The following is a 72,089-nucleotide window of genomic DNA, read 5'->3' on the forward strand; positions in this document are numbered from 1 at the left end:
TGACCAGAACTCTCGCCTCCTCCGGTGTACCGTTCAGCTTAATGAATACTTTGCAATTGGTGATCCATGTAGATTTTTATTTTCTTTCTTCAGATGTCGTGCTTTTCTGGCGATGTCAGCATTGCGATTTGTCAGGTGCTCGTTGATTGTAGACGTTTGTACCTTTTCAGTTTCCTTTCTTGTTTCAGCAATGCAGCTTTATGTTTCCGATTGATGAATCTCATGATGATGGCAGTGTTTTCCTTGTCTCTCCTGGGTAGAATGTGGCAGGCCTCAATGTTGCTGCAATTAGTGATGGGATGTTCGGGTCTTTTCAGAGAGCCGGCTCTTGTGGCACAGCTCCCAAAGAAGAGCCGTCTCTTTCGGCTCCCAAACGGCTTTTAATTTATCATCTGTAGCCTCATATTTTAGCCTAACTTGGCAAATATGAATGCTTTGTGTTAGGGGTTGACCGATAATCGGCCTGGCCGATATATCGGGCCGATATTCTGCAATTTTAGGGTTATCGGTATCGGCCATAATTTCCAACGATATGCCGATAACATGCCTTTTTACAGCCATTTCGTTCCTAATGCGACTGTCACTGCACGTCCTTTCCTGCACTCGCCTCTCTGAGTTCAAGAACACGGTCCCGCCCACCACAACATCTGATTTGTTTGGCACAAGAGATATAGCCAATCGACACGTGTAGCTAAACACTGAACTGTTTCAAGGCGGCCGTACGGGCACTCGAGCAGAAGCGGCACAAGGGATACAGCCAATCAACACGCGTAGCTAAACGCTGTGAACTGTTTCAAGGCAGCTGTATGGGCACTTGGGCAGAAGCAGATCCCACTTCAAGGTAAGGACACGCTGCTTTTGCCGCAATAAGTCACAAACGCACAAGTTGCAAAAGCACAACATCATTACAGTATATGTTTACATTCTTCATCTACTACTCGTTAAAATTGTCCATTTGCATCTGTGTAGCCAGGCAAACTTAGCTTACGGAAGGAAGCACTTGAATTAGCCTACAACCAACTAGTCTCGCTGAAACTACATGTAATGTTGTCCATAGTAAGCAGTCCCCAGCATAACGTAGGCTGCAGTCATTTTTAAATCCCCGTCTGGAAACGTTGTGAATGTGTCAGTAGTTCTACTCGAACAGTAGAATGACAGCCATACAAAGAGGTGGTCAAGGGAAGACGAAATAAAACGTAGTGTTTGTGTTCTGTAGGCTAGCGCAAGCCTACTGGCTATTTGTTATGGTGATGAGTAAACTTCATGACGCGACTCGTGCTCAAAAAGCGCATTGCACTTGTATATGTTAGATAACTTTATAAAGCGCTATTTGAACATTTAAACAAGCCAGGTGTGATATGGTGCTAGTAGGCTATGTAATACTGTAGGGAGGGCATTAAAAGCATTAGAATGTAGATGGTTACTTGTTAAGTTGTTACATAATAGGGAGTGATAGCCTACTTTATGTTTGATTTTACTTTTTAAAAAATGCTGCAGGCAGCTCCCTACACTTGATTTGTTATTTAAAAACTACTTGAAGTTGTTAAGTCTTACTTAGTTCTTAGTGTAAAAGAATCCAGAGTGTATTTTCATTTATTTTCCACTGAACATGGTGAGCTGTAATATAGCAGGGAGTGATTTATTTTTTTTATTGGTGAATATTTTATTATTATTTGATTTCTCATTTTATTCTAACTGTTTGACTTTATTGTACAAATGCTGCTGGCATCTCCCTGCACAAAATTTCATGTTCAATTTTACAATTAAACATGCATTTCATGGATATGAAGGTCTGTGTCAGTGTGTGCTATGTTTAATTTCATGTGAATTATAATGTTTACATTTATCGGTGGCACATATCGGTTATCGGCATCCCAATTCCATAATAATCGGTATCGGCCCTGAAAAAAAACATATCGGTCGATCCCTACTTTGTGTGTTGATAAACCCTTTTGCATTTAGTGTTTTTATGAGAGGCCTTATAATTGCCTAATTTTGTGTATTTGTTCTGTTACAAAAGCAGGCATTCTTACTTTTGTTTAATATTTTAATCAAAATTTTAATTTAAATTTAACACACAAACAAATGAACAAAACACTGCAAACAGATCCACAGAACCAAACTCAGTAACCCAACAGTATGTCTTCAGTGCAGGTTGGCATTCAAAAAACTCAAATGCCTCAGCTTGGATGGGCTGATGCGGTTTCTCCTCTCAGTTAGTATCTGCCCTGTTTTTGAGAAGACTCTCTCCGAAGGAACAGATGTTGCCACAATGCACAGTCTCCCCTCCATCACCTTCACCAGGTGTGGGAAGACTGAGGCCTTGGCCTGCCACCAGCTCAGTGGGTCTTCTGCTTGTTGGATGAGGGGCTCCTCAAGATAACATCGCATCTCCGTTATAACATCAGCTGTAGTATTTCTCCTTGCAGCATCTCCTGTAGCTCTTACATCAAAGAGCCTCCATGCAGCAGAAGTTTGTGGCTCCTCCTCCACTTGGCCCTCTAATGGTGGAGCTGGCTGGCTGCTGGGGGTGCATTTTGCTGCTGCGGCAGTTATTCTCTGAAGTGCCTCGTCAACAGCCCTGTTGTCATTGAATGCAAGCTTTTTAAGCCTAGGATCCAGTAATGTGGTTTCTGAGAGGACAGTGTTGAACTCCATACGCAGAAATTTTCGCTCCATGGCTGAACAAAGAGCTGCAACCAATTCCTTTACTTTCTGCACGGTTACTGTCAGTTGGTGTTGGGCTGTTACGGGCTGAAGACCTTTGCGAAGCAGGAGCATTTTGGAGGCTGTGACATAGCTGAAGGAGAGAAAACAGCAACTTTTAAAATTAGGATTTTTAAAAATTATGCAGCATATTGCTTTTTCCAATTTAGTTTTGTCAATCATATGTGTTGTTTCTGCAATGTATAATAGTGACTGAATAGTAGTAGAGAAAAAACAATTGTCCAAGGTACCTGTCTGCACTTATCTCCACAGTCACCTCCTCAAATGGTTGCAGGACGGTGCAGACCTCTTTCACCAGCTCCCATTCCTCTTGACTGAACGTATCAACAGGTGCGTTGATGAGGGCCAGGGTGGAGATCAAGTCAAGTCAAGCTTATTTGTATAGCGCTTTTAACAATAAACATTGTCGCAAAGCAGCTTTACAGAATTTGAACGACTTCAAATATGAACTAATTTTATCCCTAATCTATCCCCAATGAGCACGCCTGTGGCAACAGTGGCAAGGAAAAACTCCCTCAGACAACATGAGGAAGAAACCTCGAGAGGAACCAGATTCAAAAGGAAACCCATCCTCATTTGGGCAACAACAGACAACATGACTATAACATTAACAGTCTTAACATAAAGTCAGCTTCATTGATGCTATAAACCCCCCACCGACGGAAATCCGAGCACAAAACCGTTCACGACAACCGCAGTCCCCAGCCACAAAAGCACCACTAAGAGTCCAGAGCGTCCTCCAGGCGCGACCCCCAACTGTCCATATGGGGCTGCCCTCCACAGGAGTGATGCGATGAGACTCCAACCAGACACAGGGCACCAGGATGGATCAGGCAGGTCCGAGGAGTAGAATAGGTCAGCATCTCTATCCCAGGACCGACATGTAACTCAAAGGGACAGATTTTTTTTTTTGGGGGGGGGACCTGGCATCTGCAGATGATGGTATCTTTTGTTTCAAGAATGCGTTTCAACATATAAAATGTTGAGTTCCACCTGGTAGCACATTCTTGTTTGGGCCTCAGTTTGGGCAACTCCGTCTGGCACTGTGTGGACTTCAGCCTCTCTGCAGCTACTGTGCTTCTGTGGAAAAACTCCACAATAGCCTTTACCTTGTCCACGGTTGTTTTCACCACCTTCAGGGAATCTCTCATCAGGTTTAATGTATGCGCCAGACATGGGTGGTGGGTCCACTTCAGATTTTTTATGGCTTTGGTGATGTTTGCAGCGTTATCACTCACACAGCACACCACTTTGTCCTGTACTTACCACTCATTTACCACTCTTAATAGCTCCTCTACCAAGTTTTCTGCAGTGTCTGTCAGTGAACTCGAAGCAGTCCAGCAGGCAAGATGTCATCTTGTAATTTTCAATAAAGTGGCAAGTGATGGACATGAAAGAGCAGGTGGTTCTAGAGGTCCAGCAGTCAGTTGTCAGGCAAACTGATGGAGCTTTTTTCACCCTGTCTTGCCATAATGCACGTTCTGTGTCATATAGTTTTGGGATCATTGTTAGGGACAGTGTTTTTCTACTGGGTAGAGTGTACGTGGGATTTAAGGCTTTGACAAAACTTTTAAAACCTTTGTCCTCCACAATGGAAAAGGGCTGGAAATCAGTGGCAATCATTTTAGCCAACTCCTCATCAATACGGTGCTGTTTGGCTGGGGTCATCTGCTTTGGTATAAACTGACTTATTTTGCTTTGAGTTGCAGTAGGAGGGGTTATTATATTTGCACTACTAGTAGGGCCATTATAAAAAAATGTTCTGTTTCCGGTCCACTGGCCGGGTGAGTGCCGTTTGTGCGGTTGAATTTTTTTTTTTAACACCGGTTTTTCGACATTTTTTTTTCGGGTTCATAAATGTAAAATTGAACTTGACATTTACGCATTCCCAGGGCTTTCCACTAAGGCTCATACTAGCCAGCCATGACAAATAAGTAGCCAGCCCGGGGGGGAGTAAACACAAAACTAGAGACGATTCCCAGGCTGTGTGAAATGGTGAGAGTGCTGCAGGGCGCGTATCGCAGGCTATGAGGCTCCAATGCTCTGAGCCTGTGTGTGAGAGAGAGAGCAGCCCCGCCCCTCTCTGCTCCCTGAGTGGAGCTTGTTGCCTTGTTAATGGTGCTCAGGTGCAGGGAAGAGACAATATGACAAGCAAAGAGCGCTTTTTCTCAGAGTTCCCTCTCCTCAAACAACATGGATTTACACGGAAACGAAAGGAGCTATTCACAAAATTCTTTCACATTGAGCGCTACAAGGCTCCCATGAACACATTGATGTAATTTTTTTTGTCTCTAGTGTAAAAAAAAAATGTGGACAATAGAGCGAGTTGAAAACAAGTGATTTTGCAGTCACAGCGCTGCCAGGTTTATAATGGGAGTCTATGGGGCAGCGCGCCTGTCCTCTCCTTACTTTCAGGCTTCTCATTCAAAAACTGTAAATCCCATCGGTTAGGTAGACACATTGTGTGAATCAAGACAAGTGTGACTCCCACTTTTGAGAAAATTGTGTGTAGAGTGAAATTTGTGGCTGAAAACACAGTTTAAATGAGAAAGTTTGAGCTACTTTTTCAAGCTCTCTAACGAGCTCCACTGAAGTGTAACGCCATAGACACCCATTATAAAGCCGGAATTTCTCCAGAACTGATCGGGAGTAAACACAAAATAAACTCCTGTGCATGCAGTTCCCAGGATTAAATGTATTTTCCACAGACCATTTATTTATTTATTCACTTTACTCAAATACAAAGTAAAATGGCAGTAAATCTTCTTTCTTTTCTTGCGCATTGCATCGTGAGGCGTTCCTGGCTTGTAAATCTCTTATTTTCGGTGCATGCTATGAATTAACAATGACAACGGTCTGTAGTGGGGCTACACAATTACACACTCAGCGAACATTTCTCTATTTGTGTATGAAAATACACTCCAACCACTCAGTTTGGTTTCATTTACAACCAACGGTGTCTTTTGATGCCAGCACGTAATTGAACAAGAGAAGACTGGTTTACCGGAGACAAAATAAGCGTCATCTCTGCTTCTGTTCCCTCTGACGGCCCCGACACACTACTGCCTCCGCCGAGTGCGCGCGCACACACCGCATGTCGGGGCCGCGGATGAGTTACTCTCCCCTGATCAACGAAGTCGGCGGGGAATTTGTGGTTATTATCGGTACAAACAGCACAAATCACAACTTAAATGAGTGCGGTTCAGTTTGACATTATTGTCAGTCCGTTAGATAAACATTTAATTTTATTAAAATCGAAAATTAATATTTGGAGCCTGTGGGCTACAAAAATAATAGTCATTAAAGTAGCCGGCCGGACTTAATTGTGTAGTCGGCTGTATGGCCGGCAGCCGGCGCTTGTGGAAAGCTCTGCATTCCGCGCAGAATATAGAATTGAATCAGCTCTGCGCATGTGCTGTGCGGCACAAAAAATGGCAGCCACCATGAAGGAAGGCGATCCGGAGTTTTCAAACATTTGCTTAAGTGTGAAATCGCAAAATGGTATTCTAGCGAACAAAATAGTAAAGATTCAGAAAAACAAATCATTCAGTGATCATTTTAATAGTGTAATTTCATCCGAACGAGGCCTAACGGTCGATTTTGAACTACAAAAAGTCCATGTGTCGGACATTTTAAGTACCTTTTGTAAAAGATTTGCAAATGTTGCAGTCAGCATTTAAAATGCTAGCTTAGTTTTTGTACAAGTTTCAGTTGATTAAACTGTCATATTTTATTAAATGTCTGCTTTTGTAATAAAGTACTGAAAGAAAACGCAAACACCAGCATTGCGATTTCTTATCCATCCATATATTAAAGAGAAAAAATCCCTCCCTCCCGACTGAAATTTTTTTTGCTCACCCGGTGGACAGGAAACGGATTTTTTTTAAGGATGGCCTCAGCTGGGATAGGCTCCAGCTTGCCTGCGACCCTGTAGAACAGAATAAAGCGGCTACAGATAATGAGATGAGATTCAGCTCTCCTTAGAATATAAACTAGTCCCTTGCACCTTCAGACCTTTAATTTAAACTTTCAAGTAGAACAGTCTACGCGGTTAAAAATTGTTCAAATCATGTACAATTCATTAATGCAGATACAGTGGGGGAAAATAAATTTAACAAAAGCTATTAATTATTCAGTATGCCTTAAAATATTAAAGTGCAGCACACTGTCACTCTGTACACATCTGTAAGAACACAAAAATGCTGGACTGCCATCTACAATAAGCCATGAAGCAGCACATCCCTTCCTCAGGGGCTTACCTGTACCAGACTTGGCATTAGCAACAGTCATTATTTCTAGACCTTCGGTCGAGTCACAGCTTAAACAAAACTTGTGGGAGTCTTCAGAATGAGATCAGCACACTTGGAGGACTGGAAGGAAACAAAACCTCTACATGAGCAAAGGTTACAGAAGTGAACATTACTGTTACAGTAAGGTAAAGCATAATTGTTTACTACAGGCCTACACTTGGCATCATAAGAAAACACTAAGAAATAAGCCTAAGAAATCATAATTACACTTTTATTACTTGTACAAGGAATTTGTCTTAGTGTTGGAGTCAACAACATCGAATTTGTTCATTCAATATACCATAATTTACAAAACACGCAATCATTTACAGCAGTGTTTCTCAACCACTGGGCTGCAGCCCATTAGCGGGCCGCGAAGCGCTATCTAGTGGACCACAAATTCCCCCCCCCCCCCCCGAGTTGAAGCTAATTTTTACAACCCCGATTCCAGAAAAGTTGGGACAAAGCACAGATTGTAAATAAAAACGGAATGCAATGATGTGGAAGTTTCAAAATTCCATATTTTATTCAGAATAGAACATAGAGGACATATCAAATGTTTAAACTGAGAAAATGTCTCATCTCATCTCATTATCTGTAGCCACTTTATCCTGTTCTACAGGGTCGCAGGCAAGCTGGAGCCTATCCCAGCTGACTACGGGCGAAAGGCGGGGTTCACCCTGGACAAGTCACCAGGTCATTACAGGGCTGACACATAGACACAGACAACCATTCACACTCACATTCACACCTACGGTCAATTTAGAGTCACCAGTTAACCTAACCTGCATGTCTTTGGACTGTGGGGGAAACCGGAGCACCCAGAGGAAACCCACGCGGACACGGGGAGAACATGCAAACTCCACACAGAAAGGCCCTCGCCGGCCATGGGGCTTGAACCCGGACCTTCTTGCTGTGAGGCGACAGCGCTAACCACTACACCACCGTGCCGCCCAAAATGTATCATTTAAAGAGAAAAATTAGGTGATTTTAAATTTCATGACAACACATCTCAAAAAAGTTGGGACAAGGACATGTTTACCACTGTGAGACATCCCCTTTTCTCTTTACAACAGTCTGTAAACGTCTGGGGACTGAGGAGACAAGTTGCTCAAGTTTAGGGATAGGAATGTTAACCCATTCTTGTCTAATGTAGGATTCTAGTTGCTCAACTGTCTTAGGTCTTTTTTTTGGCGTATCTTCCGTTTTATGATGCACCAAATGTTTTCTATGGGTGAAAGATCTGGACTGCAGGCTGGTCAGTTCAGTACCCAGACCCTTCTTCTACGCAGCCATGATGCTGTAATTGATGCAGTATGTGGTTTGGCATTGTCATGTTGGAAAATGCAAGGTCTTCCCTGAAAGAGACGTTGTCTGGATGGGAGCATATGTTGCTCTAGAACCTGGATATACCTTTCAGCATTGATGGTGTCTTTCCAGATGTGTAAGCTGCCCATGCCACACGCACTAATGCAACCCCATACCATCAGAGATGCAGGCTTCTGAACCGAGCGCTGATAACTTGGGTCGTCCTTCTCCTCTTTAGTCCGAATGACACGGCGTCCCTGATTTCCATAAAGAACTTCACATTTTGATTTGTCTGACCACAGAACAGTTTTCCACTTTGCCACAGTCCATTTTAAATGAGCCTTGGCCCAGAGAAGACATCTGCGCTTCTGGATCGTGTTTAGATACGGCTTCTTCTTTGAACTATAGAGTTTTAGCTGGCAACAGTGGATGGCACGGTGAATTGTGTTCACAGATAATGTTCTCTGGAAATATTCCTGAGCCCATTTTGTGATTTTTCCAGTACAGAAGCATGCCTGATGCAGTGCCATCTAAGGGCCCGAAGATCACGGGCACCCAGTATGTTTTTCCGGCCTTGACCCTTACGCACAGAGATTCTTCCAGATTCTCTGAATCTTTTGATGATATTATGCACTGTAGATGATGATGATGATATGTTCAAACTCTTTGCAATTTTACACTGTCGAACTCCTTTCTGATATTGCTCCACTATTTGTCGGCGCAGAATTAGGGAGATTGGTGATCCTCTTCCCATCTTTACTTCTGAGAGCCGCTGCCACTCCAAGATGCTCTTTTTATACCCAGTCATGTTAATGACCTATTGCCAATTGACCTAATGAGTTGCAATTTGGTCCTCCAGCTGTTCCTTTTTTGTACCTTTAACTTTTCCAGTCTCCTATTGCCCCTGTCCCAACTTTTTTGGAGATGTGTTGCTGTCATGAAATTTCAAATGAGCCAATATTTGGCATGAAATTTCAAAATGTCTCACTTTCGACATTTGTTATGTTGTCTATGTTCTATTGTGAATACAATATCAGTTTTTGAGATTTGTAAATTATTGCATTCCGTTTTTATTTACAATTTGTACTTTGTCCCAACTTTTTTGGAATCGGGGTTGTAGACCAGACTCCACTTTTGGATCATTAATTCTTTTTGACGGAGAATGCCCTGCATGCACGGTTTGGCTTCTTGCACATCCATACAGTTTTAAATACAATATCTACAATTGAAAACAGTGTTTTTATTGCATTTATTTAATTCCTGGGCTCCCATCTGTAACAGGAAGTGATGTCACATCCCATTCATACACTTTACAATAAGTTATTAGATTCTAATGGAACAGATGAGCCAAAATAATTGGGGATCTTTTTGAATGGGCCCCAACTCGTTACAAGTATGAATAGATGGACCTTAAAGCAGAAAAGGTTAAGAACCACTGCACTAGACTAAGGCTAGATTCACATTACTAGGCTGAAGTGACTCAAATCTGATTTTCTGCCTTAATGTGACTGGTCTGTGTGGACACAGAAATCCAATCTTTTCAAATCTGATTTGAGTCACTTATGCCGCTTTTCCACTACCAACGCGGCTGAGCCGTGCCGTGCTGAGTCGAGCCGAGTGGGGCTGTTGGAGTTGCATTTCGACTACAACCGCGCTGAACTGTGCTGGCTGGAAGTGGGTGGACACATTGGGTGGAGTTAGTGAAAGTGGGTGGACGTCAGGTGATGTCGTTAGGCGGCGCAAACAGTGACATCAGTGATCTTTTAAGCGGTAGTCTCACAACCCGGAGAGTAAACAATAAACATGGAGGACATGGAGTCGTAAGTGTTGCTGGTCTTGGTGCTGTGGCTTGTTGTCACCGACAACGCCAACAGATACTGGCAAGAGCGTATAGATGAGGCGAGGCGCATAAGGCTTCATAATTCTCGTAATTCGTAATTCTTCTTCTTCCGGGTTTACGGTGTTTACAGATCCCAGCGTGCTCGCGGGGCATGTGAGGACACTCCTCCTCACCAATCAGTGCACAGGGGAGTGTCTGCTCATGCCCCTAGCCTCACTCAGCTCGGTTTGGCTCGCTTCAGCCCCACTCCAAAACGGTGAGAGTTTTGGGTGCTAAGCAGGGCTGAAGCGAGCTGAGTCGTGCTGTTTTTGGATAGTCGAAACGCGAGCCGTGTCGGGCTGAAGTGAGCTGAAGTGAGCTGAAAAAGGGTAGTGGAAAAGGGCCATTTCATACGTGGTCCTAAATCGGATACATACTGTATCTGGTACCATGCCCATGAGAAATGAATGAGAACGGTCAAAGCGGAATTTGTAACTTTTTGCCTATATGCATGCGCTAAATGCTGTCTTCATCAACCAGCACCGGCAAAACAGCAATGGAGGAGAGCTACAATAGCTGCAAACAACAGCAGAAATTAGCTGCCTGGCTTTTTTCTGTCTTCTCAACCTGATCACGTACAGCTGATGAACTGTTTGTCACCCTCCAGAGCAAAATGTAATGCATACACGAGCCACTGGTGCATCCATTCAGTCAGTTTTAATACCATGAGTTCTCACACAAGCATGTTGGTGACGCATATGACTCAAGGAAAAACGTATTAATGTGTGAATGCGTGCTGTTCTGGAGGACTGATACATTCACATTACAATTAGATACAGGTCACTTGTAATTATGAATGTGAACCGTCAAGATAGGCAAATCCAATCTGAGCAGAAAAATGGAATTGAACAATGAGGCTTGTAATGTGAATGTAGCCTAAGAGTCTCGTGAAATGACATACAGCAGAGTCACGAATAATATTCTATTTTCCAATTTTATTTCAGTTCCCAAAGCAATACTGTGAGGTTGACTGGCTAAGCTAAATTATTCCTAGTTGTGACCCTAACCAGGATAAAGCAGATGCTGAAAGTGAATAAGTAATAAATATTTCCATGTATTCTGTCCAAAACCAAATTACAAACACAAACATCTAAAACTAGGGCTGAGTGATATGAAATATGAAAATGGTGATACTTTTATAACACTGACTGACTCCACTGTTCCTGATTTAGCAGCCTGACTATCAGGACATGGCAGGACAAACTTCACAGACCAAACGGTATAGGGACTCACTTTGATGTTGTCGTGCAACTAATATTATTTGATTGTTTTAAAAGACAGCATTTTTACATGAAACCCAGCATGTCTAATCTTCTAGCTTCCTACAAAGCTCACTGGTTAACTCTATTATTGACAACAGTGCAAACAGTCATTTTAGCAAACAAATCACAGCCTCACCCTATTCAAATAAAAGAGTATCCAAGCCAATCTCTGCTTGCTCACAGGCTTTCAGCAAATACTTTGTACGTAATGGTGTTTTGGGGTAAAAGCAATAAGAACATCAAAACATCCTGTGCATTTCCACTATTTCAGTCTTATTACATGCTAGAGGGAAAGTTCTTTAAAAGTAGCTGCGGTTCTAAAGGGCCAGAGTCCAGCACTATTTACCAACGCCCCTGCTCAAACAAACCTGACTCTTTGTATTAATTAAGTGCCAGCTTTAATAGTGGAACTGGAAGTGGCAGAAGAAATATCACCCTACCTTGTGTTCTCTATAAATATCAGATGGGCATTGTGGGTATTCTGTACATGCTCTAGATCAGGGGTTCTCAACCTTTTCTTCTCTAAGGCCCACCTATTCATACTTGTAATGAGTCGGGGCCCATTAAAAAAGATCCCCAATTATTTTGGCTCAGCTATTCTATTAGACTCTAATCTACTGTAAAGCGTATGAATGCAGTGGTCAAAATACTTTTTTCCAGTGTTCTGCAATATTGCAGAATGTCAATTTTGTTCTGCAATTTGGAAATATTTTCTGCAAATACACAAGCCTCCATACTACACTCTTCTCAACCTAATAATGCCTATATTTACATCATATGTAGCTTTACAACTCATAGCATTACTGTAATTCTTTATTCTCTCACTCTATTTTTAATTTCAGTCTTCACAGATCCTTCTCTGCAGCAAAGTTATCGTTCCATGATACCTCCACAGGTCCTTCATCCCCCTCGCCCTGACACTACGGGCTACTACAACTTGAAGTATACCAACTAATTCATAAATGTACTAGTTATCACACCCACACATTATCCTTCCACACAACATACTAATAAAGGTATCACCACAATAAAAAATAGAACACAGCTGTTCTTCAAGAAACAAAACATTCATTTTCATGTTACACGTCATGTTACATTTTGTCAAGATTAAGTTTCTAGCTTGAACAATAGATTGTTACCCAAAATGTACTTCATTCACAGTGTTTGCATCTGCAATCTGTAGTTTTAAATTGAAAGCAAGGTTTCAGTTCTACACTCTGTTACATCTTATGATGATGCAAAGAATTGATGCCATTAAGGAATAAAACCCAACTGGCAAATGGAAAGACGTTTGGGTTCGTGGTGTTTGCCTGGCTTCTAAAGTGCAAGGTCATGAACTGAACTGAGAACTACTGCAGCGGCTTCACTGCTCTAAACTAACAACAGAGAACTGGGTACAAACTAATCATGGCAGAACTGAGAGCTACAGAACTACTGAGAGCTACAGAACTGAACCGATGAGCTTTGTCTTGCAGGGAAACTGTTTTACTTTGTGCTAGTCTGCACCACAGGCAAGACAGCACTAGTAAAAAAAAAATAGAACACGTATTAGTGTAGCTTGGTATGAGAAAACAAAATATTCAAAAGACTCTATGAATAAAGGTAAAATACTGTTGCTGTCTTCAAAAGGGATATAATATCAGTATAATTTTGCATGATTCAACAATACAATATATACAAACCTATACAATTTACCAATATATATCCATCCAACTATAACAGCGACCGTCTTCATTTTTGTCACCCTCGCGGACGCGCGATCTGTCGCTGTTGTTGTTGGAGTCACGCTGGCTGCCGGTTTTGCCGAGATACAACAAAATCGTCCTTGTTTTCTTGGCGTTTTTGTCGGACTCTTGCCCCAAAGAAACAATCCTCTTCTCGGGAGCCATGTTTGTTGTGCCGCATTGAATTCTGGGAGATGCATGGCGGAAACTGCCGAACACTGCCGAGGTAGTTGTCAGGTCCTCCTGGCGGGTATTAAAAGTGATGAAATCTTACATCAGAAAGTCAGACCCTCCAGGATTTCACGATGTTGCGATTTGCAACTTCAACGCAAATTCAACCAATCCCTGCGAATTCAGGGCAGTGTTGCAATTATATCCAATCACTGCAACTTTCCCGCAAATTTGACCAATCGTTGGCGTCGTCTTGAGGTGATGTCGACAAACTACCTTCCGCCTTACTTCTAGTGTTGCCAGATTGGGCGGTTTCAAGTGTATTTTGGCGGGTTTTGAACATATTGTGGCCTGAAAAACGTCAGCAGTATCTGGCAACACTGCTTACTTCTGTGTTTCCGTTCAAGAGAAGCAGCATGTGCGAGTCAGTGTTTATATAGGCTTAAATTCTGTTACTGAAAGTGTGTTATTTTTACAGTGAAAGACTGTGTGCACTTTATTTTTTTACTTAATACAATAAATTAATGGATGCCAACATTTTTGCCAAATTGGTATTTTATTTTCCATTGTTTACCCTGGTGAAAAATAAATGTGCTAAGTGTACTAAAATTTAGCATACTTTTGTGTACTTGAAGCCGCACTAATCATCAATATACTTCAAGTGTGTTTATGATTAGTTAACTTGAGGCATGCTATTTTGGAACAACTAATTTTGTACTAAATATATTTTAATTGTAATTAAATTGTAGAAAAGTGCAACTTGAAGTGTATTTAGTGTACTTTTATGTGCTAAAGTGGAACAACTTAAAGTATATTTTGTATACTTTATATGACTTTATATGTACTAATATATGCTTAATTAGTCAAATTAAAGTGTACTTTGTATTATAGTACACTTTAGAAATTAGTACACTAAGTACACTTTAGAAATTGCACATAACTTTCACTTAAAGTACATTTTAGTATAATATCTTTCTATCAAGTGTAATATAGTATAATTATTTTAAAGTGTGTTAAAAGTGTTAGCGTGAAAGCGTGATGTTGTTATCTCATCTCATTATCTGTAGCCGCTTTATCCTGTTCTACAGGGTCGCAGGCGAGCTGGAGCCTATCCCAGCTGACTACGGGCGGAAGGCGGGGTACACCCTGGACAAGCTGCTGCAGCAGTTGTTGGTTTGGGACCAGACACACCAGGGTCAGTAGACGTTGAGCCAGCTTGCCCTCTCTCCTCCAACTGCACTGTGGGATGGACAGTTCTGATGCGTCTGTGTAGGTTTGTGGTGGAACCTGCTCTTACTGTTATTTTCATTTTACAGTGAAGGCACTCTGCTCTGCTGTTCCCAATATCTTTAAACTGCAGCCAGATGCTGCTTCGTTTACGGGAGTCAGTCATATTTACGTGTTTTTGCGCCGCACTCGCGCTGTCCTCCTCACCGCTGTCTACTGTCTCACTCACTGACGGGGACGGACAGACGATCCACCTGACTGTCGCGTCTGTCCCCCTCTCTGTTTTCACATAATGGTATGATCCTATATCCTCACATATGATTGGCCACAAGGCCGCCATGCTGCCAATCAAAACAGAGTTCTGCCGTGAGCAGAGCTGAGCCACTGAGAGTGAGAGCTGAGCAGCGAAAGGGAAAAAAAAAGTGTTGAGCCGGCTCTCACTCGATGGGAGTCGGCTCTTCTGATTCACTACAAAGCTTTTGCGCATGACACATCACTAGCTGCAATCAATATCCATTCCCTTTGAGTGTAGGAATGCCGACACTTGTTGCTCCACGGAGTTGCTGCCCAGTTCATCAGATTCTCCCTCCCTTGTCACTGCTTTTGCATCTGACCCGGGTTTAATCTGAATCCCAGTGACGATGACGTCCTTCATCCTGGTGTCCTGTTCCAGTTCAGCAACTCTGCTTTCCAGGTGGGCGAAACGCCGCCGGTCCTTCTCGGCGTTCTGCAGCCTGAGCGACTTCACTTCCGTCACCAGGTCCATGATGGCTTTCTGTTGTTTAATAACAGAAACTTCCTCCGCCAGAAAGTCGAGTGACTGTTTAATGTCCTCGCCTTCCTCAGCTGTAAAGTTCTTTTTTTGGAGGCATAATTCACCAATAAAGCCATCCAATTCATTAAAATGTTTGGAGAGTCGTTTCCTCGCCTCGCTGCCTTTCTGAAGTTTCCCGCCAGAGGAATTTTACTCGGCAACAGAATGTATCTGAATTCTGATTGGTGGTTGTTATATTATTCAGTCCCCCCAGGATTCCGCGGCCTTTTTTGTGATTGTTGCGGCTAAAATGTCTGATGTTGCGGCGGGTTTTCCAAAAAATTGCGATGAAAGTTGCGGTGTTTTTTAGGTTTTTGTTGCGATTACATTGCGGGAGGAAGTGAAAGTTTCGAGAAATTGTTGCGATTTTCTCTTTGTGATTAAAATTGAGTGATATGTTAAATATAAAGTTATTACTGAAAAACTATTGATTAAAAAAAACAAAGACACTGAGAAATGGTCCTATAAACAACTTTACCAATATAAAAGATTACCAGGACTACAAAAATGCAGAAAAATAGGCTTTACTTATCCAAATGCACCTGTTGGTTCAAAAGTTAAAGTGCAGAGAACCTCACAGCACAACATGAAGTTACCTTAAAATATAATATAAATGCCTCAGCTTTAATGTAAGAAAAAAAAAAACCTTAATACTAGTACTGTGTGCAGGCAGTCTCTCCTGAAGACTAAATTAAACAATAACTATAAACTAATAAAATAAATGGCTCAGGCTTCATAGAAGAAAAAAAACAATTTGAACAGAATCTCACAGTATGATGCTGAAGCTGCCTAAACAATGGAAAATAAAATACCATTTTGGCAAAAATGTTGGCATCCATTAATTTCTTGTATTAAGTAAATAATAATGTAAAGTGCACACAGTGCTTCACTGTAAACATCACACACTTTCAATAACAGAATTTAAAGGAACAGTCCACCGTACTTCCATAATGAAATGTTCTTTTCTGAATTGAGATGAGCTGATCCGTACCTCTCCGAGCTTTGCGCGACCTCCCAGTCAGTCAGACGCGCTGTTACTCCTGTTAGCAATGTACTGTAGCTAGGCTCAGTATGGCCAACGGTATTTTTTGGGGCTGTAGTTAGATGCGACCAAACTCTTCCACGTTTTTCCTGTTTACATAGGTTTATATGACCAGTGACATGAAACAAAGTTCAGTTACACAAATTGAAACGTGGTGATTTTCTATGCAATGGAATGTCCGCACTATAATGACAGGCGTACTAACACCTTCTGCGTGCTTCGACAGCGCATTGATACTTTCACTCAGGAGTAAACAGGAGTGACAGCGTGTCTGACTGACTGGGAGGTCGCGCAAAGCTCGGAGAGGTACGGATCAGCTCGTCTCAATTCAGAAAAGAACATATTTTGTTATGAAAGTACGGTGGATTGTTCCTTTAAGCCTACATAAACACTGACTCGCACATGCAGTGTTGCCAGATACTGCTGACGTTTTCCAGCCCAAAATATGTTCAAAATCCGCCAAAATGCACTTGAAACCGCCCAATCTGGCAACACTGGAAGTAAGGCGGAAGGTAGGTTGTCGACGTCACCTCAAGACGACGCCAACGATTGGTCAAATTTGCAGGAAAGTTGTGGTGATTGGATATAATTGCAGCACCGCCCTGAATTCGGGGGGATTGGTTGAATTTGTGTTGAAGTTGCAAATCACAACATCGCGAAATCCTGGAGGGTCTGAATACCTTGTTACCTTTCTTTGCCTTTACTCTCACAGGAACGATGGCGAGGACACTGCCTGTACCCCCGGCCCCAGTCTGCGAGCCTGCGTCCCCAGCATCCACGAATCCACTGACAACGGTTTGCTCTTCCCTTGGAGACTCCTCTTTTGGCTCCTCCTTTGAAGCCTCTTCATTTGGTAAGTCTTTAGGTTTCTGTCTTATGTGTAAGAGCGTAGGGTGTGTTGCTGAACATATCTGACAGGTCTTCTTTTCTTCACAGGCCTTACTCATATGTCCACCTTTTAAGACAACTGAAGCAAAGTCCTTTGCTCTTAAGGAACTCAAGCTTTTCCTTGTGCAGCGTTTTTTGAAGTTTCTTGCACTGTTCCATGGTATGATCTCCCTAAACAGAAGATACAGGGTTTTATGAAGGCCTTGTTCACGTTTGTTCCCTTCTCCTGAGCTTTCTTGTTCCCAGCACTAGCAGCACCTTTCTCGGCTTTCTGCGCTGTTACTTCGGTGGCTAGTGTTGTGATGTTTTTCTTTCCATTTGACTTTTCTGTCTGGCGTTTTGTTTGCCCTGAGATTTCGCCGAACACAGGGTGTGATGCCATCTCGGCCTGTATGTTGACAAACGCCACTACATCTTTGAACCTCGTCCTACGATCTTACTTTTTCTGAATGTCTATGGCGACACTCCTGAATCTCTCTCAGCCTGTATGGGAGCTTTGCGATGATCATGCGCATGTTAGCAGCATTTTCCATCTCTTCTAAGTACTCCAGATCTGCCATTGCATTATTACAGCTTGTTAGAAAGAGGGCGTAGGATTCAAGTGCCTTGGTGTCATCTGTTTTAATGGTGGGCCAGTTTAAAGCCTTGTCAAAGTATGCCATGGATATCTTATATTTATCACCAAATCGTTCCCTTAGAAGTCTACTACTGGCTTCAGGGTAGCCCTGATCTGGGCAGGCCTAGACATTAAGCATTTACCACTGGTGGCCCATTGGGCCAGTGGAATTGAAAAGTTACTGGCCCAAATGGAAAACGTGGTGGCCTGAATGCGTGTGGTGCCCGCATTCAGGCCACCACATTTCATACAGTTCATAATACACTATGATCATTGATTTTTGGCTAGAAAAGTAGACTTTAGGGGTACATGTTGTTGCCGAGTGCAGTAAGGCTGAAAATTTTTGCAGAACATCCCCAAGGCACATCATTGTAGGAGGCAATAATCTCCTCATCTCTGTACAAAGTAGTGTCACTTTTTCATGACCCCCCCCCCATAAATTCATAGCCCCCCTCCCCATAAATAATGACCGCCCCCTAAAATTAAAAAGAGCCTTCTCAAGATTATCACAACTTATATTTTGATTTTGTACCTGAAAACAATACTGACAAAAGACAGTAACTCGGTCTAAATTACCAGCAATGGACTCAAAAACAGTCAAATCAAATTGAAATAAATATATAAAAAGTTTTTGCTTCTGAAAATGTGCACTGCACTGAAATAGCAATAAAGTCAATTTAAGGTTTATAGTTTAGTGCAATAGCTTTCTTCTTCCACACTCTCATCTAAAATGGCAGGGCTCTACATCAACTTTTGAAACCGCTTGTCCTGTCGGGCAAGTTGAAAGGAAATTTACTTGTCCAAATGTGAAGTTGACTTGTCCGAAGAAATATTTGAGAAACAAAACAAAACCACAAACTATTTGTAACCCAATCTTTATGGCATTTGTTTCCGAATTCACAACATATGCATAATATCTATGAATCAAAAGTAATCAATACTTGATATACTGAGGCAAAAGTTCAAAAATATAGTAAAACAGACTGATTGATACCATAATTCACCAATTATTCTGCTGAAGTTCAGAAGCAATATATCCCAATAGAATAGAAATTATGAACATAAAATTAAGAACAAAATAACTATACTATGAGATCCAGAAACACTAACCATTATATACACACAGATCAGTACTCTGCAGTTCAGTAACAAATATCACAAAAAGTCACATTATCATAAAATTTATGACTTGATGAGATATCACTAGTTTGGACAAGAGAAACAAGCAACAATGCTATAAATAAAAACAACTGATAAAATTGACTGATTAATACTGTAAATCACTGATTATTATACACTGAAATCTAGTTATCAAATGACAAGACAATATATCTTATGAAAACCTCCACACCTCTATTGACTCACAGGTGAATGGATACAAATAAAGTTTCTATTCATCTTCATCTGTCAACCCTTGAGTTCTGCGCCATCAATTGGACTCCATCAATCATTAATTTATTTTGAGAAACTGAAAACCAGAAAATTAAAATTATATATATATATTTTCATTTTTAAATTATTAATTTTGAATATATATCCTCCACTGATTAATTGTTGTCTAATTATTCAGTGTGGCTCCTGTATGGTATTTAATGGTCAAAAATATATAATTTCAAATAATCCATAATTTTATATCTAAATTATAGAGCCCTATGTTTCAAATCCCTAAACTCCCATTACTAATTAGTTAATTAATACAGCCGGTAACCTAATTAGCAGCCATTTGACAGCTTGGTGTTTCCTAGATAACTTTCCCCACTCCTACCTCACTCCCTGTCAATCCACACGCATGCAGGCGCACATTCCCCGCCAGCACACGCTCGGCTATATAATGAACACCATCAACAACAATTCAAAGATTTTGAAATTACCACACACTCAACGTAAATATACAGTTGAATAATTTTCCCGCCAACAGAAATGTCAACAAATCCATGTGTATGACACGATTAAAACCAATCATACACGACCGTTTACTTCTCAGCTCAAATACACGAAGCGGTATTGGCCGGTTTCGCAAGTGGAATATTGCGCATGCGCACATCGCTCTTTCCGAATAGAAACGTCCAGCGATTCATCAAAACAATATGTCAAGTGAGATGCTTCGGAAATCATGTGAATAAGCTGATAAATTTGATATGTAACCTGAATATCGGCGTATTTTGGCACTTGTCCAATCGGACAAGTAACTGAGACGATGAACTTGTTCGACAAGTATTACTTGTCCCGGACAAGCGAACAACCGTTAATGTCGAGCCCTGATTATGCGTGCACATCCTGCTGCCATGGTGTCACTAAGTGTGTCCCAATGGTCATCTGAGACTTTGGTAAACTCCGCTCTTCTCTCCTCGATCTGGCGCTCGACCAAAATGACGCTTCCGAACAGCGCCGAATATCTCCGACGATGCACGAAGACGACACACTCCTGCCGCGGAGCGGAGCATGACGTAAACAAAGATGACGGACCTCGTATCCAAAAGGTGCAATTTACGAACAATTTCTTCACAATTCTGGGTAAAATATGAGTAATAAAATTTGTTAATTTGTATCGAAAACATACTGGCCCGCCTGGGCCACTGTTTGGCCAAATTTAGTGGCCCGAACTGGCCTGAAAGACGTAAAAAACGCCGCCGGGCCATCGGGCAAGTGCTAATGTCGAGCCCTGCTGGGTCCATGTGAAAGCAGCTGCGCACTAAGTCATTAGGCTGTCCATTTGTGTGCTGTTCTAGGTAGTAAAGCCGGTCTTTGCTATTTTCAGTCTTGCTCTCAACACTGTGTTCGAAGGCTCTCATGAAGAGACGGAATTCTAACAGATCTCCCTTGAAAACAGGAATGTTCGGCAATGGCAATGTAGAGAGCCTTTGTTGCTTTATTAGGCTTTCAGTGATGTCATTTTTGCGTTGCATGACGATAACCAGATTCTCTGTATTCACAGAATTGTCTAATGAGTTGACGGGAGCTTGTATCGCATCTGCATCTCTTCCACTAGTGTGGCTATGCTGAGTGCTACTACTGGCTACACCACTCTTACTGCGGCTGACATCACGCTTCCTTAGAGTAGACATTAGTACATCCACTCTACTACTACTGGTTCTGCCTGACACCTCTGAACCGCCATATTTTCTTAGCACAGCTAATTGTGCATCATTTGCAGCAAGCCCTGCTTGTAGCTCCAACTCTTCCTTTTCAACCTTGAGCTGTAGTTCGTGTTCTTCTAAAGTCTGTCTTCTTCTCAATGGAGCTGACTTGGCTAACAGAGCGGCTCTTTCTAATTCTACCTATAAGCGTTCGGCATGAGCTGACGATGTTGCAGAAGTAGTAGAGGCAGACTTAGACTTTCTATACTTCTTAGATGTGACTGACACACTATCTTCAGGATGTATCTCATCACTAACCTTGTTAGCCTCTTCTCGGCGTAGTATCGCATCCTGTATCCATGTATTCACTTCTTGCACAAATTCTCTGTGCTCACTATTTCTTGGCACAAACCAATCCCTTTGATCTGTGTTCATGTTCTCTAGGCATTCAATCTGGCAGAAGAGGTCTTTAACGTGCTCATTTATTTTACTGAATTCCTTTATCAGTGTTTCATATTTGGCCAACAAGTCCCTTTCTATAATTTTCACATTTGCATTATCATCCATTAGAGCTGGGGTGCCATGGTAATGGCCCGCGGGCCGGATACGGCCCGATTGGTCATCACATCCGGCCCGGTGGTTCATGAGACTTTTTTTTTTTTTTTTAATAATAAATTAATAAAAATCGAATGTTGTGTTTTTTTTCGTAATGATTTTAAATCGAATGTTTCAATTTGATTCCATTTTCGTATAATCCATCGGTTCGTTTTTAGCTGCTCTCTGCTTGCTGCAGCATGCGCAGGTGCAATAACCCGGATTTAATGTAGAGTAGGCTAGTTGTTGCTCGTTCACAAGCAACAACAGTCTAAAAAGAGAAAAGTTGATTCTGAGGGTCGCATCTTTCAGGAAAAATGGAGAGAGAAATACTTTTTCTGGGAAGTAGGGGGAAAACCTGTTTGTCTGATTTGTTCGCAACAAGTGGCTGTACCGAAGGAATACAATGTCAAAAGACATTATGAGACCCACGCCGACAAATACAGCCAATTCACCGGGCAACGCAGGACTGAAAAGCTAAATGAGCTTGCCTCAAACCTTCAAAAACAGCAAGCAGCTTTCTCAAAGTCTCAAGAGACACATGAAGGTTCGTTTTAATATCATACATCATCTTCAGTTCTCCTTTAATGTTAAATGCGGCTGTTTTCAAAGAGGGGTGTCTCAATATCTTTGTTGTACATTTTATTTCATGTTAGGGGCAGTGAAGGCGAGCTACATCATCGCGTGGGAGATCGCAAAAAAGTGTCCAAGCCATTTTCGGAGGGTGCATTTGTCAAGGATAAATACGCATCTGTTGGAATCCAATCTTTCTATCAGTCATTGCCACCAGAGTACCCAATTATCACGGCCTTTGCCGGTAAAATACTCTGTATGTTCGGGACAACATATTTATGTGAACAGGCATTTTCAGTAATGAATATTAATAAATCGAAACTGCGTAGTCGTCTGACCCATGGACATCTCAACGATGTCATGAAAATAGCAACTGCCCAGAGTCTGTCCCCCAATGTCGACAAGCTGGTAAAAAGTAAAAGATTTCTGGCTTCCACATGTAAAATGTAGCTGGTATTTCTCCCCCATGTAACCTTGTGCTGTGTGCTTGAGGGGGAATAAACAGGATGGGTGTGTGGAAATATATGTGGGACTTGACCAGCAAAGTTAATGTGCCATCTGTAGTTTGTTTTTATTGGTATGTTCAGTCATATTTGGCTCTTTTAAACTAATGCTACTGGATATTTAGTCACTTGACCTATTGGTGGAATTATTTACCCTGGCACTTCTTTCTTTTGACTCGTTTAGGCCTACTTGCCAATCGTTTTAATTGGCCTAATTAGGCCTATGCATTGACATGTTTTTGATGTGCAAGATCAATAAATCTGATCTAAGTCATTTACAGTTTACACTTGTGTTATTTGTGTCTTAGTCCATTTCTGTAGCATTTTTTTTATAAATGTAGGCTACTTGCATGCTTAGACTGTTACATTTTCAGAGGGTAAATTGCTTTTGTCTGCCATGTTATTGTGCGCCTCATTTTGAGGCTATAGCTTTACAATTCCTTTTGGGCGTACAGGCCTTCAAAAATCATATAAAATAATGTCCTTTTGTTGAGTTAGTGTCTGGTCTTTTCAGGCCAAAAGTGTAATTCGGCCCCCAAGGTCCCACTTGAAAAAAATCTGGCCCCCTTACCAATTTCACCCTGGCACCCCTGCATTAGAGCATGCATTTCGTTCTTTTTCTCAGTGAGTTGGCCTAGGATGGCTCTTCTCGAGCTTATTTTCGTTTGCAGATTATGTTCCAGTGCTTTTCTTGTTGGTTTAACCATTCGCTTTTCCTCAGTTAGGCTTTCAGTTAGGTTTACCGTGGCTTCTGTTCCTGTCTCAGTCATGATTGCTTTGATGGTCAGTCGTTCTGGTTTTTACGGGGTTCCACTTGCAACAGACACAAAGCAGAGAAGACGAGACTCGTTGGAATTGTTAGCGAACTATCCACCTGGTACTCATAAGCCACGAACACTGTGCCTAATCAGTCCCCCCAGGATTCCGCGGGCCTTTTTTGTGATTGTTGCGGGCTAAAATGTCTGATGTTGCGGGGGGTTTCTAAAAAATTGTGATGAAAGTTGCGGTGTTTTTTAGGTTTTTGTTGCGATTACATTGCGGGAAGAAGTGAAAGTTGCGAGAAATTGTTGCGATTTTCTCTTTTTGTGATTAAAATTGAGTGATATGTTAAATATTAAGTTATTACTGAAAAACTATTGATTAAAAAAACAAAGACACTGAGAAATGGTTCTATAAACAACTTTACCAATATAAAAGATTACCAGGACTACAAAAATGCAGAAAAATAGGCTTTACTTATCCAAATGCACCTGTTGGTTCAAAAGTTAAAGTGCAGAGAACCTCACAGCACAACATGAAGTTACCTTAAAATATAATATAAATGCCTCAGCTTTCATGTAAGAAAAAAAAAACTATTAATACTAGTACTGTGTGCAGGCAGTCTCTCCTGAAGACTAAATTAAACAATAATTATAAACTAATAAAATAAATGGCTCAGGCTTCATAGAAGAAAAAAAACAATTTGAACAGAATCTCACAGTATGATGCTGAAGCTGCCTAAACAATGGAAAATAAAATACCATTTTGGCAAAAATGTTGGCACCCATTAATTTCTTGTATAAAGTAAAAAAAAAAAATGTAAAGTGTACACAGTCCTTCACTGTAAACATAACACACTTTCAGTAACAGAATTTAAGCCTATATAAACACTGACTCGCACATGCTGCTTCTCTTGAACGTATACACGGAAGTAAGGCAGAAGGTAGTTTGTCGACGTCACCTCAAGACGACGCCAACGATTGGTCAAATTTGCGGGAAAGTTGCGGTGATTGGATATAATTGCAATACCGCCCTGAATTCGTGGGGATTGGTTGAATTTGTGTTGAAGTTGCAAATCACAACACCGCGAAATCCTGGAGGGTCTGATATATGCTTAATTAGTCAAATTAAAGTGTACTTTGTTTGTATTATAGTACACTTTAGAAATTAGTACACTAAGTACACTTTAGAAATTGCACATAACTTTCACTTAAAGTATATTTTTAATATATATTTCTAAAAGTGTAATCTAGTATAATTATTTTAAAGTGTGTTAAGTGTTAGCGTGAAAGCGTGATGTTAGTATACTTTTTATACATTTACAAAAAGTACAATTTGTGTAAGTACATTTTCAATATACTATTAAAAATATGAATATACTTTAAATAAATAATATACATATAAAGTACATTTTTTTTTCGCCAGGGTAGGCAGCTTCAGCATCATACTGAGATTCTGTTCAAATAGTTTTTTTTTTCTTCTATGAAGCCTGAGCCATTTATTTTATTAGTTTATAATTATTGTTTAATTTAGTCTTCAGGAGAGACTGCCTGCACACAGTACTAGTATTAATAGTTTTTTTTCAGTCAATGGGTCAAGCTAATACTCTGGCGACTTCCCTGTGTAGATTAACAGTGCGTAAATGCCAAAATCACAGTAAAAAAAATTAGTTCATTTTCATTTAACGTACAATAAGTCAGTATGGACCCTTTTCACGTGACGTCACGACAAACGCGGCCGCCATTTTGGACATGTACTACCAGTAGTTTACCACAGCCAACATTGAGGAACGGCAGCAAAGAAAGTTTTTACTTTCAGCAAGACTTCCATCATGCCACTATATTGTTGTGCACCTGGATGTAGTAACCATCAACAAACAAGGCAAGGTTTATCATTTTATCGGATCCCGACGGAGAAGATGGATAGCGGCCATTAACAGGAAAGATTGGCAGCCCTCGGCATACCAACGCTTGTGTAGTGACCACTTTGTTGGAGGTAAGACGAATAAAATTAGCCAGAAAAGGCATTACATTGCTGTTAACATTCTGTGGCGGCGAGTGTGTAACCAAATAGGTTAAAATAACCCATTGTAACCTCTTTGTTCTTCTGTAGTAGCTATTGTTGACTAGCTAATGTCAACAAGTAGCTGGTATATTACTGTAGTAATGTTTACGTTCAGTCATTTGGATGACTGTTAAAACCTTTCAGTCTCAAGTTTTTCCTTTACTGTATTTACTAGTTTACTTTAATTATGATCCGACAGCTATTTACACCGGATCCAATGTAAATAGCTGCCGGAGCCAACGTCCGAGGTTCCGGAGCGCGCTCCGGCTTGCTCCCCCTCAAATTAAGCAGCACGCTCCGGCTTGCTCCCGGAGTGCTCCGGCCGAGGTTCCGGAGCGTGCTCCAGCCAAGGTTCCCCTCAAATTAAGCAGCGAGCTCCGGCTTGCTCCCGGAGTGCTCCGGCCGAGGTTCCGGAGCGTGCTCCAGCCAAGGTTCCCCTCAAATTAAGCAGCGAGCTCCGGCTTGCTCCCGGAGTGCTCCGGCCGAGGTTCCGGAGCACGCTCCGGCCAAGGTTCCCCTCAAATTAAGCAGCGCGCTCCGGCTTGCTCCCGGAGTACTCCGGCCGAGGTTCCAGAGGGCGCTCCGGCCGAGGTTCCCCTCAGATTAAGCAGCACGCTCCGGCTTGCTCCAGAGCAAGCCGGAGCGCGCTGCTTAATTTGAGGGGGAGCAAGCCGGAGCGCGCTCTGGAACCTCGGCCGGAGCACTCGTGGAGCAAGCCAGAGCGCGCTCCGGAACCTCAGATGTTGGCGTGTATGTGTATGGCGATGGGTTTTTAACGACATGGGTATACAGATCATGTGGGCCGAAGTCAGGTAAAGACGAGGGCTTCGTGTACTTCCGTACGTCAGTGAACAATCCTGGTGGAAGCAGGGAAACGTCGTTCTCTAAGCCTGCTAACCTCAATTTTTGCAAATACCTCTCCCTCTGCTTGCCCTGTAAATGCCCTACGTCGCTGGATAGTGAAGGTGTTTTCTGCATCTCGCTCCTTTTTCTTTTATGTTTTTCGTTTGTCGCCTTCCTCGCATTCAAACTGATAAGAGCCGAAGTCCACTACATGTCCAAAATGGTGGTCGCGTTTACGAAGGTCATGTGACTGAAAAGGGTCTATATCGAATATCATGACAGGCCTACTCTCACCTAGTGAGGGGAAAAGATATTGCTTGGTGATTGTTGATATATTCTCCAAGTGGATAGAAGTTTTCCCTACAGCAAAAAAGGACTCAGACGCAGTGGCCAAGGCCTATGGGATATAATTCCCTGATGGGGCATTCCAAGGAAGATTTCCAGTGATAATGGCACACCATTTATAAGCCAGGCGTTAAAACAATGGGGTAATTATTTGGAATAGACTTAAGACAACATTGTGCATACCACTCTGCTACTGGAGGAACGGTAGAATGGGAGATTGAAAAATAAACTGAGCAAATGCTGTGGGTGGTAAAAGAGAGCAACTGGACTTGCTTGAAGATTCTTGAAGACGTTTCACCTCTCATCCGAAAGGCTTCTTCAGTTCTGTCTGAGCCAATGTTTACATTAGACCGTATCAGCGGATCATCAGATTAACGTTTTTAAAACGATTAGTGTGCACACAGCAACACCAATACACGATTTGCGTGCTCACAACAATACCAATACACAGATACGCTCGGCTCCGCAGGCATCCTGCGCTCCAAATCACTCCGCCCTGAACAGCGAGTGCCCTCTGGAGGGTGCGCACTCCAGCCCTGCGCAGCTCACACAGCGCGCGAGTGAAGCACACTAGCAGTGTTTTCGGGACTGAGCCGCTGTGTGTGTGATCCCAGCACATATCACTTACCACTTGCAAGTGGAAGGATGGCAAGCCTAAAGACAATCATAACTACACAATGGGCAGTATTTGCATCAGTATTTGCAGTATTTTCATACTTTTATACTCTTTAATGAAAGGTGATACAAGGCGGAAGTCCGCGCCGTTTTTCAGCAGTCGCGTCACGTGACCAACGCCAGCGAATCAGGAAGGTGGATGTCACAGTGACGTTGTCCAATGAGACGCCAGCTAGAGCTCAGCACAGCGTATCCACATATTCTGAATGTTTACACAGCACCGGAGCTGACACGATCTGGATTGAATACGTGGACGCTGGCGGATTCCCGTTTCCCGGCGTTTCCAGGCGGTTTAATGTAAACGGACAGTGCATCCGCGAAGACAACGAGACAGATACGGTCTAATGTAAATGTAGCCTGACTAGTAGGGAGTATCAGGTATTTATCCTCTCATGGATGAAAAGCTCATCTAAGGTGTCGTTGAGTCATCCTGTTGGTGTGGGTCACTGGGGGCTGGATGTGAACAGCCTAAGAGTCATTAGGGTGATCAATGGATTGCCCGTTAAGGTGATCAATGGAATGCTGATTCTCTCTGTCCTCCTGTATGCCACTGAAAACAACTGGATTTTGGTGTGCATTCAGTTGTCTGGGAAGTGTGCCAAGGATTGCATTGTAGGTGGCTGATAAATGATGTCTTAGACCCCCACCTCTGTTCAGTGATGGCCGTTCCAGGTTGACAAAAATGGCTTCTTTAACTCCTTGCTCATACCAACGATCCTCTCTGGCTAAAATGCATATGTTTCAATCCTGAAATGAGTGTCCTTTGTTGTTAAGATGAAGGTAGACAGCAGAGTCCTGGCCTGAGGAACTGGCTCTCCTGTGTTGAGCCATACGCCTGTGAAGCAGTTGTTTGGTCTCACCAATATACGAATCTGTGCATTCCTCACTGCACTGAATTGCATACACTACTGTAGGTACCATGCGCCATCTTGTGTCTAAGAACTACAACTCCCAGCCAACTTCCGCGTTGACTACGTCACGCCTGGGCGGGATCACGTACATCACATTCCTCAGGAATTCAACAAAGGACTTGGAAATCCACCATCTCGTGCTCTTTCGTGTCTGACTCTCAGCGAGACGGGCTGAATGAACGTCTCACCATCAGACGTCTAAACCGCGCGTTTTCTTCTCTATCTAACCCTGATCAAGTTAGATTTCGGAAACACGCAATCATCAACTCAAGCGAGTTATTAAACCGGTTTGCAAGTATTATTTTTCTTTTAAAGCGTACGCAACTGCAAGCAAAAAGGCAGTTTTTCTAAAAAGTGGCTGGCCTTCTCTTCTTTTCTGTTTCTTTTAAATCCGTGCATGGTACTGAACAAAGACTTTTCGTCTTATCAACTATGAAGATCACCAAAGAAAGCTTCAGAACTACTCTCTCTCACCGAAGCGCAACCTTCCGACTCGAATTTCTTCAGACAGAAGACGAGACTCTTTGCAGTAAGAACAGGCACTGGGCAAACGGAAGTTTAAGTCTTAGGAATTAGTTATTCACTTAATGTGAAGTTATATGAAGTTAAATGAAGTTTATACACTGAATTTTGGTTCTCTATCATTTGTTTGTTGATTTAAAATTGGTTAATCCATAAGTTTGTGCATCTCTCTCTCTCTCTCTCTCTCTTCCTTAACATTTTAATTTCACTACTCACCCACATTTTGACCTTAAGATTTCAGGGGGTTTGATAATGTTATGAGTATGGAATTCTTTTGTTACTTAGAAAACACGTGCCCAGCAGGCCTGACCAGGCCTGATGTACATACCAACAAAATCAGATAACATTCCACACACCCTGGCTCTGCCTTTCACGAACTACATTCCTTGGGCCTTAACTCCTCCCCCACAAACACGTGGAGTTAGCCACAAGAGCCAACCCTCTCAAGAGAGACCCAAGGTGTCTCTCTCTCTCCCTCTCTTTCACACACCCACACCCACATATTCATATACACACACCTCACTGTATATATTCCAACTGATTATCCATTTTTGATCTTTGTATAATAAATTCATTTATTATCAAAGCTGTGTGTATTCATCTGCTGTTTCGATACTTTGAAGTTGACCAATCGCAAAGAATTCAAGGAAAGGTGTAGACAATTTATGTGACATGGTAAGTGATCAATAATGATATACCATAATTTAGCTATTTGGTAATTTATCCAGGATTCATTGAACGATTCACTAAATGATTCACTAAATGATTCACCTGAGTGATTCATTTCAAACGATTCAAATGAGACTGATTCTATGGTATGATTCAATTCAAATGAGTCAAATTAAACGATTCAATAGGATTGATTCATTTTAATTATTAACCTTCAAATTTAATGAGACTGATTTCATGTAATTATTTAAAGATTGATCACTTATCCAATCCTAAATACACAAAAGCATTAATTACACCTACACTACGTTGTGTGCTCCGTCACCCGTACGGTAAGCTGGACCCCCAAGATGGCCGCCACTAGGGAATCCCCGACTCTGTGATGTCATGTGAAAACTATCTATACCACGTAGTTGATTAACTGACTACTGCCACAGACTGGACAGTAACCAGTAGGTGAACCCTGTATGACAGTATTATAGATTTAATGTTCTCATTTACATGATAAAAGGGGGAATTGTAGAGTAAATTTTAGTGTCACACTGTCTTTTGTAATTTTCCTTTTCACTGAGCGTTTCCTCTTCAAGGACTAACGACTCAGAACATTCACCACCGCAACATGTTAATCTTATCATGCTTGTTATGTGCGTAGCAGATGTGCGTACAAACCAGCGATTAGAGAAGATCCAATCAGTTTTAGAGCTGATCACGCTCCGGCATGTAATTGCAATAGATGTAATGCAATAGATGTCTCCTTTTTATCTAGTAAAGAGTATATATAGATTTGAGAACAAAGGGATGGTATGAGTGGTGTGCTGAACCCTTATCACCATGTGTCTGTTTCTGCAATAAACCTTCTTTAACTTACAAAATGACAAGACTGGTGTTGGTGTTTGTCATTTTTCAACGACGTGTTGGAAAGATCTTCAGGAGCAGCATTAGGGCCATTTCTGACTTTAATTTTAGTATAATGTGTTATGGATGTGAACAAGAAGTCAGGAGATGAAAGGAGAAATTTTTATTTTTAATTTTTAACTTTGATCAAAAACACTTCCACTGTTGAGGTATTTATAGATTTATTTTTAGAATGTACTTACACACACACACTCTTCCCTTTCTGTTTTTTCATTTTATCCTTGGGCATTTTTTATAATTTTATTTTTACTGCTTGACCATTTTGTAGTTGATTAGGTTATTATGGTTTCAGAATGGGATCAGAAATTTAAACATAATGTAAGTAAACTATGTGCAAACATTACAACAAATTCAATATAAAATGTTTTTAAATCACAGTTACAGAGAATGGATGGATGGTCAGATCAATTAATCACTTCAGAATCCTGTTTATATGAGAGAGAGAGAGAGAGAGAGAGAGAGAGATGTGGTCATTGTTCACTTGAACTATCACTGGTAAGATTGTTCAAGTCTATACGCCCTGTAGGAAATACACTCACACACACTGTTTCAAATCTCTTCACACTGAATGGCAATTTGCTAACATAGCCAGGCCCCTACTTACACATTACAAAAAAGGAGCCCTCTCTTTAAAGCCACGCCCACTCTCTCTGCCACACAGAACACACACAACCAGGAAGTTCATTTCAGAGAAAACGAAACTCAGCAGAGAGTTCAGAGTCTTTCTCTCTCTCAGTACAGGAAAATGGCAGAGGCTGGTATTTCAGTAGATCATTTTTCTGTGGATCAGTTCAGCTGTCCAGTGTGTCTGGATCTCCTGAAGGATCCTGTGACTATTCCCTGTGGACACAGTTTCTGTAAGGTGTGTATTAATGGCTGCTGGAATCAGGAGGATGTGAAGGGCGTCTACAGCTGCCCCCAGTGCAGAGTGACTTTCACCCCAAGGCCTGTTCTGTGCAGGAACAACATGCTGGCTGAAGTGGTGGAGAAACTGAAGAAGACTGAACTCCAAGCTGCTTCTCCTGCTCACTGTTACGCTGGACCTGGAGATGTGGAGTGTGATTTCTGCACTGGGAGAAAATACAAAGCCGTCAAGTCCTGTCTGGTGTGTCAGGCCTCTTTTTGTGAAGCTCATCTTAAACCTCACTATCAGTCTCCTGCCTTTAAGAAGCACAAGTTAGTTGAAGCCTGTGCAGAGCTCCAAGAGAAGATCTGCTCTGAACACGACAAACTGATTGAGATCTTCTGTCGTACTGACCAAAGCTTCATCTGTTATTTGTGTACAATGGATCAGCACAGAGGCCATGATACCATTGCAGCTAAAGCAGAAAGAAATGAAAAACAGGTGAGAACTGGATATCATTCTTCTTTTCCAAGTCATTTTATACAAATTCTATTTCTAATCTAATTTGTATTCAGTGGATTTAATTGGTTCTCTGTCATTCTCGGTGAAGTAAATTTTTATTTCCAGTCAAACAGACATATGTAAAGAAATGTTAGAGATCAGACCAGTCAGTCTGCTTTAAACACCCAACAACCTTCTTCCAGCATTTTACAGCTAAAGTGCTCACATGACTGTGTTAAAGCTCTGTAACTGGAGATCATATTTCATAACATTTAATGATCTACAGGTTAAAAAAAAAATCTTTATCTTTCTGAATGTGGAAATTGGGTGTGGTTCTCTTCTGGTGGAACCTAACTATTTTTAATATAAGACATAATGAACGTAATCGAAATATCAGCATATAATGCTCTATTGATTCTAATGTCATCTATTTTATTAAAAACATCATTAATGATAATGTTGAACAGTACTGGACTGCATACATTACCTTGAGATGTTCCATTTTCTATTGAATAGATGTTAGAGAAGTTAACCCCAACTCTTACTTCTATTGTTCTGTCCTTTTGGAAGTATCTAATCCAGTTAAACATCTTACCACCAATACCCATCCTATTCAGCTTAATTAACAACCCCTCCGTCCATAGCATATCATACGCTTTCTCTCTATCAAAGAATGTTGCTAAAACTGATTCTTTATTGACTTGTGCTTTCCTTATTTCATTTTCTAAACATATAATAGTGTCCATTGTAGTACGTCCACTACGGAAGCCGCTCTGGTGTGGGGAGACAAGACCTTTTTTTTTTTTTCAGTTTCATACACTAGCCTTCTAGTGATCATTCTTTCCATAATCTTACATAAATTAGATGTTAATGCTATTGGCCTATAACTTTTAACTTCAGTTTTATCCTTCCCTGGTTTTCCAATCGGAACCACTACAGAATGTTTCCAACACAAAGGCAATCTACCTTGCTCCCAAATCTTATTAAAAAAGACTTAAAATTACATATTTAGCCACGTCATTGACTTCATTAATCATTTTATAACATATACCATCTTTCCCTGGTGAAGTGTTCCTAACCCCATTTAACTCTCTCCTAAGCTCAAATAATGTAAAATCCTTATCAAGTACACTCTCACTTATTACCTGCTTTTCCAGTAATCCTTTATTCTCATCTATTACTTTAACTCTCCAAGACAATTCTTCATCAGTTAAGTTCTGTGAACTATGAACCTTAAAACTCTTCGCAAGCATCTCTGCTTTCTCTTGATTAGTTACTGCCTCCACAGCATTGTTTTTAATCACAGGTAAGGAAAACTCCCTTCTAATGCCTCCCATCTTTTTAATCACGCTCCAAATATCATCCCCTTTGACTTCTGCCCTATTTTAGAACCAGTGGCAACTGGTGGTCATAAAAATAGGGGAGGACAGTGAGTGAATAGATAGGTGGATGGTTGAGAGAGAGAGGTTGGAAGTTGTGTGGGTGTTTACAACTGTTAGGGGATTTGTATATTTTTAAAGATAAGCTCTGTTAAAAATGGGTTTTTTTGTTACTGCAAGAAATAAAAGTAAAATGTTTTTGAGGACACATCAGCATGGGAAATACCATGTAGTGTAATGCTTGTTGAATGAGCTATGTGAGGTGTGAATGGGTCAAACTTAAAACAGTAATTCATTTAAGAAAGTAGTCAAGTCTCCTGGATGTCTGGGTGGCAAGTTTGTCAATGACTTGCTCATACCACTGGGGATCTTGTTGAAGAGTGTAGCAACCCTTGGATCCCAAAGAGAGTCTCGACTGATGCTCAAGGTGTATTTTATTTTACTTGCAGCAAAGTCAGTCCAACATCACCCATAGCACCGTGAAAACTATATCATGGTATACAAAACAGCAAACAAACAGCAAATCACCATACCGTTCTACAGGTACAACATTTCTTAATTGAGACATCAATATTAAAACAAAGGCATTCACATTCGGTTCCAACACTTAATGCAAAGTTACAAAAACTTCAAACAAAACATACCTCACTGCGCTTACCAAGGATGCAACATATAATCATTTCTCTTCTGTTGTAAAACAGGCATCAAAATATCCTTTTCTTTTGCAGTGAAGCTTGAGTGGTGAAGCATGGACATCAAGCCTTCTTAGCTCAAGCTCAAACAAAGTAGCTTCTTAATTGATCACACCTGGTTGCTACCTTTACAAATCTCCCTCTTGTGGAGCTACGGTGTCACTTAAAGGACAAACAGCACCCCAAGTCCATACAAATCCACACACATACAATACTCACTCAACCTCATAGCCCAACCATTCTAAAGCACAAACAGAAATTTGATTAAATCTTATATTCGTAAATAACAAAATACAAATGAAAACACATTTATGTAAGTTTTACTCAAGAGAATAACAAAACACTTACAAGGACTAGTGTGGTCCTTTACATTCATTTAAGCATCCTCCTTTCAATTGACATGACTGCTAAACTTTTCAACCTCTCTTGTCCCATTGTGTTTCTGGTGAAGCTTTTTATGCGCTTCAGACATGAGAAGCTCCTCTCAACTCCTGCTGAGGTGGCACCAATGGTGGCAATCAGACACATGAGTCTATACACCTGAGACATTGCCTCATCAAGCCCGTTTGACTTCATGAAGCTGATAGCCTCACACAGTTTTCGGGAAGAGTGGATCTCTGCATCACTGTAGAAATGCTGCAGTTCCACCTTCAGTTTGGCCTCATCAAAGAAATTCCCATATGTCTCTGACAAGTTGGACAATGCACGAGAAGGGAATTCTGCTTTAAATGATTCAAATTTGTCAAAGTCTAACAGCTCCATGAAATGCAAACAGCCAAGCTGCTGGAAGCGCTGTGTGAGTTGGGCCTTGATGCTGTCATGCACTGAGTCATAGAGAGTTTTATAGACCTGGCGATGGTCTTGCTCACCCTGCCTTCTCTTTCTCCTGTGACCAAATTCGGGGTCTTCTGTGAGACCGGCAGCTTTGCTGTATGTTTTCTCAAAAGCCCTGTCTAACTTCAGCTCATTAAGCAACTGCATAAAGTTTTCTATGCACTGTTTGCAGAAGGCAACATCCATGACTTTCTGTTGCAGTATGTGAAATAAAACGTCGGTCTGTGCAAACAGCTCCTCAAAAGTAAAAAGCAAGAACATGAACTCAAAGTCTTCCAATTTTGCCTTCAGGCCATCCGCCAATCGAGTTGTTTCATCATCCATAGAAGGATGTTCTAGAACGCGGGTAAACGTGTTAAGCAATTTTTCATGGTTACCTGCGACGGTATTCACGACCCTGGATGAGAAATTCCAACGTGTTGGAGCGGTCTTTGGCATTCTTGCGCAATCAGATTCCTCAAGTAGTGCCACCCTCTTACTTGATTTGGAAAAGAATGACGTGAACCCACCCAGGTTTGCAAAAAAGACTCACGCTTTGGGTATGGCCTTGACACCTTGACTAAGGATGAGATTCAGGCGGTGGGCGTGACAGTGAACAAAAGTAGCGGCTGGAGCAACCTCTCTCACTTTAGCCTGCAGTCCATTGAGAGCCGAGGCCATCACCGCAGCACCATCGTAAGTTTGTGCAACCAACTTCTCAGCGAAGTTGTAAGGGGACATCTCGGACTGCACAAACTGAAACAATGACTGCGCATCCCTCCCACTAGACACGTCGAAAAAGCCCAGAAAACGTTCCTGAATAATGCCCTGACTGTCCACGAACCTTGCGATAATTGAGAGCTGGGAATGACAGCTTATATCAGTGGTTTCGTCAATCTGCCATGAAAAAAATGGAGTCACGTTTAATTCTTTCGATATTTCGTGGCTGATTGACGTGCCAATTGCACAGATCAAGTCGTTCTGGATGCCACAGGACATGCCACTAAAAACACCAGAAGACTGCAACTGCTCTGCCAGCAAATTGTCATACCGTGCAATCAGTTCCGTCACCTCCCTATAGTTTCCCTTGTTGTCTGTCTGAATTTGGCCCTTCATCCCGCCCCCTAAATGCCAGCTCCTGCATGCCCAAATACGCCACAGCATCAATCAGACGCCTCAGTGTATCTCTGTTGCAACGCACTTTAGCATTGTGCTGTGCCACTTGTATCCGCACACCCTCGTCCACTAGCTGGTCAACTGGCACACTGCCTAGCAATTTCAGGCGAATAGCTGCACCAACGTGTTCCTTGGTCTGGTCGTGGCGCTTGGTGGCTCTGTCCAAATTTTTAATGTCATTAAATCCCTGCACAGACCATGTTTGGGATTTGCTACCCATCAACAGGAAAGGCCAGCAATACAGCCGTTTGGTTGTGACACTGCTTGTTAGCCATGGGTATCTCCGATACCACGAGGTGTTGGTGTTAAACACACTTAGCTTACCATTCGGTTTCTGAATGTTAAGTTGGGGAACTGGTCTCCCTTCGGTTTTGATTCTAACCTTCTCCTCATAACCCAGTGTTTGAAATGGCGTGTTTAACATTGTGTACACAATGTCACGTTCCTCCATCACGTTTTATTAAGTTGATAAACTACAACAAAGCAATAGCCAACAATTAGTCAAATTCTCCGCTGTCCGCACTACTCAAAACGACACTACTCTAGCTCGGCAGTGACACTGACAGTAAGTATGCTATGATTTCAACCTGCCAACTCATCCCTTCATTCTGATTGGCCGCACAGACGAATGCAGCTCTGCTGATTGGCTGCTTGATGACAGGCAAATAGACCCGCCCAAATGGAGGAATCGCCTCCCTTTCGCCCATTCACTCCCATGTTAAAAGAGGAGCCCGCGAATCGCCCATGTTCTGAGCGCATACAATGGACGTCAATGAGAAGGTTAGGGAGGACAATATTTTGGCGAGTTTTTCTTCCATTTTTAATTGATAAAATATAGTTATTTCAACTGTTTTGACATGTTTTAAACGTTTGTCTATTAATTATATGCGTTTTTTTAAACTAATGTGTCCTGGAAATTCTTTCTTTAAAATTTTAAGGGAGGATCTTCCTCCCTTTCCTCAATGGAGGAGTCGCCATTGTTTAGAACAGAAATCACGCCAATATTTCCTTTTAGCTTCTCTTATAATTCTTTTAACCTTTTGAATGTGTTTTTTTTTGTATTCCATTAAATTGGTATAGGAATGGTTTGACTGAACAATTTTGAAAGCTTTATTTCTAGCTTTAATTACTTCCTTACAATCATCTGACCACCAAGGTACCATTCTCTTTTTCCTCATCCCAGAAGATTTGCCAAGAACCTCTTCTACTGACTCATATTTGTAATGATTGCGTTTAACTCAGGGCGGCATGGTGGTGTTGCGGTTAGCACTGTCGCCTCACAGCAAGAAGGTCCGGGTTCGAGCCCCGTGGCCGGCGAGGGCCTTTCTGTGCGGAGTTTGCATGTTCTCCCCGTGTCCGCGTGGGTTTCCTCCGGGTGCTCCGGTTTTCCCCACAGTCCAAACACATGCAGGTTAGGTTAACTGGTGACTCTAAATTGACCGTAGGTGCGAGTGTGAATGGTTGTCTGTGTCTATGTGTCAGCCTTGTGATGACCTGGCGACTTGTCCAGGGTGTACCCCACCTTTCGCCCGTAGTCAGCTGGGATAGGCTCCAGCTTGCCTGCAACCCTGTAGAACAGGATAAAGCGGCTAGAGATAATGAGATGAGATGAGACATACCATCTAGCATCTCTCTCAAGATTCTTTTACCAGGGTTATAAAAGTTGATAATTTTAATCTTAGTTTTACCGACCCAAATCTCAACCAGAACTGCTTCAATGTCTTTATCTATATTTAAAGCTCTGTAATTAATCCCCTGCTGAATAAATGTGGCCACTCCACCTCCTGCAGTATCCCTGTCTTTACGCACTGCTAGGTATCCATATATTATTAAATCAAGTGATGGTTTTAACCAGGTTTCCTGGATACAGATAATGTTTGGTTTAACAACTTGTTCCTCAATAAAGTGTTTTAGTTCCTGACCATTAGCAATTAAGCTCCTGGCATTCCACTGTAGAATAGATAAAGTCATTATTAACTGCCACATGGTGCTTGAATATCAGATACCCCTAATACCATATTGTGAATGGAATCAACTGACAATTCATGAATCTCTAGATAATTTTCCACTGCTTTTTAAATTATTTTAATTCTATCAATTCTACTTGCTACTTGGGCTGAGCAATTAACCACTTCCACCATAAAAGTAATGAATTTTTTCTTCTCCACAATTAAAGTCTCTTCAGTTACTTTACAGCATTTCAGAGTCGTTTGAGTTTGACTCGGGGGTAAAACTACAGGAGTCATACTTCCTTTAACCCTTGATTTTGCTTGGTTTTCTTTGTCAACCTTTTTAATAGCTTCGGCATAAGTAACGCTCTCTTTCACCTTAACACTTTGCACTTGAATTGCTCTTTTATACATCTCGCACCCTTTATAGGCAGCACTGTGTTCACCTCCACAGTTACAGCACTTGATTTTTGTTCCTTCCTCACATTTACCATATTCATGTTTGCCTCCACATCTAGCACACCTAGGTTTTGACTTGCACACAGAAGAAATGTGTCCATATCGCTGACATTTAAAGCATCTAATTGGTGGTAATTCCATTTACCTGACTTATCTTCACCTTCCCTGTTATAGTACTCTCACTGTCATTCTCTTCTGAAAACTCCTCCAAATCATTAGTTTCACACTCATCTAGAACTCCTTTCAATCCATGATCGCACCCCAGTCCACCAAACACCAGTTGCAATGAATCTGGCGGCTCTTTCGCATTCCCGGAAGCACTCATCGCGTTTTTTCTCAGATCAGTCTGTCTGTGAATCCCATTGAAAGTCACAGCTGCCTTTTGAACAGTTTCACTCCAGAGAATATTGCTGAACTACCTTGATGTTTCTGTCACACAAATAACATTGAAATAACAATCAGTTGACATTTTCACAGAAAACTAAACTTATAATATCATAAGTGGTGCAAACATATGAAGATAGAAGTCACTTCATTTTGGGTGTCTTTTAATTTTAGTTAGTTCTAGAGGTGATATTTCTAGTTTTCATTGAAATGTTTTTATTGACTTTTTTTAGTTAGTTTGTTTTTTTTTTCTTTTTGGCTATAATTGTGTAGAAGATGATGAAATGTATTGAAAATGTTTTTTATTTGTTCTCAGAATGAGCTAAAGGAGGAGCAGATGAAATCCCAGCAGAGGATCCAGGAGAAGCAGAAGGAGGTGCAGGAGCTGAAACAGGCTGTGGACACTATTAAGGTGAGGAGTGAAGAGTAGCTGTGTTTCAATTAACCTGATTAAAGGAGATACGCAGAACCATGGCCTCATTTTATGTTCATAAATGCCTTGAGACCCCAAGAATGGCACAGGAATAGTTTTAAGCATTAACAATAAATCTAATATCGTAATATTTATGATTAAAATGATTCATATAGGTAGCGGCCTGAGTGAATGACCTTGACGTCTGTAACGTCACAGCAGGAAGGCTATCGGTCCCATCGCCATTTCCGCTATACTAAAACACAGAGGTAACTGCAAATTCCAGCTTCCGTTTTGAGCTAATTTATCGCCATGCCATGTAGATGTGTTGCTGGCCGGTGCAGCAACATGACAGAAGGTGGATTTATGTTGCATTCATGGCCCAAAAATGTTCAAACTGCAAAGATTTGGATGCATTTTGCGAGAAGTTCACAGGCACATTGGGCGCCTACGAAGTGGTCTCTCCTCTGCTCTGCACATTTTACTGAAGACTCGTACGAAACCTCTGATCTGTTGAGGAGCGTTGGCTATAAGCCAGTTTTGAAAGAGGGTGCAGTATCAACAATTAAATAAAACTATGAGAAAAGGAAAAATAATTTAAAAAAAAAAAAAAAGGAAAGCATGTTCAGTGGCACCAGCTCTCCCACAGTTTGAGCCGAGGGTTGTTGGTAAAACACAGGATGGAACGAGACGTGACATATTATCGCTCAGGCAGTGACCTCCCTGCGGTTGTTTCTAAAACCGGCAATGTCCCGTCCCAGGTTTTAGTAATTGCCTGAGCCGAGCAGTAATGGTGGAGTACTCAGTCTGGAGAAGATGGAGAATGAATGGAGCAGCCGTCTGATTTCTCAACTGGATATTGTTGCCATCTCACCCTTACGTGGAAGAAGCGAATGAACGGAGAACTGAATGAACAACTGAACGTCAGATTGTTTTGAAACAATCGGCCACAAGTTCGGCCATCAAGAAGCGAGAACGCAGACGGGTAAGCTCCGACTCTCATTTGGATACAAAACAACAAAAACAACACGTTTACCTGCATTTAGATTAATCCATGTAACTTGTATTGTGTATTTATGTTACCGGTCTAAGATTTATTTAATTTGCTTCAGAATGTGATTGTCTCAGTTCATCTGATTATTTAATGAGCCTTTTACGTTTTATCAGTGAAAATAGATGCATGTGGGTGGCACGGTGGTGTAGTGGTTAGCGCTGTCGCCTCACAGCAAGAAGGTCCTGGGTTCGAGCCCCGTGGCCGGCGAGGGCCTTTCTGTGCGGAGTTTGCATGTTCTCCCCGTGTCTGCGTGGGTTTCCTCCGGGTGCTCCGGTTTCCCCCACAGTCCAAAGACATGCAGGTTAGGTTAACTGGTGACTCTAAATTGAGCGTAGGTGTGAATGTGAGTGTGAATGGTTGTCTGTGTCTATGTGCCAGCCCTGTGATGACCTGGCGACTTGTCCAGGGTGTACCCCGCCTATCGCCCGTAGTCAGCTGGGATAGGCTCCAGCTCGCCTGCGACCCTGTAGAACAGGATAAAGCCGCTAGAGATAATGAGATGAGAATGAATAGATGCATGTACATGTATGTTGCATAAGTTATAACACCTATCCTGTTTTAATCAGAGTCAACCCACAATCAACGAAGTCAAATCAGTCTTAGTTGAGCAAATCGGTAACAGTATTTCTTACTTTCACCATAAATTTTTATTTATATGACTTTGGTCTATAGCTGTCAAAGGCCTCGGCCTTAAAACCGGTTCCCGCAGTGACGTCACGCGCTCAGGGCTGGCTGGCTCAGCGGGGCAGCTCCAATGCCAAATTTGCGGTCGAGTTTAACTCTCAAAAAATATTTTTTGATTCCTATTTATGCAGCATACAAGAGTCAAGGATGGAGATACTATCCACTCAGAAATGTATTTAAAAATAAAGGTTCTGCGTATCTCCTTAAAATAATGAAATAAAAAAACAAGGAATGAAAACCCGGGGTTTAACAAAAACAACTCAAATATCTCTTGAGAGAGAGTTTATTTTTACAGAGTATCCGATTAGACCTCCGTTGTGTGTGTGTGTGTGTGTGTCCTAACAGAAGCGTTCACAGGCAGCAGTAGATGACAGTGAGAGGATCTTTACTGAGATGATCAGCTCCATGGAGAAAAAGCGCTCGGAGATGACTGAGCTGATCAGAGCTCAGGAGAAAGCTGAACTGAGTCGAGCTGAACAACTCCTGAAGCAACTGGAGCAGGAGATTGCTGATCTTCAGAGGAGAGTCACTGAGCTGGAGCAGCTTTCACACACACACGATCACGTCCACTTCCTCCAGGTAACACTCACTGTCTGATCTACAGAGGGCGCTGTTCCTCACAAAGTTTCCTCCTAAAAGCTCATTACAGCAACAATAAATGTTCCTGTCTGAGATCCCAAGTGTGTCTTTGGTCTGATTCAGTCTGAGATTCATTCGTTCCTCTCCTACACTTTTCTCCTTCTCTATTCTGTGTTTCCTCTCTGTAGAGTTTCCCGTCTCTCTGTGTTTCTCCTGGATGTGACGACTCACCCAGCTTCACTGTCAATCAACATCTCTCATTTGATGGAGTGAGGAAATCTCTCTCAGATCTGAAAAAACGAGTCGAGGAAATCTGTGAGGAGGAATTCAATGTAATCCATCCACAGGGTAAACAAACAAATATTTGTTCTGTATCACAGTAAAGAGAGTCATAAAATTAATGTAATGGAAATAAAACATAAGCAGGAACAAAACCGCATCAAATCACAAAGCATTAGTATTAAGACCAATTTATGCTGACAACCCAGTCCTCGCAGATGGCGTCGCAGATGGCGTCTGCAAAGCCCCCCCCTTCGCAGACGCTCTGCGCGCACCTCCCAAAAATTGTGACCACTGCAGACAGCCTCGCAGACGAGGGCTCTGATTGGTCCACTCTACATCCGCTGTACACGCACTTCCGCTTCCCTACTTTCCCGGTTTGTTTTGTTTTCACGACCGCCATTTTTAAAAACACAAGCAAAGATGGAGCAGCACGAAGAGCGGTTGATCGAGGAAGTGAGGAAGTACGTACATCTATACGACTCCAGTTCTAGTCATTATCAGTAACCGGAGGATAAACACTCCACTAACCACACCCACCAACTACTCCGAGCGATTTTGCGACTTCGCGCCCCCTTGCGTTGTGGTGGTGAATAACATCACGCACGCCTATTGCTCCCCGCTCAACGATAAATTACAACTGTCTGCGAAAAGCTATCTGCGAAAGTCTTGTCGCAAGAGCATGCAGAGGCCCTTAGCCTCAGAAATTCATCTCATCTCATTATCTCTAGCCGCTTTATGCTGTTCTACAGGGTCGCAGGCAAGCTGGAGCCTATCCCAGCTGACTACGGGCGAAAGGCGGGGTACACCCTGGACAAGTCGCCAGGTCATCACAGGGCCGACACATAGACACAGACAACCATTCACACTCACATTCACACCTACGCTCAATTTAGAGTCACCAGTTAACCTAACCTGCATGTATTTGGACTGTGGGGGAAACCGGAGCACCCGGAGGAAACCCACGCAGACACGGGGAGAACATGCAAACTCCGCACAGAAAGGCCTTCGCCGGCCACTGGGCTCAAACCCGGACCTTCTCGCTGTGAGGCGACAGCGCTAACCACTACACCACCGTGCTGCCCGCCTCAGAAATTACATGTGCAAATTACAAATAAATTTCCCAGATAAACAGGACCTTAATCACAAATCCACAACCTAATCTTATTGAACTTTACACATAACAAATATGATGAACATTAGATCAGAACCGAGGCCTTAATTCCTCCATAAAATCCATCAGAAAGTAAAAACACACACATTGTCAGAGCTTCAGCTGGGAAAAGTTTTTTGCTTCTCATGATTCTTACATTCAAATGCTGCACAGTGTGATGACATTTTGGCCGATCTCTAAATCGTGTCTGACTGAGAGCAGTGAGGAATCTAATTTTTCATTTTCATGCTTTAAACTGTTTTCGTGTCATTTTTCAGTCTCCATTTTGTCTCTGTATCTCTACAGCTGCAGCAGTTCACATGATTTTACCCTCAAAACCAAAGAGCAGAGAAGATTTCCTGCAGTGTAGGTGTAACACACACACACACACACACACACACACACACACACACACACACACTCTTCAACTCAGAGGAGGACCGCCCACATGATGGTCTTTCTTTTGACCTACAACACACAGAATGTGTATCAATAATAGTTTATTTATATCACACACAGAAATCTAATACATACGAAGGATAAAATTCTGCCTAGAAATAACTAGTAATCTAATCTCACTCAGCAGAAAAAAATAATGGATTACTGTTATAAAGAAGAAAGCTAGTCGCACAGAGGCACAATGATAAAATACAATATTTCAACAAAAACAATAAAAAGAGGGAAAAAATGAAATGACAATGTGAGGAAAAGAGAAAGGAATGCTGATCTGAAGCGATAATCGTACTTTTGATAGAACGCTTGAAATTGCTGAAGCTAAGACTCTGGAAAGATTCATCAATACTGTTCCAGAGAGCAGCAGCTTTGAAGCAAATATTAAACTTGCCATCGTTAGTTCTGGCTGAAGGAACACAAAATGAAGATCTCGAAGCCAGTCAAGTTTTATACTTGTGCCTTGATGCTAAAAGTGTCAAAGTTATCAAAGGCAGGCACCAAATAAACTAGAATGAAATTTAAACATAAAAATCCTGTTTAAGTAATCTATAAAATCAGAGAATTTCATCATCTCCAGCTTTTTAAAAATAGGAGGTGTGTGTTCATTAAAAGAAGCTAAATTAATAATTCTGACAGCTTTCTTCTGGAGTCCAGTTATCGGTCAAAGGGTAGTCTCATAAGTCTCATCTCATTATCTCTAGCCGCTTTATCCTTCTACAGGGTCGCAGGCAAACTGGAGCCTATCCCAGCTGACTATGGGCGAAAGGCGGGGTACACCCTGGACAAGTCGCCAGGTCATCACAGGGCTGACACATAGACACAGACAACCATTCACACTCACATTCACACCTACGGTCAATTCAGAGTCACCAGTCAACCTAACCTGCATGTCTTTGGACTGTGGGGGAAACCGGAGCACCCGGAGGAAACCCACGCGGACATGGGGAGAACATGCAAACTCCGCACAGAAAGGCCCTCGCCGGCCCCGGGGCTCGAACCCAGGACCTTCTTGCTGTGAGGCGACAGCGCTAACCACTGCACCACCGTGCCCACCATATATTAAAAAAGAATAAATAAGAGAGTAGTACAGCTGAGTTAGAATACTTTGAGAATCATAGTGATGAAGCTCAGCAATAATTCCAAAGCCTCTGGAGATTTTCTTGCTCTACTGGTGGATGTGTTTCCTCCTGATGAGGTGAGAGTCGAAAACTACTCCAAGATACCTGATGTGGTTCTTCTGTTTAATCGGCTTATAATTAATTTTCAGGAAATGGTTCTGCTCAGTTTCTTTTGGGGTGGATTAAAAAAGAACAATTTTTGTCGACATTCAGAGAGAATTTATTTGCACAAAGCCACGCAATGATATCAGAATTACTTTATTAATCCCCGGAGGGAAATTCAAATTTGCAACCAAGCTCCCACATATTGACCAATTCAGAATTTACCCTGGCTTCTAGAGAATCTAAAGATGAATCTGCCAGGAATAAATTTGAGTCACCTGCAAAAAGATAAAAATCAAATATATTGGAGCAGTTCATAAAATCATTTATGTATAAGAGAAATAGAAGGGGGCCACGATGTGAACCCTGTGGTACTCCACATGAAATTGGTAAAGAGCTGGATGAAATATTAACGATTGAAACAAACTGATGTCTATTTGATAGATATGAGGCAAACCAATCATGGACAATCCCACGGATGCCATAAGAATATAATTTTTCTTACAAAATATCATGATCTATGGCATCAACGGCTTTACTCAGACAAAGAATGATACCACAGGAAAATTTGCCATCTTCAATTGCTCTTTGGATTTTACCAGTGATTTAGTAAAAGTGCATGTTCTGTAGATGTGTTGTCACGGAAACCAAACTGACCAGAATATATTAAATCAAACTTCTCTCGATATGTATTCAGCCTGTTTTACATGAATTTTTGTAATATTTTTGATAAAAATTGACAAAAGAGAAATTGGTCTATGATTAGAAGTTAACAGTTGAGCTCCTGCTTTAAACACGGGTCTGACACGAGCAAGTTTAAAAGAATCAGGAACAGTACCAGAAGTAAAGGAGAAGTGATGTAGGATCTCCACAGGCTTTGAGATTGAGTTTAATATCTTGAACAGGGCTACAGAAATACTAAAGGGGCCACAAACCTCTCTGGACTTGAGCCGGAGAAAAAAGCCTTGAATTTCTTGTGTCCATGTAGGACTAAGAAGAAAGCTGTCGCTTGTCAGAGAAGCAAGAAAATCTGAAAATATTTTGTTGACCTTTGGTATTGCTTGGCTGATACTTTTACCAATGTCTGCAAAATAAACATTGAACTCATTTGCTAGATCCTTTTACCTATAGGAGTCAAATGGTTTAGCTTATTTCTCTACACTTTGTACTGAGCATACAGGCACTGATTTCTCGTCTTGATCGATTTTTCTATACAATTTGATTTTATAATTCATTGTTCTAAGACTGAGGGGAAATCCAAGGTTCATATTTGAGTTTGATTTCCTTCCTTGACATGGTTTTTCAGAGGAACATGAGCGGTAATAATTTCCTCAGAGTTTTCAGGAAAGCTGGAGAATGTCATGAATATCAGGCTCACCATCGGACTGGCTAGAGCAGTCAATTTGTTGAAAACCATAAATAAATGCATCTTCATTGAACCATATGAAATCCATCCATTATCCATAACCTGTGCAGGGTCAGCTGGGATAGGCTCCAGGTTGCCTGTGACCCTGCACAGGATATTTAAGTGAATTAAAATATATATTGTCAATAAACATGGTTGAAAAGAATAGGAAGATAAAGTATTGATAAATTCACCTGTAGCTATCTGAGTGTCTGAATTCATCAGATTTAAGTTCAGGTTGCTCACAAAAATACAAAGCTTTGACTCCTCATGGATTTTATCAATTATTATGGAAAGCTTATCCAGAAATGGCTGAAAAGAACTGTTTCAGTGTCTGTATCTCACACCACAAGCTGTGTTCTTACTGCCTTCATTATGGAGCTCAACAGAAACTGATTTGTCTTGATCAGAAGTATTAAGGTCATCTCTTAGATTATAACTTCAGGAATTTATGAAGAGTCCAATTTAGAGTGTTGGGAAATGTAATTAAAGCCAGGTAAGTAAAAATTGACAAAACTATCTTTGAGTTGAATGGCAGGTTTCTGAAAGGCAAAGGATCTTCAATAGATGATCTAAAATACTGAGTATGTCTTGAAATTCATCAAATTTAGCTGAGAGGCTCCTGATAATATAGTGAAGGAAAGAGAACAACTTGTCAGATAAACAAGAAGATAGTCATCTATATCCCCCACACTATATACCAACTATATACCAAGTTTCAAAATATTGTCACGTTTTTCAAGTTCTGCTGCAGGAAACCAACCCTACCTCTTTACACTGACCTCAGCAGCCCATGACATAAACCCACCGGACGTTTGGTCCAGGTGAGCTAAAAATTAAAATTTCACATTTCTTAGTATCAAAAGGCACATACACATTACTTCATCAACACATATACCAACTTTCAAGACCAAACCACTCATAGTTTTCAAGTTCTACTCTGAAAACCAAACCTACCCTAGAGACCAAGTCTGAAATTGTTTCCATGGAAACATGAAAAATTAAAATTTCTCAAATTTCTTAGTATAAAAAGGCACATCTACATCACCTTGTTAACATGTATACCAAGTTTCAAATCCATATCATGAATAGTTTTGGATATATGCTCCAGAAACGAACATTGCTCAAAGTCAAAATCTATTACTATGTAAAAATTTGAAAAATACTTTTTTCCAAAAATCGAAAATAGCAAAAGGCACCAGTTCACATATTGGTTGATATGTATACAAAGGTTCATGAAGATATCTTCAGTAGTTTTAAAGATATGGCCCAGAAACGAAAACGTGACCGGATGGACGGATGGATCGACAGAACCTGTTTCTATATCCTTCTCCAACCTTCGTTTGGGTGGGGAATAATTATGAAGTTCTTGAGAAGAATGAAATTTGTGTGGGGAATAGTACCTAGAATTAATATGACGAGTATTCACATCAGGATTGAAATCATTTAGCTTTAGTGATAATTCTAATCATCATAATTAATCTCATAATAATTCTAAGCAGGAACAACGTCAGCTTGATTCACGCACAATTATACTGACAAAGCTAAGGTCAAAACAGAAAAAGACGCCACGATACAACACGAAAGATTGAAGTATTTTGTGTGTACAGAATGCTGAGGGGGGCGGCACGGTGGTGTAGTGGTTAGCGCTGTCGCCTCACAGCAAGAAGGTCCTGGGTTCGAGCCCCGGGGCCGGCGAGGGCCTTCCTGTGTGGAGTTTGCATGTTCTCCCCGTGTCCGCGTGGGTTTCCTCCGGGTGCTCCGGTTTCCCCCACAGTCCAAAGACATGCAGGTTAGGTTAACTGGTGACTCTAAATTGATCGTAGGTGTGAATGTGAGTGTGAATGGTTGTCTGTGTCTATGTGTCAGCCCTGTGATGACCTGGCAACTTGTCCAGGGTGTACCCCGCCTTTCGCCCGTAGTCAGCTGGGATAGGCTCCAGCTTGCCTGCGACCCTGTAGAAGGATAAAGCGGCTAGAGATAATGAGATGAGATGAGATGAGAATGCTGAGGGAAAAGGGAGGAAAAGAAAAAAATGGCTGAATGTGAAAGCTGTTTGGAGTGGTTCCATCAGGAATGTGAAGTGACCCCAGGGCCTGTTTTTCACGATGGGGGGCAGCAACTGCAGAATCTAAAGGGGATGAGGTGCAGTGGGTGAAGACGGACCACCAGAAGCAAGATTTTGTTCATTAACTTGGTTATTAATGCATAAACGTTTGAATTTTTTTCTTTCTTTCGCCTCGACTGTCGTGACATGCGTGGATTAAATGTACATTATCCTCTATGCGTCAAGTTGGAGCTTAATCTTATTTTTATGTACAACCCCAATTCCAAAAAAGTTGGGACAAAGTGCAAATTGTAAATAAAAACAGAATGCAATGATGTGGAAGTTTCAAAATTCCATATTTTATTCAGAATAGAACATAGAGGACATATCAAATGTTTAAACTGAGAAAATGTATCATTTAAAGAGAAAAATGAGGTGATTTTAAATTTCATGGCAACAACACATCTCAAAAAAGTTGGGACAAGGCCATGTTTCCCACTGTGAGACATCCCCTTTTCTATTTACAACAGTCTGTAAACATCTGGGGACTGAGGAGACAAGTTGCTCAAGTTTAGGGATAGGAATGTTAACCCATTCTTGTCTAATGTAGGATTCTAGTTGCTCAACTGTCTTAGGTCTTTTTTGTCGTATCTTCCGTTTTATGATGCGCCAAATGTTTTCTATGGGTGAAAGATCTGGACTGCAGGCTGGCCAGTTCAGTACCCAGACCCTTCTTCTACGCAGCCATGATGCTATAATTGATGCAGTATGTGGTTTGGCATTGTCATGTTGGAAAATGCAAGGTCTTCCCTGAAAGAGACGTCGTCTGGATGGGAGCATATGTTGCTCTAGAACCTGGATATACCTTTCAGCATTGATGGTGTCTTTCCAGATGTGTAAGCTGCCCATGCCACACGCACTAATGCAACCCCATACCATCAGAGATGCAGGCTTCTGAACTGAGCGCTGATAACAACTTGGGTCGTCCTTCTCCTCTTTAGTCCGAATGACACGGCGTCCCTGATTTCCATAAAGAACTTCAAATTTTGATTTGTCTGACCACAGAACAGTTTTCCACTTCGCCACAGTCCATTTTAAATGAGCCTTGGCCCAGAGAAGACGTCTGCGCTTCTGGATCATGTTTAGATATGGCTTCTTCTTTGAACTATAGAGTTTTAGCTGGCAACGGCGGATGGCACGGTGAATTGTGTTCACAGATAATGTTCTCTGGAAATATTCCTGAGCCCATTTTGTGATTTCCAATCCAGAAGCATGCCTGTATGTGATGCAGTGCCGTCTAAGGGCCCGAAGATCACGGGCACCCAGTATGGTTTTCCGGCCTTGACCCTTACACACAGAGATTCTTCCAGATTCTCTGAATCTTTTGATGATGATATGCACTGTAGATGATGACATGTTCAAACTCTTTGCAATTTTACACTGTCGAACTCCTTTCTGATATTGCTCCACTATTTGTCGGCGCAGAATTAGGGGGATTGGTGATCCTCTTCCCATCTTTACTTCCGAGAGCCGCTGCCACTCCAAGATGCTCTTTTTATACCCAGCCATGTTAATGACCTATTGCCAATTGACCTAATGAGTTGCAATTTGGTCCTCCAGCTGTTCCTTTTTTGTACCTTTAACTTTTCCAGCCTCTTATTGCCCCTGTCCCAACTTTTTTGAGATGTGTTGCTGTCATGAAATTTCAAATGAGCCAATATTTGGCATGAAATTTCAAAATGTCTCACTTTCGACAGTTGATATGTTGTCTTTGTTCTATTGTGAATACAATATCAGTTTTTGAGATTTGTAAATTATTGCATTCCATTTTTATTTACAATTTGTACTTTGTCCCAACTTTTTTGGAATCGGGGTTGTAATAAAAAAGGGCTTCATATTTAACAACAAATGCACTGGACTTGGAAAACTGATATACATTCCTCACCACAGTTTATTAACACATCAGCACCATCTTTTAAACTTGAATGGTCTTCAGAAGTCACAAATCTAAGCTTGAAGGTTGATTTTATAGACATGGTATCTGCATTTTAAGCTGGGATTTTATAAAGCTCATGAGCTGACATCGTTACTGCTGAGAATTATGGCGATGACACGATCAATCTCAGAATTCCAGACATGATAAACAAAAGTACAACACTTATTCAGAAGGTCATTAAAGGAACCGCCTCGATCCAAACACAGTGAGGAGAAATCCTGTTCCTCAATAAAAATCAATAAAGGTTCTCTGAAATGTTACTACGGCTACAGAAGGACTCTGAGTCCAACACACACACGTTATCCTCTTCATGTTTATCTAAACCTTCTCCTGTGCAGACACAATTATACTGAGCATAAATTCATACAGAGACTGTGTGTGTGTGTGTGTGTGTGTGTGTGTGAGAGAGAGAGAGAGAGAGAGAGAGAGAGAGAAAATAAGAGTACTGAATAACAAAGGTATATAAAAAACTAATGTTTATAAGTTATTTTAAAATGGAAAACTGTGTGAATAATAATGTAAAGTGTCAGAACACTGTTGTGATGTAGGAATTAAAACATGCTGTACATTTCTCTGAACAGTAGGTGTCGCTAGTGAACTCTGTTGAATGAGACTCCGAGTCATGAATCTTTTCGTGAATCACAACCACTGAGCTCTATATAAAACCTGGAGGGCTCCGAACCCATTCCCCTCTGTAGGGACGAGTGAAGCCATCTGGACGCCATATTACCACTCACATCGCGTGGATTTGGTTTGTGTGTTAAACCGTCGTCTCATCTCATCTCATTATCTCTAGCCGCTTTATCCTGTTCTACAGGGTTGCAGGCAAGCTGGAGCCTATCCCAGCTGACTACGGGCGAAAGGCGGGGTACACCCTGGACAAGTCGCCAGGTCATCACAGGGCTGACACATAGACACAGACAACCTTCACACTCACATTCACACCTACGCTCAATTTAGAGTCACCAGTTAACCTAACCTGCATGTCTTTGGACTGTGGGGGAAACCGGAGCACCCGGAGGAAACCCACGCGGACACGGGGAGAACATGCAAACTCCACACAGAAAGGCCTTTGCCGGCCACGGGGCTCAAACCCGGATCTTCTTGCTGTGAGGCGACAGCGCTAACCACTACACCACCGCGCCGCCATGAGAGATGATGATAATAATAGTAATAACACAAAAGGCTGTACAATACTTCCTTTCTATTTAGGACAGCTGTTGAAACAGGATTATTTTCTCATGTTATTTGCCATTTTCACTTCATTCTCACAGTCATGTCTTAACAGTATTTATTCATCACATAATTCACTGTCATTTTAGACACAAATGATTCAATTTTGATGCTTTTTCTTTTTAAGACGACACAGTATTTAGCAAATGGGGTAACTTTTAACGTGGCAAATGTAATAAGAAACACAGCGTCTGACAGTATGGATGCCGGATGCACCGTCTGGCCAAATGCTTCAGTGAGATGACGACTGGACTGAACCCACACTCCACAAGCAGTTAACAAAACTCATCTTGCATAGGCGTGAATTATTTTATTTCCCAATGCATACATCATTCATAATTCTGATTAAAGTTGTATTTGTTTACCACATTAAAAGTTACCCCATTTGCTGAACAGTGCGTGGGCTTAAAAAGAAAAAGCTTCATTCTCACATGTTTTAACAGTATTTATTGGTCACAATTTTGCTAATTGAATCTTTTTTTGTCTAAAATGTGACCAATAAATACTGTTAAAACAGAGGGGAATGGGTTCGGAGCCCTCCACATTTTATATCGAGCCGAGGCCTTTTTCGTCATCGGTCACATGGTTTTGTCTGCCACGCCCCCTTCTACTCCATTCGCGCTTCGGAGCCTCACGACAGACAGGTGTCTCACACACACTTCTTATAAATCCTGTGATTAACATCTAACCTGTGGATATTTTATTGTTTTAGATTTCTGTTATCTGACTCTGGATCCAAACACAGCACATCCTGAACTCATTCTGTCTGAGAAGAACAGAGCGGTGACACGCAGTGGGACAGAACAGAGATACTCTGATCATCCAGAGAGATTTGACTCCTGGCCTCAGGTGTTGTGTAAGGAGAGTGTGTGTGGACGCTGTTACTGGGAGGTGGAGTGGAGGGGTGCTGTGTACATATCAGTCTCATATAAAGAGATCAGCAGGAAAGGAGGGGGTAATGAGTGTGCGTTTGGATGCAACAGTCAGTCCTGGAGTCTGTGGTGTTTTTCTTCCTCTGTCTGTTTCTGGCACCACAACATTAAGACTGTTCTCCGAGGTCCATCACCCTCCAGAATAGGAGTGTATGTGGATCACAGTGCAGGAACTCTGTCCTTCTACAGCGTCTCTGACCCGATGAGGCTCCTCCACAGAGTCCACACCACATTCACTCAGCCTCTATACGCTGGGGTCAGGATGTGGGATTCTGACTCATCTGTGAGGTTTTGTGATCCGATGAAAAAATGAAATGTTGGTAAAAGTTGAAATGTTTAGTAAAATTATAACTGAGGTGTCAGATTGAATTTCTCCCTGAAATACAAAGACACTTTTGTGTGCAGAAACTGTGGCACTAATGAATTATTATTTTCAGAGTGCATCTGTTTTATAGATTAATAAGAAAATAAGTTACATAAATGTCTTAATGCAGAATATAAGATGTTTCTAGAAAAAAAATTCAGACTATTTTAAATGTCTGCACTATTATGAGATTTATTACACTGATATGAAAGTTTAGAATGTCTCATTCTGTTTTTTCTTTGGCAAAATCTGTTTCTTCAGAAATAAAACTTCCTCAAACTACTGCGTCTTTCTGTCCTGCTGCTGGTGGAAACACACCCTACTGTGTGTAAGAACACTTTTAACAATTTGGTGTCTTGAACCATTTTCTGTTCAAAAAAAAATATTTAAAATCTGGAATAAATACAGAGTTATTTTTTAGGTTTTGGAATCTATCCATATAAAGATTATTTACAAATCATTGTTTTCAGTTTTAATTTCAATTTCCACATACAATATCACCTTTTTCTGATTTGGGGCTGTTTTTCCTCTCAGATGCCTGATTTAATGTCAGTGATGTGTCTCTCCCCCCATGTTCTAAACTCATTTGTACTAGTTCATTGTACTTTAAAACTAATAGATGATGTAATCAATTAAAACAATAAAAGTGTTAATTTTAATTACCAGGGCATAAAAACTCCCTTTGTGTTTCTCTACTTTTCTATTTCCATTTAAAGGCCAAATGACGACTATTAATCAAACTCAGATTTATAAAAGATGCTTCATAAACTCAAGATCCAAACACTGTGTCGAAACAAAACTTTATTAAACAGAGATCAGTTTAAATCCCAGAGGGAGCGCTCGCGTCTCTCTCCATCACTACACACGGGGAACTGCACACACTTCAGGCCTCACACACCACACACTGGTTTCCTGTGAGGCCTTCACTAATGTGCAGCTCCACACGTGCGCTAGCGTACGGGGAAAAACCACAAACACCACCGATCCAGTATCGTCAGGATTCTCTGTTCAGGCACAAATATACAGTACAAAACAACAAAAAGCAAAATAAAACTACAGTTTCAGATGGAACAGCTGGAAAAGGGCTGATGATCAGGAGAAGGACGCCTGGGATCCAGTCCTGTTCTAAAGGAATGCCATAATTAGGTGTAAATCATGATACGATGATGAGACTTAAGATCGGCCCACGCCTAGTCGAAACCTGAAGAGGTGAATTAAACAACAAAGTGGAAAAGGATGAAGTGATTTCATTATGAACTTGGTTTGGATGACTAGAACATTAATTCTTCTTATAAGTCTTCTGTAACTGTTCCGGTATTTATAGATTTTATTTTTAGAATGTAGTTCACACACACACACACACACACACACACACACACACAATCTCTCTCTCTCTCTCCCTCCCTCTTCCCCTTCTGCTGTTTCATTTTATCCTTGGGCATTTTTCTGATCTTATTTTTTACTGCTTGACCATTTTGTAGTTTATTAGATTATTATGGTTTCAGAATGGGATCAGAAATTTAAACAATGTAAGTAAACTATGTGCAAACATTACAACAAATTCAATATAAAAGATGTTTTTAATTGTCCAGTCATATGTGACACAACAAATAAAATAAATGACAAAAGAAAAGTACACATGGGGGAAAAGTATAAAGGAATAGCAGTGTTTGGTCAGATCAATCCCACAGTCCAGAGACATGCAGGTTCGGTTAACTAGTGGCTCTAAATTGACTGGAGGTGTGAATGTGAGTGTGAACGGTTGTGTGTCTCTGTGTGTCGCCCTGTGATGATCTGGTGACTTGTCCAGGGTGAACCCCGCCTCTCACCCATAGTCAGCTGGGATAGGATCCAGCTTACCCACGACCCTGCACAGGATAAGCGGCTACAGAGAATGGATGGATGGATGGATGGTCAGATCAATTAAGTCACTTCAGAATGATGTTCCTAAGAGAGAGAGAGAGAGAGGGGCGTTCATTGCTCACTGAAAGGAATAGAAAATGTAAAGTAAATACATGCATGGGTTGGTAGCTTGTAATATTGAGAGCCTGTAAGAAAAGTTTCAGGCATGTTTGACCATTTATAAGAAAGTTGTGAGCGTTTTTGTATCGCTGCTCTAATGCCACCAGGAGGCCGCCATGTTGCCTGTTGGAAGGGCGATGTGTGACGTCATTTGGGCGCAAGGCTGAGTGCAGCTCTTCAGTACTGAAGGAGCAAAGCGAAAGGTCTGCTAAGGTGAGAATGTCGATTTTTTCACTATACATCTGAAATAGTGTATTAATGAGCTGCAACCCTGACTTTTGGACAAACCTGAGCTCTTTACCTGTAAAACGAGGCTGAAACTGCGTTATACTACTCGTTAGCACGCTTAGCATGCGCTCGACTCATTCATGAAAAACTTCATCAAGACGTCCCCAGGTTAGCCGACCGTAATTACCGTGGTAGACAGTCCAACTCCCGCAGCAACGCAGAAAGAGGGTAAACAAGCACTGCTTTACTATACAGGATTCATCTGAACATTACAACAGGATGCACTTGTACGAGAAAAGGCAGAAATATTGCCAGAAACCCCCGAGCTGCTGGTATGGGATGGATTTATCTGGTAAAATTCATACATGTAAAGGATACAGTATAAATAGCACTGAGGACAACACAAAGTATAAAATACACTTATTTCCAATGCGGTCCTCTTGATGACAGCAGGAAACAATAAAATATAACAGACAATAATAAATTGACAAAATTCTAGAAACAATGATGAAAGTCAAACAAAAATAAGCTAACTGTAATTATCAGAGTACAACTAGATTACAGAAATAGCACCAAAATGATTAGAAATTAGTTACACACACAAAACTGGGTTTGGAATTTACTCCATAAAATTTAAGAAACAGGTGAAACAGTTATCACGTGTTTGACGTCACTTACAATCCACGGCCGTATTCGATAAAATGGACCACAGCGCCAGCGACATTTCTTCACTGATTTCCTCGAGTATTTCGGACAATGACACGAATAACGATGAGGATCATGATAAACAAGCATTACCGTATCAATTAGTTACACACAAGTGAACGATATTTATAGAGTTGTTTTAGTCAGTCATTACTGAGGCTTTTCTGAGAACACTGAATCAAAGCAAGACACCCAACAAACATCGAGCTGCTTAGCTGCATCAGCGATTATTACGTTTATGCCCAAAGGAACTCAAAATGACATGACGCTTCATAAAAACTTAGGGAAGCCATAAAGTGTTTTCTTACCCTTTGAATTTCTCTTTTGCGGACTACTGACCGTGTTGTCTCGTTTGTAAGCTTCAAGTCTTACTCGCTATGCGGAGCTTCCGTGTCTTGCACCCAAATGACGTCAGAATTGCCGGAAACGATCGGGGGGAATTTTCTGATTGGTTAAAATATTTTCAATGGTGGTATCCATGAACTCATCCATTCTGCATAGAAACTGACTTTCGGAGATCGAGATCTTTGTTGTGTGAACTCCTAATTTTCAATTATTCACATGAATCGTTAGATTATGATATAAACTCATCTCATCATCTCTAGCCGCTTTATCCTGTTCTACAGGGTCGCAGGCAAGCTGGAGCCTATCCCAGCTGACTACAGGCGAAAGGCGGGGTACACCCTGGACAAGTCGCCAGGTCATCACAGGGTTGACACATAGACACAGACAACCATTCACACTCACATTCACACCTATGGTCAATTTAGAGTCATCAGTTAACCTAACCTGCATGTCTTTGGACTGTGGGGGAAACTGGAGCACCCGGAGGAAACCCACGCGGACACGGGGAGAACATGCAAACTTCACACAGAAAGGCCCTCGCCGGCCACGGGGTTCGAACCCAGGACCTTCTTGCTGTGAGACAACAGCACTAACCACTACACCACCGTGCCGCCATGATATAAACTATCTTCATAATTGTATTTTAAAAATTATTTTCTTTTCTTTTAAACTACCACTGGCAAGATTTTTCAAGTTTATATGCCCTGCAGGAAACACACACACACACAGTTTCAAATCTCTTTACACTGAATAGCAATTTGCTAACATAGCCAGGCCACGCCTTCTTCTTCTTCTGTGTTTTTTATTGGCAGCTTGCATACGACGTGCACTACCGCCATCTACAGGGCTGAGGTGTGATCCTTGAGGGAGTTATAATACTGCTTTATCAAACTGATATAAAAAAAATGGAGAGCAGTGAAAACTTCAGATTCTATTGGCTAATTCTGCTTCCATCAGGTACCTGACTATAGCTGCTGTCTGTTGGGTGCACTAAGCAAGGTACTCAGTGATATGGGTGTCTTAATTGCCCTTTGCATCTTCTCCCTCTCATTAGAGTACGCTGAACAGTGAACTAAAACATGTCCCACTCCCTCCCTTTCTCCACAATGCATACAGGCTCCTGTCTGGTGCTTTCCCACAATGTGTAGCCCACTATTCAGACCTGTATGTCCAATCCTCAGCCTTGTAATCCACACCTCCTCTCTACGTTTCAGTTCCCCACTCCATCTAATGCCAACCTTCTTCTGTAAGCTGTACAGATGTCTTCCCCTTTCCTCTTGGTCCCATCGATCCTGCCACAATTTGTTAATGTTTTCCTTAAGTATAATTTTCATTTCTGATCTACTTAAAGGAACTTCAAGTTCTACGTGCTCAGCCCCAGTTGCTTCTTTTGCCAACTTATCTGCTGCCTCATTACCCTGAATTCCTCTATGGGCAGGAACCCCAAAAAACTGCAGAAATGTTTTTTGCTGTGTTATCTTGTATATTATCTGATGTATTTCTTCCAAAAGATCCTGACGGCTTGAAGACCTTCCGCTAAGAATACTAGTTAATGAAGACATTGAGTCTGAACATACTACCGCTTTACTGGGTTTTGTCTCCTCTACCCATTGCAGGGCCAATATTATCGCTATCATTTCAGCTGAAAAAATTGAAAGAAAATCTGATGTCCTTTTTGTAATTTGAACATTAAATTGAGGGACGTGTACTGCCGCACCTGTTTTGCCATCTTGGTCCTTTGAAGCATCGGTATAAATTTGGACTGTGTCATCAAACATTATATCAATATAAATGTTGTACAGTCTGATAAACACCTCCAGGTTTAACAATCTCCTTTGCTTCCATGTTGACTTGGAGAAAACAAAAAAAACAAGGGGGAATGATAGGTCTGGCAGAAGTTTTACATACAGGGATACCACCTAACCCCACCTGATTTGCCTGCTGGTTTCCCTCCCACCCAAAGCTACATACAGAATGTCCATATTCCCAACAATCTATAAGTACTCTTTTGGTAGGGTGACTGTCGTTGTGTCCCTGAGATCCAGTGGCATCTCTCCTGATTCCACCTGAAGCGCTGGGATGGATGAGGTTCTGAAGGCACCACAGCATATGCGTAAGGCTTTAGCTTGCACTCTGTCCAGTTCTAGAAGAGAAGTCTTAGTTGCTGAATTATACACTATACACCCATAATCAAGGGTCAGTCTGATCAGTGCAGTGTATATTCTTTTTAGGGATGTACTTGTTGCCCCCCAGTCACCTCCTGCTAAACATTTCAATATGTTAATACTCTTCTTACATTTGTCTACTGTTTTCTGTAAATGTACTTTAAAAGAAAGTTTCACATCAAACCATACACCTAAGTACCTTATACTTTCTACCTGCTTAAGTAGCTGCCCATACAATCTAAGATCCAGCTTAGGAGTGACCCTTTTTTTGGAGAAACAAATGACCTGCGTCTTTTCTACAGACAAATGAAAACCCCACTCATGAGACCATTTTTCCACTTGACTTATAGCAGCTTGCATCCTACTCTTTAGGCTACAGATACTTTTACCCCTCATTCATAGGGCCCCATCGTCAGCATAGAGGGCCCTATCAATTCTAAGGTCTACATCATTAAACACATCATTAATCATAATATTGAACAAAATAGGGCTGCACACACTCCCTTGTGGAGTTCCATTTTCAATATTATATGTACCAGAAAAACTTGCTCCAACTCTCACTTCTATAGTCCTATTATTCAGAAAGTCCTTAATCCAGTTATACATTTTCCCACCAATTCCCATTTTGTTCAGTTTAATTAAAAGGCCCTCTTTCCATAACATATCGTAGGCTTTTTCTATGTCGAAAAAGGTTGCCAAAACCATTTCCTTGTTCACCTGGGCCTTCCTAATTTCGTTCTCTAAAATGACAATTGGATCCATGGTGGTGTGCCCAGTCCTAAAACCGCTCTGATGCGGAGAGAATAGACCTCTCCTTTCAATCTCATACACCAATCTCTTAGTCAACATTCTTTCCATTAATTTGCACAAGTTTGACGTTAGAGCTATTAGCCTATAGCTCCTGACCTCCGTTTTGTCCTTGCCTGGCTTTGGTATAGGGACAATTATAGAATGCTTCCAACAGGAATGTAGCCGTCCCTGTTCCCACACCTTATTATATAGTTTTAGTATTACACTCTTAGACATATCAGATAGCTGTTCAATTAGTTTATAACATACTCCATCTTTGCCTGGAGAAGTATTTTTTGCACCAATGAGAGCTCTCTTCAGCTCAAATAATGTAAAATCTTTATCAGGTGCGTTATCACTGACTTCCTTCCTGCCCAGTAGTTCTGCATTATCCTGTATCACCTGTTTCCTCCATACTAGTTCATCAGTAGACAGATTGTGGGAGCTATGAACTTTCACAAAGGCTGCTGCAAGCATTTCTGCTTTTTCAGTATTCGTTACTGCTTCAGAATCATTATCTTTAAGTACTGGCAAAGAAAAATCCCTCCTTATTCCTCCCATCTTCCTAATCATGCCCCACACATCCTCAATTTTAGTATCTGACCCAAGGGTGCCGCAAAATTCCCTCCAGTATTTCTTTTTAGTGTCTTTAATAATCCTTCGAGCTTTAGACTGAGCTTGTTTATATGCTATTAGATTATCAAAGGAGTGATTTAATTTCATCTTCTTAAATGCTTTGTTCCTAGCCTTAACAGCTGCTTTGCAATCATTTGTCCACCAAGGGACCATTTTCCTTTGCCTGACGCCAGTGGATTAACCTATGGTTTCCTCTGCAGTGTCACATATTATAGCCGTGATCACGGAGTTCAATTCCTCTACATCATCACCGACATGTGACAGAACCCCCATAAGTTTAACATCCGTGTTCATGCTATATAGTCCCCAATTGGCCTCTCTCATATTGAACCTAGGATGCAAATTGTCCTCCAAATGAACATAGTGCTCTCTTATCTTGACCAAAATAGGGAAGTGATCACTTCCTAAGGAGTTTTTAAGCGCTTCCCACTGAGTGGTTCCTGCTACCTGTTCTGATACTATAGTGAGATCTATGGCTGAGTCCACCCCACGCAACACATCAAATCTTGTCCCCCTTCCGTCATTCATGCACCCTAATTTACAATCATCCATAAACTCTTCGACTACCCGCCCATTGTAATCTGTTCTATTCCTTCCCCATAGTGTGTTGTGAGCATTAAAATCCCCACAAAAAATCAATTTGCTACTTACTTGCCCGCAGATTCTCTCAAGTAGCTCTCTTGTAATCTTTAGACATGGATTGTAAAAATTAACCACTTCAAACTTTGTATCCCCAGCCCACGCTTCAGTCCCAATAACTTCTCATCTCATCTCATTATCTCTAGCCGCTTTATCCTTCTACAGGGTCGCAGGCAAGCTGGAGCCTATCCCAGCTGACTATGGGCGAAAGGCGGGGTACACCCTGGACAAGTCGCCAGGTCATCACAGGGCTGACACATAGACACAGACAACCATTCACACTCAAGGTCAATTTAGAGTCACCAGTTAACCTAACCTAACCTGCATGTCTTTGGACTATGGGGGAAACCGGAGCACCCGGAGGAAACCCACGCGGACACGGGGAGAACATGCAAACTCTACACAGAAAGGCCCTCGCCGGCCCCGGGGCTCGAACCCAGGACCTTCTTGCTGTGAGGCGACAGCGCTAACCACTACACCACCGTGCCGCCCCAATAACTTCCGCTTCTATATTTAATTTTAAAGGCTTATAACTAAGACCCTGTTGGATGAACATAGCTACTCCTCCTCCTGGTCCTATACCTCCATCCTTCCGTATAGCTGTGTATCCAAATATTCTGAAGTCCAGTGATGGTTTCAACCAGGTTTCCTGTACGCATATGATGTTTGGTTTATCATGTTGCTTTTCAATAAAATACTTAAATTCTTGGCCATTTGCTATTAAGCTTCTGGCGTTCCACTGCAGTATGGACAGTACCGTCACAATCCGCCACCACATGACTGCTGACTTTCATTTACCTTTGCTGTTAGTATTTCATTAATTGCTTCAAAGGACAGATCTTCCATTCCAAGATACTTCTTAGCTGCTCGTATGATGATATAGGTTTTTAGTGTCCTACTTTCTACTGTTGCTGAACAATTAATACATTCCACCACAAATGCAACAAATTTCTGTTTGTCTACAATGAGGGTGTTGTCGTTGACATTGTGTCTCGGAGTTTGAACAAATGTTTGCGGTAGAGGCTGGGAGGCAGAAAGTACTCGGGCGATGGGCTTTGCTTTGCTATTCACTTTCTTAATAGCTTCAGCGTAAGACAATTTCTCCTTTACTCGCATATTCTGTACTTGCACTGCTTTTTTGTGTTCCTCGCACCCTTTATATGCTGCACTATGTTCGCCCCCACAATTACAGCAGTTTATTTTTGTACCTTCAGCGCATTTGCCATAATCATGTTCGCCCCCACATTTGGCGCAGCGGGGTTTAGCCCTGCATACCGCGGCAATGTGTCCGAATCTTTGGCATTTGTAACACCTCATTGGGGGCGGGGGGGGATATATGGTCTAACGCTGTAACTGACATACCCAATTTTAATCCTGTCTGGCAATTTATCCTCATCCATCACCAGCATAACAGACAGACTTGCACTTTTAATTCCATTTCTTGTGATAGGTAGACGTTTCACTTTAATAACTCGTGCACCCCTCACACTAGTTTTAATCTCTTCTTCAGACATGTCGGTCGATACTCCTGAAATCACCCCCAAAACTTTTCCTCTCTCTTCCCACACCTGTGGTTTAATCGCTTTCCCCAAGAACATCTTACACTTCATTAAACCTTGTTGCTGGTTTCTATCTCGACAAACAATCATTAGATTACCATCTCTCAAAGGCAAGACTGCAAGAACATTTCCGACCAGTTTGTGAACTTCTTCACTGGCCTTTATGGGATTGACAGTACACGGGGATTGAAATCGAAGTATTACTTTTAATTCAGTTGGTTTACCTTCCTCCCTACCGCTCTCGTCAGATTCAGATGATTGTCCCTTCCTTCTCTTGTTGTGATTGACCGTCTGAAATTCACCTGCTTCAGTGCGTCTTTCATTAGCCTGTATCGGGTCAATGCCTTGCTCCATACCATCTATTTCTTCTCCCTCATCCTCGCCTGCCATCCTGCTTCCTCCCGGATCACACCTCAACCCCCCTACAGCTGGTCAGAAAACATGCGACAAAAGAAGAAGGCGAAAAAATCCGGAAAACGCCGTGTTCGTTTTCCGAAAACGGCCTCTCCAGGCCACGCCTTAAAAAAAGCAGCTCTCTTTAAAGCCACGCCCACTCTCTCTGCCACACAGAACCAGGAAGTCCATTTCAGGAAATAGGAGGGAAGAGATCTGAAGGGGGCGGGGTCATGGCATGCGGCTGGATTGTGAATGGACAGAGGATGGCAGGAGGAAGTGACGGATCAGGAAGTGAGCTGGGAGGAATGGATGAGGGCGGCGGGAAAGACGAAGGTTGGTGGACTGCAACTTTTAAAAATAGTCGTAAACGAAGGAAGCGGAAGCAACGAGGGAAAAATGTGAGTGTTGAAGACACGGACAGTGATGAAAGCATGGGAGCTGCAGGGAAACAAGTTGAAGAGTATAAAGTGATAATTAAACTAACTCAAGAAGGAGCGGCATTCAGTGAGTGGAACCCGATTCAACTAACCAAAGCGATAAACAAACTGGTAGGTGATGTGAAGAGCCAAGATACTACGAAGTGGAGCACTTTTAGTTGTGTGCAGAGATAGTACTCAGCAAGGGAGGGCCATCAAACTGAACAAGAATTCCTCTTTATAATATTATCAATACAATCAGCATTTGTTACCGGATCAGAGATATTTTGAGCTAATCTTGGTCCAACATTAACAAAAAACATTATTAAAACTATTAGCAACTACATCCATGTTATAATTTTTTATATCTATGTCATTAAAGTATTTAGGGTAATGTATTTGTCCAGAGCCATATTTAATAATACTATTTAATATATTCCATCTTCATTTAATATTATTTTTGCTATTATATATTAATTCGCCATAATGATCCTTCCTACATCTCCTTATGATACTCGTTAACTTGTTTTTATATTTTTTATCTTTATTTTCTGCCTCTTTGGTTCTTAATTTAATGAATTCTCTATATAGAGTATTTTTCTTACAGGCATTTTGTAATCCCTTAGTAATCCAAGGTTGGTCATTATAGTTCTGTTTTGTATTATATTGCTTCAGTGGGCAATTCTTATCATATAATAATTTGAATATACTTAAAACGTTATCATATGCTCTATCAATGCTATTCTCTGTATAAACTGATTCCCAGTCTTGCAGTAATAAATCAGTATTTAATGCAAACATGGCTTCCTCTGTCCTTACTCTTCTGTACTTATGTTTATGGTCTGTCACATTTCTCTTGCAATTAGTCATAAATTGTAAAAACTGGTAGATGATCACTGATATAATTGATTAATATTCCACTTATAATGTTATCTATGTCACTGGTAAATATATTCTCTATTAAAGTAGCACTATGGTCAGTAATTCTGGTGGGTCTGGTAATTTTTGGGTGGAGACTCATACTGTACATGGTATTAATAAATTCCTCAGTCATACTGTGCTTATTATGGTTCAACAGATCAATATTAGTATCCCCACAAATGAAGATAACTTTTTTTATTATTATCTACTGTAAATGTCTTTTCTACCCAGTCCTTAAACGCCTCTATACTAGTTTCTGGTACTCTTTATATACAGCTAATTAATACATTTCTACTTTTTTCAATATCAACTTCAATTGTTAAAAATTCTAACAAATTATTAATCACCATTGTCATGCCATCTATTAACTTATAATTCAAATTACAGTCCACATACACCGCCACTCCTCCTCCACCTTTATTTTTCCTGTTTATAGAATTAAATTCATATCCAGCCAGTTCGAAATCCACTCCTTTCTCCAGGTCAATCCAGGTCTCCGATATGGCAATTATGTTGAATGGATGAGTAAACTGACTTCAGTATTTCTTGATGTGTTTGAAGTTAGTGTCCATGCTTCTGCTGTTGAAGTGTATTATTGATCATTTCCCCACAGCCTGAGTGGACTGATTGTACTGTTCCTCTGTGTAATGGTGGCAATTGTTATTAATGGTTGAGAAAAAGTTATTGTCCGGGTCGATGTCATTTTCTATATCCAATAGTTTATAGTCAGTGACTTCATGTGGTTTCAGTTCCAGGTTTTCATAATCAACAAGCATTTGCTTTAACCGAGTAGTGTTCCGAGTAATGGATGAAGAATTATTTCGGTGTGTGTCATGGTTGAGTTTGGTGTAATGTCACGTCGGTATCGATTACCTTACAGTCCTGATAGGCATCATTGGTATTTGTCCAAGACCTCGATATGACCAGAACTCTCGCCTCCTCCGGTGTACCGTTCAGCTTAATGAATACTTTGCAGTTGGTGATCCATGTAGATTTTTATTTTATTTCTTCATATGTCGTGCTTTTCTGGCGATGTCAGCATTGCGTTTTGTCAGGTGCTCGTTGATTGTAGACGTTTGTACCTTTTTCAGTTTCCTTTCTTGTTTCAGCAGTGCAGCTTTATGTTTCCGATTGATGAATCTCATGATGATGGCAGTGTTTTCCTTGTCTCTCCTGGGTAGAATGTGGCAGGCCTCAATGTTGCTGCAATTAGTGATGGGATGTTCGGCTCTTTTCAGAGAGCCGGCTCTTGTGGCATAGCTCCCAAAGAAGAGCCGGCTCTTTCGGCTCCCAAACGGCTCTTAATTTATCATCTGTAGCCTCATATTTTAGCCTAACTTGGCAAATATGAATGCTTTGTGTTAGGGGTTGACCGATAATCGGCCTGGCCGATATATCGGGCCGATATTCTGCATTTTTAGGGTTATCGGTATCGGTCATAATTTCCAACGATATGCCGATAACATGCCTTTTTGCAGCCATTTCGTTCCTAATGCGACTGTCACTGCACGTCCTTTCCTGCACTCGCCTCTCTGAGTTCAAGAACACGGTCCCGCCCACCACATCTGATTTGTTTGGCACAAGAGATATAGCCAATCGACACATGTAGCTAAACACTGAACTGTTTCAAGGCGGCCGTACGGGCACTCGAGCAGAAGCGGCACAAGGGATACAGCCAATCAACACGTGTAGCTAAACGCTGTGAACTGTTTCAAGGCGGCCGTATGGGCACTCAGGCAGAAGCAGATCCCACTTCAAGGTAAGGACACGCTGCTTTTGCCGCAATAAGTCACAAACGCACAAGTTGCAAAAGCACAACATTATTATATGTTTACATTCTTTATCTACTGCTCGTTAAAATTGTCCATTTGCATCTGTGTAGCCAGGCAAACTTAGCTTACGGAAGGAAGCACGTGAATTAGCCTACAACCAACTAGTCTCGCTGAAACTACATGTAATGTTGTCCATAGCAAGCAGTCCCCAGCATAACGTAGGCTGCAGTCATTTTTAAATCCCCGTCTGGAAACGTTGTGAATGTGTCAGTAGTTCTACTCGAACAGTAGAATGACAGCCATATAGAGAGGTGGTCAAGGGAAGATGAAATAAAACGTAGTGTTTGTGTTCTGTAGGCTAGCGCAAGCCTACTGGCTATTTGTTATGGTGATGAGTAAACTTCATGACGCGACTCGTGCTCAAAAAGCACATTGCACTTGTATATGTTAGGTACTGTAACTTTATAAAGTGCTATTTGAACATTCAAACAAGCCAGGTGTGATATGGTGCTAGTAGGCTATGTAATACTGTAGGGAGGGCATTAAAAGCATTAGAATGTAGATGGTTACTTGTTAAGTTGTTACATAATAGGGAGTGATAGCCTACTTTATGTTTGATTTTACTTTTTAAAAAATGCTGCAGGCAGCTCCCTACACTTGATTTGTTATTTAAAAACTACTTGAAGTTGGTAAGTCTTACTTAGTTCTTAGTGTAAAAGAATCCAGAGTGTATTTTCATTTATTTTCCACTGAAAATGGTGAGCTGTAATATAGTAGGGAGTGATTTATTTTTTTATTGGTGAATATTTTATTATTTTATGTCTCATTTTATTCTAACTGTTTGACTTTATTGTACAAATGCTGCTGGCATCTCCCTGCACAAAATTTCATGTTCAATTTTACAATTAAACATGCATTTCATGGATATGAAGGTCTGTGTCAGTGTGTGTTATGTTTAATTTCATGTGAATTATAATGTTTACATTTATCGGTTGCACATATCGGTTATCGGCATCCCAATTCCATAATAATCAGTATCGGTATCGGCCCTGAAAAAAACATATCGGTCGATTCCTACTTTGTGTGTTGATAAACCCTTTTGCATTTAGTGTTTTTATGAGAGGCCTCATTGCCTAATGTTGTGTATTTGTTCTGTTACAAAAGCAGGCATTCTTACTTTTGTTTAATATTTTAATCAAAATTTTAATTTAAATTTAACACACAAACAAATGAACAAAACACTGCAAACAGATCCACAGAACCAAACTCAGTAACCCAACAGTATGTCTTCAGTGCAGGTTGGCATTCAAAAAACTCAAATGCCTCAGCTTGGATGGGCTGATGCGGTTTCTCCTCTCAGTTAGTATCTGCCCTGTTTTTGAGAAGACTCTCTCTGAAGGAACAGATGTTGCCACAATGCACAGTCTCCCCTCCATCACCTTCACCAGGTGTGGGAAGACTGAGGCCTTGGCCTGCCACCAGCTCAGTGGGTCTTCTGCTTGTTGGATGAGGGGCTTCTCAAGATAACATCGCATCTCCGTTATAACATCAGCTGTAGTATTTCTCCTTGCAGCATCTCCTGTAGCTCTTACATCAAAGAGCCTCCACGCAGCAGAAGTTTGTGGCTCCTCCTCCACTTGGCCCTCCAATGGTGGAGCTGGCTGGCTGCTGGGGGTGCATTTTGCTGCTGCGGCAGTTATTCTCTGAAGTGCCTCGTCAACAGCTCTGTTGTCACTGAATGCAAGCTTTGTAAACCTAGGATCCAGTAATGTGGTTTCTGAGAGGACAGTGTTGAACTCCATACGCAGAAATTTTCGGTCCATGGCTGAACAAAGAGCCGCAACCAATTCCTTTACTTTCTGCACGGTTACGGTCAGTTGGTGTTGGGCTGTCACAGGCTGAAGACCTTTGCAAAGCAGGAGCATTTTGGAGGCTGTGACATAGCTGAAGGAGAGAAAACAGCAACTTTTAAAATTAGACTTTTTAAAAATTATGCAGCATATTGCTTTTTCCAATTTAGTTTTGTCAATCATATGTGTTGTTTCTGCAATGTATAATAGTGACTGAATAGTAGTAGAGAAAAAACAATTGTCCAAGGTGTCTGTCTGCACTTATCTCCACAGTCACCTCCTCAAATGGTTGCAGGACGGTGCAGACCTCTTTCACCAGCTCCCATTTCTCTTGACTGAACGTATCAACAGGTGCGTTGATGAGGGCCAGGGTGGAGGTCAAGTCAAGTCAAGCTTATTTGTATAGTGCTTTAAACAATAAACATTGTCACAAAGCAGCTTTACAGAATTTGAACGACTTCAAATATGAGCTAATTTTATCCCTAATCTATCCCCAATGAGCACGCCTGTAGCGACAGTGGCAAGGAAAAACTCCCTCAGACGACATGAGGAAGAAACCTCGAGAGGAACCAGACTCAAAAGGAAACCCATCCTCATTTGGGCAACAACAGACAACATGACCATAACATTAACAGTCCTAACATAAAGTCAGCTTCGTTGATGCTATAAACCCCCCACCGACGGAAATCCGAGCACAAAACCGTTCACGACAACCGCAGTCCCCAGCCACAAAAGCACCACTAAGAGTCCAGAGCGTCCTCCAGGCGCGACCCCCAACTGTCCACATGGGGCTGCCCTCCACAGGAGTGATGCAGTGAGACTCCAACCAGACACAGGGCACCAGGATGGATCAGGCAGGTCCGAGGAGTAGAATAGGTCAGCATCTCGATCCCAGGACCGACATGTAACTCAAAGGGACAGATTTTTTTTTTTTTTGGGGGGGGGGGGGGGGGGGGGGAACCTGGCATCTGCAGATGATGGTATCTTTTGTTTCAAGAATGCATTTCAACATATAAAATGTTGAGTTCCACCTGGTAGCACATCCTTGTTTGGGCCTCAGTTCGGGCAACTCCATCTGGCGCTGTGTGGACTTCAGCCTCTCTGCAGCTACTGTGCTTCTGTGGGAAAACTCCACAATAGCCTTTACCTTGTCCACGGTTGTTTTCACCACCTTCAGGGAATCTCTTATCAGGTTTAATGTATGCGCCAGACATAGGTGGTGGGTCCACTTCAGATTTTTTATGGCTTTGGTGATGTTTGCAGCGTTATCACTCACACAGCACACCACTTTGTCCTGTACTTGCCACTCATTTACCGCTCTTAATAGCTCCTCGACCAAGTTTTCTGCAGTGTGTCTGTTAGTGAACTCAAAGCAGTCCAGCAGGCAAGATGTCATCTTGTAATTTTCAATAAAGTGGCAAGTGATGGACATGAAAGAGCAGGTGGTTCTAGAGGTCCAGCAGTCAGTTGTCAGGCAAACTGATGGAGCTTTTTTCACCCTGTCTTGCCATAATGCACGTTCTGTGTCATATAGTTTTGGGATCATTGTTAGGGACAGTGTTTTTCTACTGGGTAGAGTGTACGTGGGATTTAAGGCTTTGACAAAACTTTTAAAACCTTTCTCCTTCACAATGGAAAAGGGCTGGAAATCAGTGGCAATCATTTTAGCCAACTCCTCATCAATACTGTGCTGTTTGGCTGGGGTCATCTGCTTTGGTATAAACTGACTTATTTTGCTTTGAGTTGCAGTAGGAGGGGTTATTATACTTGCACTACTAGTAGGGCCATTATAAAAAAATGTTCTGTTTCCGGTCCACCAGCCGGCTGAGAGCCGTTTGTGCGGTTGAATTTTTTTTTTTTAACGCCAGTTTTTCGACTTTTTTTCGGGTTCATAAATCTAAAATTGAACTTGACATTTACGCATTCCCAGGGCTTTCCACTAAGGCTCATACTAGCCAGCCATGACAAACAAGTAGCCAGCCCGGGGGGGGAGTAAACACAAAAAAGCTTTTAAACACGGGGAATTTGTGGTTATTATCGGTACAAACAGCACAAATCACAACTTAAATGAGTGCGGTTCAGTTTGACATTATTGTCAGTCCGTTAGATAAACATTTAATTTTATTAAAATCGAAAATTAATATTTGGAGCCTGTGGGCTACAAAAATAAGTCATTAAAGTAGCTGGCTGGACTTGTGTAGTCGGCTGTATGGCCGGCAGCCGGTGCTTGTGGAAAGCTCTGCATTCTGCGCAGAATATAGAATTGAATCAGCTCTGCGCATGTGCCGTGCGGCACAAAAAATGGCAGCCACCATGAAGGAAGGAGATCTGGAGTTTTCAAACATTTGCTTAAGTGTGAAATCGCAAAATGGTATTCTAACGAACAACAAAATAGTAAAGATTCAGAAAAACAAATCATTCAGTGATCATTTTAATAGTGTAATTTCATCCGAACTAGGCCTAACGGTCGATTTAGAACTACAAAAAGTCCGTGTGTTGGACATTTTAAGTGCCTTTGTAAAAGTTTTGCAAATGTTGCAGTCAGCATTTAAAATGCTAGCTTAAAGTTTTTGTACAAGTTTCAGTTGATTAAACTGTCATATTTTATTAAATGTCTGCTTTTGTAATAAAGTACTGAAAGAAAACGCAAACACAGCATTGCGATTTCTTATCCATCCATATATTAAAGAGAAAAAATCCCTCCCTCCCGACTGAATTTTTTTGCTCACCCGGTGGACAGGAAACGGATTTTTTTTTAAGGATGGCCTCAGCTGGGATAGGCTCCAGCTTGCCTGCGACCCTGTAGAACAGGATAAAGCGGCTAGAGATAATGAGATGAGATTCAGCTCTCCTTAGAATATAAACTAGTCCCTTGCACCTTCAGACCTTTAATTTAAACTTTCAAGTAGAATGGTCTACGCGGTTAAAAATTGTTCAAATCATGTACAATTCATTAATGCAGATACAGTGGGGGAAAATAAATTTAACAAAAGCTATTAATTATTCAGTATGCCTTAAAATATTAAAGTGCAGCACACTGTCACTCTACACATCTGTAAGAACACAGAAATGCTGGACTGCCATATACAATAAGCCATGAAGCAGCACATCCCTTCCTCAGGGGCTTACCTGTACCAGACTTGGCATTAGCAACGGTCATTATTTCTAGACCTTCGGTCGAGTCACAGCTTAAACAAAACTTGTGGGAGTCTTCAGAATGAGATCAGCACACTTAGAGGACTGGAAGGAAACAAAACCTCTACATGAGCAAAGGTTACAGAAGTGAACATTACTGTTACAGTAAGATAAAGCATAATTGTTTACTACAGGCCTACACTTGGCATCATAAGAAAACACTAAGAAATAAGCCTAAGAAATCATAATTACACTTTTATTACTTGTACAAGGAATTTGTCTTAGTGTTGGAGTCAACAACATCGAATTTGTTCATTCAATATACTATAATTTACAAAACACGCAGTCATTTACAGCAGTTTTTCTCAACCACTGGGCTGCAGCCCATTAGCGGTCTGCAAAGCGCTATCTAGTGGACCGCAAATTCCCCACCCCCCCCCGAGTTGAAGCTAATTTTTACAACCCCGATTCCAAAAAAGTTGGGACAAAGCACAAATTGTAAATAAAAACGTAATGCAATGATGTGGAAGTTTCAAAATTCCATATTTTATTCAGAATAGAACATAGAGGACATATCAAATGTTTAAACTGAGAAAATGTCTCATCTCATCTCATTATCTGTAGCCGCTTTATCCTGTTCTACAAGGTCGCAGGCAAGCTGGAGCCTATCCCAGCTGACTACGGGCGAAAGGTGGGGTAAACCCTGGACAAGTCGCCAGGTCATCACAGGGCTGACACAAATGGCCCTTTTCCACTACCCTTTTTCAGCTCACTTCAGCCCGACACGGCTCGCATTTCGACTACCAAAGAACAGCACGACTCAGCTCGCTTCAGCCCTGCTTAGCCCCTAAAACTCGCACCGTTTTGGAGTGGGGCTGAAGCGAGCCAAAGCGAGCCGAGTGAGGCTGGGGGCTTGAGCAGACACTCCCCTGTGCACTGATTGGTGAGGAGGAGTGTCCTCACATGCCCACACGCCCCGCGAGCACGCTGGGATCTGTAAACACCGTAAACCCGGAAGAAGAAGAATTACGAATTACGAGAATTTCTTAAGCCTTACGCGCCTCGCCTCATCTATACGCTCTTGCCAGTATCTGTTGGCGCTGTCGGTGACAACAAGCCACAGCACCAAGACCAGCAACACTAATGACCCCATGTTTATTGTTTACTATTCAGGTCGTGAGACTACCCCTTAAAAGATCACTGATGTCACTGTTTGCGCTGCTTAACGACATCATATGACGTCCACCCACTTTCGCTAACTCCACCCAATGTGTCCACCCACTTCCAGCCAGCACGGTTCAGCGCGGTTGTAGTCGAAATGCAACTCCAACAGCCCCGCTCAGCTCGACTCAGCCCAACTCAGCACGGCACGGCTCAGCCCGACTCAGCCGCGTTTGTAGTGGAAAAGCGGCAAAAGACACAGACAACCATTCACATTCACACCTACGGTCAATTTAGAGTCACCAGTTAACCTAACCTGCATGTCTTTGGACTGTGGGGGAAACCGGAGCACCCGGAGGAAACCCACGCGGACACGGGGAGAACATGCAAACTCCGCACAGAAAGGCCCTTGCCGGCCACGGGGCTCAAACCCGGACCTTCTTGCTGTGAGGCAACAGAACTAACCACTACACCACCGTGCCGCCCAAAATGTATCATTTAAAGAGAAAAATTAGGTGATTTTAAATTTCATGACAACACATCTCAAAAAAGTTGGGACAAGGCCATGTTTACCACTGTGAGACATCCCCTTTTCTCTTTACAACAGTCTGTAAATGTCTGGGGACTGAGGAGACAAGTTGCTCAAGTTTAGGGATAGGAATGTTAACCCATTCTTGTCTAATGTAGGATTCTAGTTGCTCAACTGTCTTAGGTCTTTTTTGTCATATCTTCCGTTTTATGATGCGCCAAATGTTTTCTATGGGTGAAAGATCTGGACTGCAGGCTGGCCAGTTCAGTACCCGGACCCTTCTTCTACGCAGCCATGCTGCTGTAATTGATGCAGTATGTGGTTTGGCATTGTCATGTTGGAAAATGCAAGGTCTTCCCTGAAAGAGACGTCGTCTGGATGGGAGCATATGTTGGTCTAGAACCTGGATATACAGT

The 72,089-nt window shown here is 41.6% G+C and overlaps 1 protein-coding gene across 1 annotated transcript; it reads left to right on the plus strand.

Moving 5' to 3' along the window:
* The first annotated feature begins 31,100 nt into the window (after window positions 1–31,100).
* Window positions 31,101–52,391, plus strand: LOC132864423 (tripartite motif-containing protein 16-like). Its single transcript, XM_060897840.1, has 6 exons — window positions 31,101–31,742; window positions 38,911–39,006; window positions 41,090–41,323; window positions 41,512–41,671; window positions 43,062–43,121; window positions 51,822–52,391. The coding sequence occupies exons 1-6, from the start codon at window positions 31,143–31,145 to the stop codon at window positions 52,352–52,354; spliced, it is 1,683 nt and encodes a 560-aa protein (XP_060753823.1). The 5' UTR covers window positions 31,101–31,142; the 3' UTR covers window positions 52,355–52,391.
* Window positions 52,392–72,089: the final 19,698 nt, after the last annotated feature.

This window comes from Neoarius graeffei, chromosome 17 (genome assembly GCF_027579695.1).
Source record: "Neoarius graeffei isolate fNeoGra1 chromosome 17, fNeoGra1.pri, whole genome shotgun sequence".
Taxonomy (NCBI): domain Eukaryota; kingdom Metazoa; phylum Chordata; class Actinopteri; order Siluriformes; family Ariidae; genus Neoarius; species Neoarius graeffei.

Excerpts from the sequence above, each read along its gene's own strand:
- LOC132864423 (XM_060897840.1), top strand. The coding sequence starts at position 31,143 with ATGGCAGAGGCTGGTATTTCAGTAGATCATTTTTCTGTGGATCAGTTC. Across the intron at positions 39,007-41,089 it reads AGGCTGTGGACACTATTAAG|AAGCGTTCACAGGCAGCAGT; the intron begins GTGAGGAGTGAA and ends GTGTCCTAACAG. Across the intron at positions 41,672-43,061 it reads CAATGTAATCCATCCACAGG|CTGCAGCAGTTCACATGATT; the intron begins GTAAACAAACAA and ends GTATCTCTACAG.